General features: G+C 38.7%; 1 protein-coding gene across 1 annotated transcript; it reads left to right on the top strand.

Annotated features, from left to right (window-relative positions):
• The first annotated feature begins 374 nt into the window (after nt 1-374).
• lin28b (lin-28 homolog B (C. elegans)) lies at nt 375-32,617 on the top strand. Its single transcript, XM_072695196.1, has 4 exons — nt 375-384; nt 1,430-1,608; nt 23,333-23,520; nt 32,323-32,617. Exons 1-4 carry the CDS (start codon nt 375-377, stop codon nt 32,615-32,617), a joined length of 672 nt encoding a protein of 223 aa, XP_072551297.1.
• The last annotated feature ends 39,472 nt before the right edge of the window (nt 32,618-72,089 follow it).

Consider the following 72,089-nt stretch of genomic DNA (forward strand, 5'->3'; position numbering starts at 1 on the left):
GAATCTCGCGCGCACTCGTACGAGAGAGAGTGAGAGAGTGAGAGAGAGAGAGAGAGAGAGGCAGGCACGTAATTGACACGGTCACGTGTGCAAGCGCGGCAGTGCGCGAGCAAACGAGCAGCAAGAGAGAGAGAAAAGAGAGGGAAGGAGGTGGTAAGAGAGAGAGAGAGAGAGACTGAGTCTGAGTGAGAGAGAGACACCGAGAGAGAGAGATGAGAAAATGTGGCGCGCGGGGCAGCACGCTGTACCATGCGAGCTAAACTCGCCGGACGCGGGGATGTGGGCTCGAGCTCGACGGTGACGCGCATCACCCCAGTGCACGAGGAGGGAAACGATTTTCCAGGAACTTTGGAGCGGAGGGTCCGCGGGGAAACATGGCCGAAGGTTATCCTGCCTTTTTTTCTTTCTGTTTTTCTCCCCGTTTGTTTTTCTTTTTGAAATGCTCTCATTTCGCTCGCGCTTTCAGATCCGCTCATATAAAGGAGGATGTTTTAGATGGTGGTGGGTGGGAGTGTGAAGGGTATGTAGGTAGGTGTGTGTGTGTAAGGGGGAGGCGGGGGGCATGAACAGAAGCAGCAGCAGCAGCAGCAGCAGCAGCTTTTCGCTATTGTTGCACGCGCGAAGTGTGTGTGTGTATGTGTGTGTGTGTGTGTGTATACATATATATGTATGTTTGCACCGCCCCTGCTGCTTCACGTTGCCCATGTGCAGAGATAGCCCACCGCTCTCGCGATTTTGGGTTTCAGCCCGGGGTTTGTAGGGGTGGTGATGGTTTGAGGGTCTTTTTGCCCTAATAGCAATCGTGCACGCACCTGCCCGTCTGAGTTGTGCCCCCCTCGGTGGCGGGTGAATGACGGTAGATGCACCGCGAGAAGAAAGAGAGATAGAGAGAGAGAGATAGAGAGAGAGAGAGCAAGCGCGAGACAGAGGGGGCAAACCGAGAGTTGGTGGATTGTATAAGAGCGAAATTGAGCAATCGCAGTAGCAACAGCAGGAGCAGGAGCAGGAGCAGGAGCAGGAGCAGGCACTGGGGGCCGTGCAAGGTTTTGAAAGTGTGCTTCACTCCTGAACGCCCTTTACACACCCCCTCCCACAACCACCCCAAATAAGGCACTGCTCGTGCGTTGAAAAAGATGCAACAGTGATAAGTGGCTGCATATGAACACAACGTTACATCAAATCGTTGTGCTGATGTGACACATGTTCACGTGCCATTTGAATCGGATGCATGAACGCATCCTGCTCAGTGATGAGCTCGCTGTTGTAGGATTGGCATGAAGGAGAAAATTCCACAAACTTCCACATTCCCAGAACTGCATTGTATCCCCCCCCCCACCACCCCCCCGCGCCATCGTGTAAGGTTCTGTAGAAAACGCCTGTTGATCCAAGCACGGTTATAGCTTGACTCTCTGCTTCTATCACCGCGCAGGAGGGCCAGGCAAAGGTGGCGGCGGAGACCCCACCAAAACCCCCGGGCAAGAAGAGCGGACCCAGTCGGGCTCGGGCTACTGCAAGTGGTTCAACGTTCGCATGGGCTTTGGATTTATCTCGATGACCCACAGCGAGGGAAACCTGGTGGACCCTCCACTGGACGTGTTCGTTCACCAAGTAAGTTAAGGGCTAAACTAATAGCTAATAAAACACGCTGCTCATAAATACATTGTGTGTGTGTGTGTGTGTGTGTGCTGCTGATTTCATGGACGGTGGACTTGTGAGGACTTCATTGGCAGCTGCTACATAAGCTACAGAGGAGCTGCAGCCCATTTGCCACAGTGTTTGAGGTTGATTGCGCCCCCCCCCCAGAAGTTGGATGTTTTCAGGCCACACGTTCATACCAGAGGCTCATTTGGTAAACTCTGTAGCCGCCCAATTATGCATTTGTCTTCGCCCCCCTGACTTGGCCGTTGTTGGGTTTCATTGAGGAGCATGCTGCTCTTCTTAAAGCGACACGCCGCACTTCACTTGGGGAAGGACTCGTGTCTCAGTGCTCTCTGAACTCCACACCCACAAAGACCTGCTAGGTTATGAAATGTCGGATGTACCCTCACACAGCCGCCTTCTCTCCTTGCCTGCCGTGTTACTTTAGGGGCTTGTGTGTGTATGTATGTGTGGTGTCCTCATAGTCGGAGCCACAGGAGAACAACACCATCCTGCGCTCACGTGTTTACATGGTAGCTTTGATGAGGACGCTGTTGTGTTTGGGATTAGGTCGAGGTAGCTGCTGCTTAGCGCCTGTTTTAACGGGATTTTAGGCTCAAGGTCCTCGCAAGCAGCGCGCTTCGCCTCCATGAAAGCATGTTTGACTCGTGTTTTGAGGAGAATAGAGATGAGCAGGCCCGCTGGTGTGATGTGCTGTGTGTTTTTTTTTTCTCTCCCTGTCCGTGTTCCTCCTCCTACTCCTTTCAGATATTTCTCTGGTGCTTTGGGTCGTTTTTTTTTTAGCAGCTGGGTCGTTTTGGGGTCAGTTGTTTAGACCAGTGGTTTAATGCTGGGTTGCTGGATGTTAGACAGAGCCCTTCCCCAGCCCCTCCGGTCTGGTTCCCCATGCTTTGGCTTGCTCTGGTTGTTGACGCCTCGTTGCTTGGTTTCAACGTATGGCCGTACGGTGCCTCACGGTGCCTCACGGGACCACATCCGCAGGGCTGCTTTCACAATATGGCTCAGAAACGCTTTCCAATTGTACACACTTCTCCGGCAAAAACTGTGCGACCAAAACCAACACAACCCCCAACTTTCAAGCATCTCAGAGGCCTCATGTTGGCTATATGCTAGCCTGTATTGGAGGCTAGTTTGTTGATCAAATTCAGGCCTGATTAGAGGTGGGAAAATGACGGTGTACTGTCGCTATCGTGGTGAATTACAGCATGATCAGCTTTTCTAAGAACAAATGATGGCCTTCACAATACTTCTAGGATCATAAAATAGTCAGAATTATGCTGATTTTACAGAACTTGTAAGCAACAGCAGCCTGTATACAGTGACTGCTTAGCTGACTGCTTTGAGGACTGGCCATTGGCTTGACTTCAGCTTATTTGAAAAATTGTTCGATTTATTTCTTGCTAAATTGTTATTTTCCCGAAAAGGTTGAAAAAACATTATTTTTTTTTGTATCCCTCGTAAATTGTAGCACGGATAGTTTGCAGGCTAACTCCTTCAACTTGTCTGCAAATAATTCAACTAAAGCTCTAACAACGATATGCCGCATTATGTCGATCAATGCTTTTCTGTTTCATCAAAATCCAGACCTGATATTAGTGCTTTTATTGAGTGTTTCTGTGAGTAACGGTTAGCGTCTGTTAAGAAGTAATGGCTTACCAAGAGCAAGTTAAATACAAAGAAAGAATCTGGTGCAGTTAGAAGAATTAGCCTAGGGGAAGGTGACTCTCCTCAGGAGAGCCATTATTTTCAGTACCACCGAGAGGTGTAGGCCATGTTCTGTACTTGTCGTCAGTGGTCTTTAATGCTGTTCGGCAAATTTTTACAGAGCTATGCTACGTTTGTCAATGAAAGAGGTAAACGTTGGGGTGAACACAGGCCCGCAAATCAAATGACAACCCATTTTAATTTTTACTTCTTGTTAAAGGTGCAGAAATACTAGAATTTAAGTAAAGCCAACTCCTATATATATTTATTTATGCTGATGCTTTCATTAGAGAATGGTATGTTAACTATGTAGAACGGAATGTCCTTTCATTTAAAGCATTATTAAACATCTACGCCAATTCCAGATTATGTTCCAGTACTGATGTACTGATTCGTCTTCAAGGTTTAAGATTCCTTTTCCACAGGCCATATAGTGCTGGGTCTGGCTCAGTCTGTTAAGACAACCCTAAAAATAAATAAAATGAGTCACAGAGAACCAGTGTTTACTATTGAGCGTTAATCGGCTACAGCATGTGTTGTACAACCTGATTCATTGTTCACTTGTAAACCTTCCTGTTCTCGGCTCATGCACAGCTTCTTCAAATCCCCACATCCCCCTTTCCTATGCAGAGAGAAAGAAAGAGGGTATAGAGGCCTACCCTACGGAGCCACCATGTCTGTAGTCCTGAGAAAACCAAGTGCATTGTTGGAAATGAAGTCCCTCCGACAGATGTCAGGCAGTGCGAGTGGCTAAGTGGTGGCTCATGAATGAAAATAATAGCGTTTCTGTGTGTCGAAGCTTTTCGTTTATGTCTGCCGTGCATTAGAACTGTTTTTATGTAATTCTGTGCAATGAAAAAAAAGACCATGACTAAAATCATAAACATTCCCTACATCCTCACACTCAGTGTGCACAGTGTGACAGATTCACTGTTTTTGAGTGTTTGAGTCAGCCACAGATTGAGTTCTAAAAATAAGCACAGCATCATTATTTTTTGTGGAAATTGCTTTTTAAGCTGCTGTAAAATTGAAACTTGGGCTGATTTGTGCAGTGTTTGTACAGATTTGTTAATTCTAAATAAATTCTAAAATAATCAGTAATCAAGCTTCAACATAGCATTGATAGTATTTATCAAATAGGATAATTACATACATTATTTAAGTTATTTTGAATATTGTTCACCATTCATGTATCCGTATGCTATTGGATTAAAGAGGCTAAATTTCATTGTAATTATTTTGTATGTGAGATATAATTATGCTCTATACTTTAGGAACATGTATGAGAACTAAATGCCTGTATGGTGTTTCTTTATGAACATGTCTTTATTTCCAAGTAAACTGAAATAAAAAAGCTGCCCTTGAGCTGTTCAGATGTTGTTACAATTCTGTTATTAAAGGGCTTGTTGTTTTATTTAACTTGCACATGAATTGCATTTTAATAATATTTGTGGACTGATGCACATTTTAGGGTCTTTATTTACACTAACTATAAACAATTAGTTTAAACAAAAAGTCTGGAAGCCAATGGTAAATAAACAAATACATTGTAAGTGTACAGAGTTTTTTTTTATGTTCAAGAAATCCAAGTTTAAGAGTAGCAGTTTGTAGTTAATTAATATTTACTAGATACATTAACATTGTAATGTAAGCTACTTACATTTATAATAATGTAATACTTATATAATTCACTTATACTTTTATAATATAATATTTTGTTGACCCAAATTTTGGAAACTTGTAATTATTTGTTGCATTAGTTTGTTAATTATTATTTCTTTGCAGTGTTTTCAGTTACATTGTCCTTTTTATAAAATAAGTTTTTATTCATTTAAAATATTTGTATTTTTTGATTATTCATTTCAGTGAATTACTATTACATTGTTTATTAACATAAGTACTGTTTAATGATTTTTTTATAGAGGTTCTTGCAAAACAAATCACTGATTTTAGCTTGAGTTTGAGCAGATGGATAAATCAGAAATATGCTCTGAAAGATTCTTGTTTGTCCACTTCTAACAACATACTGGAATATTTTGATCCAGAATAGGGTGATTCAGCTACATTTACTGTGAATGTACAGATCTGTTAGAAGCTTAGTTTTAATACACGCTGCCCCACACAGCATTTTGTGGATAAAAACGAAAATGAAATAAAAAAGAAACAAAATACATTTGTTTTCCCTTAAACTTCACTCGTTCACTTTAATTGTTGTAAATATAACAATTGTGAAAAGGTTTACATGATACTTCTTGCAAAAGATTATTACACATACAGTAGCTGAGGATTTGTATGTTAATGTACAGTTTTGCTTGCTGTTATAAAACAGATGCTTTCATATTGATTACAGTAACAGTAACATTTGGATAGTTTGTGCAGTAAATATAGGCATAACGGATGCTTTTCAACAAAGTTCAAATAGCAAAAAAATTGTGTATTAAAATATAATTATTAGCAGTAATAGTTGTAGTAGTAGTGCTGAGTGCTTTTGCTATTTCAACCATCATTTACTGAGTGTTTTTTTTTTTCTTTTGCTAATTCAACCGTCACAAAATGTACCAAATATATTATAGTATTACAGCAGTAAGTGATACTTCAGCAATATAAAGTTATTGACAAGCTTATTCTTCTTGAGTGCTGTTACTTTACACTAAATGAATACTGTACAGTCTTGGAGTCGATTGTTCTGATTCCCCTGGTTGAGTCTTTAAAAATGACACCAAAAAGAACCATACACCTTGTATCTTATTTGTAATGAGTGTTGAACACCTAAATCGCTAATATACAGTAACCTGTCAGTGCCGTAGTTTCTGTCAATCAAATGTGTTTTGTGTGTGTGTGTGTATGTATGTATGTGTATGTATATATATATATATATATATATATATATATATATATATATATATATAGTATCATTATTATAAAGAAATAACTGTTTTATTTTATTGTTTCCCACTGCCTAAGTCCTCAGGTGACGTAGATTGTGTGTTAGAAAGGACGTAAGGCTCTGAGAGGGTAGCATTATTTGTAACTGCAGTTTAAGGTTTTTGAAATGTTACTATTAACTGTTACTGATGCTGCTACTGTGTGTGTGTGTGTGTGTGTGAGAGAGAGAGAGAGAGAGAGAGAGAGGGAAAGAGCGTAACAGTAGCTCTTTTATACAGAGATTGCTGTTATAGTATTTCTGCTGTGTGTGTGTGGCGCTGGTGCTGTTAAGCCTTTGTACAGTGGTTGTTAGCGAGATACGCGAGCATGCGAGGCAGATTAAATGTACAGTGTGTGTCAGAAGCTGATATTGTAGAGGAAGAGAGAGATAAGCAGAAATGAGGGGAAAAAGGCCAGAGGATCGTTTAATTCAGAACACTCTTCTCTGTATATACACACACACACACACACACATAATATACAGTCATATGCAGTCATTTCATTTGAATAAAGATGTCCGAACCTTTGTATAAGACTATATCATTACTGCATATTCATCATTGAATACATTAGTATTGAAGTTATATTCTTATTATTGTACTCATTTGAGTAATTCCTTTTTTAAGAGCGCTCAAACAATATAAACAGACTTAAACAAACAGTATCAGAACATTCTAAAATAATAAAAATAATGAAAAACAATCATCTTTGTAAAAAGGAAAGAATTCCACATAACTACTCAATTTAAACAACTGTTAATAGCTGTTCTCTGAAAATCTGTAAATGGCCCATACCATGAAGAGTTTTAAAATGTACCTTTCAGTCCATATTCCAAAACTATAAGCTTGTTTTTTTTTATGTGATATTTTTAAGTTCATGTGATGTCACAAACATCAAGACATTGACCTATTTGCCCTGCAGCCATTTAGCTCCGCCCATTCTTGCTGATATTATAAGCAGTGTTTCAGCGTTGACTACTTTTCGAATGAGGCACAATATAGGGTAGCCAATCAGAACAAGATCATTTACATATATCTGTTTTAAAAGCACAGTAACAGAAACAACCTGTTAAATGTAAAACAATAAACAGAGGTTGTAAATGGTCATGTTGAAATGTATTTTCTGAAATATGGTCTTTTAGAAATGGTTTGATTTGCATTGTTTGGTTTCACTTAAACACTTGAATTACTTCTCTATTGAATGTACTTCTCTATTACTAATATCATAAATAGAAACAAATCGAATTTGACAAATAATGCACTAGAGGTACAGCCATATGCTTTTCATATGACAAGTTATGATGATTTTTTTGGGTTATTTATTAAATCCTTTAGAAGCTTGATCTGCCCCAGTTGTCTATCAACCTTTTTGGGACACTTTATCAACAATATATTTAGAAAGAGAGTAATTGCTGTGTGACTTTGAGTAGATGAGTCTTCAACACTCTAGGTTTTTGAAGCATAGCTTTTTTTTCCAAAGCACAGTTTGAAGCTGGGTTAAACACCTGGAAGATTTAAGTGCTGATGGGTGCTGACATTACAACAAAGGGAGAAAATTGGTGGCCTTTGGCTTTCTTCCCAAGCTAGCACTGTCACTAATACTGACACTAATGTTTACACGTTTCTGTCTATTATACAAGTGTCATCACAGGGATCAGCTCTTCTTTTTGAATTCGTATATGATTCCATTAGGCCAAATCCTACAAGACAACAGCCGTTTCTGAGGCAGTGTACCTTGAACACAAACACTTTTAGCTGTTGTTGGAAAAATCTTTTATTTGATCTTATTTTGTCTTATGTTTTGGTCATTTCTGTGTTTTTGTCGTTTTTAAGAGAGCAGACAATGTTAACAGTCTAACTGGTGCAGTCGTGACCAAATGGTTGAATGTGTTGGATGTATTACAATACACTACTGAATTTTACATTTCAGTGATGGCATGTAATTATCCCAGGGACTGTTTGTCAGTATTGTTACAGTAGTGTTAAAATATACAGAACATAAAGTACATTAAGCAGCAGTGGCGGCAGATCGGGCCTATATGGCTGATCCGATATCAGAGGGAAATGAATCTTCAGTGTAACAAATCTTCCCTGAAACAGCATACTGTGTGATGTTATGTTGATAGCTCAGTGTTTCTTACTGTGGGGTGGTGGAGTGTTTTAGTAGTTTGAGCAGGATGGTCTACTTTCAGATGCTCAGTCTTATGAGCTTCAATTAAAAACCCCTTATTTCAAAGCGCAGTAAGTATTGAATTAGTATTGGTTGGTAATTAAGACTTTTTGTTTTTAACGTAGTTAAAAAAAATGCTGCGTCTTGTGCGTAGTTTGAAACCGCAGTTATGACCAGTCATTAAAAGTGTGGTGTAATTTGATATTGAAACTCTTCTCACTTGTAGCTAGTTATAGAATTATGGCATCACATTTAAATACATATATAATAATGCCACACTTCTAAGGTTTAGAAAGCAGTAATACACATCAGAATCATTTCACCACTGGAATAGTACAGGTACAGGTAAAGTGGCCCAAATCTGATTTTCTCACTCATTTTTAATGTGACCTGTATCTGATGTTCGTTGGAACAGTTCACACTTCTAAACTGAAGCACATGCGCTGAAGAGCAATGCGTTATGTAAACCTTCGGTTTCATCTTCTCCAGCATCACAGGAGTTATTGAGGTCCAATGGATGATAGCTGGGCTATCCTTTGACAATCCTTTGCTGTTTGGCCATTTCTTTAGGCATTTTAAACACGGAGCGGTTTAAACACCTGTGCCTTCTAATTTAGTTTGAACAGAAACATCACCCCAAAAATTCATTAGGTCTGCTACCTCGCCATCCCACCACTGAAAATCCTTCCTTTTAACTGTCATCCGTTTTCACTTCTCCACAGTGAATGTCAAGTTGGATTAATGGAAAACTCAGTTGCGTGGCCACAGTTTGGCTATATATATATATATATATATATATATATATATATATATATATATATATATATATATAGGTTTTCAATACCATATTTAAATGATGCCATAAATGGAAATGGAAATGTCCGATCCAGTGTGTTCTTTGTCGTTCGCACATTCACATTTTAAGTTAGTGATCCAGCATGTTGTTATATTAATAATTAATAACATTAGGTGTATCCGAGATTGGAGTAAAATGAATGACATTGTCCAAATGTAATCTGCCCCTGGTAGATCGGCCATGGAAAATGAGAACAGTGGGAATTTTCCTTTTGTACAGAGTAAACTGTAGAATGGTGTTTATGGTAAATTTCTTAACTTGACGTTGCACTTCCTGTGATATGACTATTGCACATGCACACATTGCGATGGCAATGCTGAAACGATACACTGTGCAGTCCTAGTTCACACTGCCACGCAGATAAGACATGTGTGACACATATGGCGAAAAAGATCGGACTTGGGCCACCTTGACCTGCTGTGTGAACGTAGCCTTAGAGATAAGAGAAATAGAGTATCAGAGAGAACAAGAATAAGACACTGATAGAAATAGTAATAGAGAGGCAAGCAGAAAGACAAGGAGGGGAGAGAGAGAAGAAAAGGAGATGGACAAAGAAAAAGAGATAGGAAGAGTGAATGAGTTTGTAAAAGAGAACAGAGAAAGACAGTGAGACAATGTACTAAATAATAATAACTTATATATATATGAGGGAGACAGCGAGAGAGGAATAAATGAAGGAAGAGAGATGGAGATGGAGGGATGGAGTTGTTATAGATCCTTTCTCACAGAGAGCTCCCTTATTGATCACTTCCTGTGTGTGTGCGCGCGCTGCTGCATGCTGCATCAACAGTATCCTGTGGCGATAGTCTTCCTCTTCATATCGTAATACACATACGCACGCGCACACACACACAACATTTCCTCATATTCTCATGTGTCCTCCTGTTTCTCACACAGTTTTGTCTATACCATAGCCGTGAAGTGTGTATATGTGTGTGTGTGTGTGTGTGTGTGTGTGTGTGTGTGTGTGTGTGTGTGTTAGAGAGCGTATGCATCAAAAACAGAAAGGAGTTGCCCTGGTGTTACGGCTGTGCTAATATTTTTTCCTTTACTTAATATTATGTGACTAATGGCAAAAAATTTTTTTGTTCCCTTCATTCCCTCATTTTAATATATGAGTAGTCCGGAAATATGCATTTTAGAATAGAAAAGGCTTCACATTATAGTCTTTGCAGACAAAGCCATCACCGACTAATTATCTGCACACACACACACACACACACACACACTGCACAATGTGTAGACTATATATAACAGAATATGACACAGAATGCAAAATGTGATACAAATGAGACAGAGGAACTCCAGCAGAGAGTGAAATGGACGAGCTTGTCCAGAAGAATGGTAGTATTACGTTTTCCACCCCAAATGAATGCAAAAGCAGCACTGGATATTAAGAGTGTTTATGTCTGTACAAAATATTTAGTATTATTAATACGTCAATCAGCCATAACACTAAAACCACCTGCCTAATATTGAGTAGGTTTCCTTTGTGCCGCCAAAAAAGCTCTGATCCATCAAGGCATGGACTCCAGAAGACCTCTGAAGGCGTCTTTTGGGACCTCCAACAGATCACATCGATGAGCTCTGCATGCCCATGGCCCTGTTGCTGGTTCACTAGCTGTCCTTCCTTATAGCACTGTCTTTGTGTATACTGACCACAGTAGACCAGGAACACCCCACAAGACCTGCTCAATGTTTTGGAGATGCTGTGATCCAGTCGTCTAGTCATCACAATTTGACTTTTGTGCATTTTTCCTGCTTCAACACATACTATTGCTAGTTGGCATATGAGAAAACGTCTCTAGAGAAGCAAAGACTATATTTCCGCAATTCACCGTTGAGGGAAATATCCCTAGACACCAAAAATGCCAAATTAAAGCTAAGACTGACCACTGTGTTCTTTAACACACATTCAGCCATGGCATGCTCCTCCGTGTGTTTGGTAGCCATATTGCTAGACTGACTGGGCTGAAATGGCGAATGTTTAAAATCTTGCATTAAGACTTTTATTTTGAAAGCTTTCTACGCTGCCCTTGAGTTCTTATCGTTCTTTGTGATAGGAATGTGGTAAGGTGGAAAAGCAGCTAATTTGCATATAAAAACTAATTTAACTAATTTACCTTTTGTTTTGCACGTATGTCACCAAAGCTCTGTCCACGCACCCTCACACTAAAGCATTGGCAGAATTGGTTATTGCTTTGGTAACAGCTCCAAATCAGACGGACCCTAGTGTGTCGGGGGTGGGGGGGGGGGTGCTAAACATAAGGGAAAGCCAGTAAGTAACTCTGTGTGTGTGTGATGGGGGTTGGGGGTTCTCACTCTCCTCAGGCATTCTTTAAAAGAGGAATTTCTTTAAAGACAAAAAGGGGAGGGGGGTTTCTCCTCCCCCCGCAGCAACCGGGTCAACACCGCAACGTGCGTGTGTGTGTGTGTGCATGCATATATGTGTATGTGTGCACTAGGGTATGAACAATGTACATGTAATGCATTTATATTCCCACACAATACAATTATGGTGCAGATTCAGAACCTTTCCAAAGTCCAAACCACATCAGTGTCTATGAGCAGAAGTGGAGGGGTTTTATTATGGTCTGATTTTGATAAAAAGTTATGGCAATGTGCAGAGTGTTGACCTGGAGAAAGAAAATATGTCCTTTACATTTTTGCTGCTTTTTTAATCATTTATTTAGCATTGAAAAAAAAAAACTAGAAAAAATGGAAGTGCAGACCAGCACCTGTCCAAGGAATCAAATATAAGTAAAAGGAATTGTAATCCTGGTAGGTTTCATAATGAAATATATCATCACTGTTGCTCAAAAACCTTCCATTTCTTGAACTGGAAGCTTTACCATGGAACTTCCAGTGAAAATCAATGAAAAAAAATATTCCAAGTCATTTTGGAGCATTTCTGTTGGTTCATTCATCATGGAAATGTAACACAAAGTAAAGACCAACTGCCCGAATCAAAAATTGTCAAAAAGTGAAATTTAGCAAAATGGAAATATAAGATATTATACATAATGGGGGCAGTATGCTTATGTCATTACGTTGAAATACTGACACTAATAACTTTCTATACTTTGGTGATGCAGTCATGTGATTAATGTCCCACACTTTCACCAAAATATTTGACTTTCGTTGGATTACATGAACAGACTGATTCAGCTGTCTGCGATATTTGCTTATTTACACCATGTCATTTTGGTGCAGGTAGCAGTGGGCAATATGAGGATAGCGTTAGCACTACCAACTGCACAATTAGTATTTAAGAGCTGTTCAAGATCAGGCCCTGCTAGCGCATATTGTGCTGCATCTTGTGTATTGTGACGATGCCTGTCACTATATATTTTTGACTGTAGGAATAAAATGAACTACCCCCATTTAACATCAAGGCTCACAGGGTTTCCCTGCAATTGTACTTTACAAGCATGCCCAAATACTAGTGCAGCCACGCACTGTGACCACAGTGATACACTCTGAGCTAACGCTCACATAACCAGTGTGAGACACCATCCATTCATAACTTGTGACCCCTGTTTCAGCAGTTAGCTAGCTAGCTATAGCTTGGTGATGGTGCTTAACGCTTAAATATCAGACAAGATATGTGTGATGTAGGCATATGCTGATAGACTGTGTTTGTAAACATTACCTGTAGAATGTGGCATAGTTGCACCAAAGCATACCACATTTTTTGAAGCTTGTACATTAAAATATTATAACAAGAAGGAGAATGGTACTGTGATATCAATTGTGTGCCTTATAGATAACTATATGCTGTTGGTTTTATGTATTTTATGTATTTTTAAATTGACAAGACCAACCATCTGTACCACTTACTCACAGATTCTGCTTGTAGTTCACATCTCGTTATTCTATAGAGCTAAACTCAAGGGGGTTCTGTTCCGAAGGCGAACAGTTGAAAATGTGCTTGGACGTCCAGACTCATGGGGAACTAGGTGTGTTTGGGTGTATTTTGGCTAGTGTAGTATTAGTCTGACATCATTATATGATCTGACATGCCCACACAGTTCTGAGCGGCAGTTCTGGCCTTTGTTTTTTATGTATATTTCTGGAGTATAATATTGGTAATCCTTATATGCAGATTATCTGTATAAAACACTATTTTAAACCCTGTTGACAGTGAATTGTACTGGTGAATTAGGTGAATTAACTGGTGAATTAAATGGCTTTTCTTTCCTGGGTACCAAGTGCTTTCCTCCAAGTGCATTGGTTGCCTGGTGACGTTGCTTTGGCAGCAGTTCGGAAAAAGATGGCGCATGTGTAGGCAGTGGCATGTGTCATACACGCCATGTGAGTTTACTTCTCTTTGCTCCTCTGACTCTTTTCTTTCTTCGAAGTACTCATCAGAAAGCCCTGATGTGATTGGCTGAGAAGCAGCATCAGTGATATTTACTAGTCTGTGAGTTTCCTGGGCCCCTAAAGCTGTACCGTAAAGGCTGGAAAAGTTCTGCCAGTTAAAATAAGCACTCTGGCAAAATGACGTAGACCTCAACAGTTTATCAGTTATAGGTCCGGGTTCGGACCCTGATGCTGTCCTATCCGGACCTGGACGTATAACTGAGACTTGTGGTCTACTGCGGCCTGTCTATGAGTGATCATTGTCTTGAGCTGGAAAACAGATTTAGAGAAATGAACGTTAAACCAGACAAAGCTCAGAGAAACAACAAAATACACTTTTATAAAATGGGCTTCAAGGGTTCTGTGTGAACTGCAGGGATTAGGCTAGTGGTGTGTGTGTGTGTGTTTGAGCAGGTTATTCATTGTGTCTTTATGTGTGGCTTTTTCTGGTATAGTAAGTGTGTGTGTGTGAGAGTGAGAGAGAGAGGGAGAGAGAGAAGGGGATAGTATTTGTTTTCTATCTATGTATACTACATTTTTTCATAAGTTAAAGCGTGTGTGTGTGTGTGTGTGTGTGTGTGTGTGTGTGTGTGTATGTAAGGGTTAAATTGGGCCCCTAGCGAGATTAACCTCTTGTCCATTTCACCGTTTGGCATGCAGGCCCCACCCCTCAGTACTGCAGATAGCACTAATATCTCTCTCTCAACCCTCTCTCTTTCTGTATGTCTCTCATTTGGCCACCTCTCTCTCTCTCTCTCTCTGTCTTTCTCTCTCTTTCTCTCTCTGACTCTCTAGTCAGTCTCACTCATTCTCGCCCTCGCCATTCTCTCTCTCTCTCTCTGTCTCTCTGTATCTCTTGTGCATCTCAGTTAGTTGCAGTCCAGTCTTGCTATTGGCATTTATGTATACAAATATATTAAAGATGAATAAAAAAAAATGAATACAACTCTAGAATGTAAGGCATTTACAGAATTATTCATCAATGCAGAAGGTCAAACAAAGAAATAGGTTTGTGTGTGTTGCTGATGTGTGGGTGTAAGAAGACGAAGAGTTGTGGAGCAGTGGAATGATGGTGCTCCATCCAGTACTTTGGGGATAAGTTGGGGTGGTGATCATTTAGCATCCTGCCCTAACTAACAATCTTGTAGCTGATTGCGATCACAGCAATCTAGCAGACTCTAGTAAAAAGCCTCTAGTAAAGAAATTTAGTAGAAAGCAATCTCTGGACAGTAGAGACAGTTACTCCAACAAAAGCAGGATAAATTCTTTTATATATATATAGACACACACCCCACCAGACATACAGTGACCATGGCTAGGCTTTCTATCTCTCATTATCACACATCACACTCTGTCTCTTTTCCTTAAATTGTCGCTCTCTCATTTATCTATCTGTCTCTCTTATCATTCTCTCTTTGGTGTATATATACACTTTTTTTAAATTAATAGATAAGAAAGCTACATTTGAGGTGAAGCTCATTTTCAAGATAATGATTATTTTCATTTTGGATTAAGCTGCTCTATTAATAGATTTTTCTGTTCGGTTGCTGGTATTAAGCTTATATACACATTATGATAAGCATCAATTTTCATTGCTGTTGTATACCTATAGTATACTGCTGCAACCCTGGCTTTAGTCCATCAAGTTCGCTTCATACCACACAGTTCGCTTAATAATCTGCTACATTTATGTTTGGTTTCGGTGTCCACAGCATGATAAAACCAGCAGAAAGGACAAATCCTCTTCCTGTAAAACAGGACTCTAGACACTATAGTAACCTTCCTAATGACTTCTCCTCAGATTCAGATTCTAATAGAACCTCTCCTCTGCTGCTCACACACTAATGAGGGATGGCCTGAAAGTTTAGAATCAGCACTTTCTGCACATCCCTTCTTCACTTCTCTCAGTCAAACTACGAATTTAGGAAAACTGATGTGCTGTTGCTGTTGCTGGTGGTGACGGCTGTGATGAGCTCCATATAGAGTGAAGTCAGGGATTATAAACAGCTCTGAGGAAACAACAACTGCTTCTATAATGGTTGTGACTGAGAGTTGTGGTCACCCCCCCACCCCCGACACTCACACTGACCTCGGACCTCAGTCCAGAGTTCACATCCGCCTCACACTGACCGCGCGAGTGGGGAGTGATGTAGAGCGTGCTGGCAGATCAAATAGTGTGTGTGAGTGTGTGTGTGTGTGTGTGTGATAATAAAGGAAGGAGAAAGCTGTTAATTCAGTACCGGGGATATAGGAGTGAGCGAGAGAGAGACAGAGACAGAGAGAGAGAGACAGAGAAATGGGGGTGGGGCTGGGGTCAGAGGTCAGAGACAAAGATGAAATCTTGTGAAGGAGGGTCATAGCAAAACTCTCTCACCCTCTGTCGCTCTCTTTCTTTCTCTCTTTTGCTTTACTCTCTCTCTATTGCCCTCGACCTCTCTACCTTTTTCTCTTTTGCTTTGCTTTCTCTTGCTCTTATTCTCCCTTGCCTCTCTCTTTTGTCTTACACTCTCTCTCTCTCTCTTGCTCTTTAGCTTTGCCCTCTCTCTCTATTTCTTTCTCTCTTTAGCTTTGCTCTCTCTCTTTCTTTTTCCTCTTCTTTCTTCCTTTGCTCTTTCTCTTCCCTTCTGCTTCTTTCTTCCTTTGCCCCGCTTTCACTTTTTACCTCTCGCTTTACTTTGTACCCTCAACTACTTTCTTTCGTTCTTTCTTTTTTGTCTTCTCTCTCTCTCTCTCTCTCTCTCTCTCTCTCTCTCTCTCTCTCTCTCTCTCTCTCTCTTCTCTCTCTCTCTCTCTAGCTTTCCACTTAGCTCTTCCTGTGCTTAAAGTGTTTTAACGGAGCCACACATGCGTCCCCCCTGCTAACCACTGCACACTGCTGACCCCCACCTCCGATAACGAGAGCAAAAAAAGAGAGAGAGAGAGAGAGAGAGAGAGAAAGTGGAAAGGGGAGAGAGACATATGGGAGTGCTGGTGATTAGGGCTGCACCTAAGGATTATTGATTAATCCAACGATTTCTTTTCAGGTTGGACGATTAATCCAACAACTAATTTATAGATTATTCTGTGTGTGTGTGTGTGTGTGTGTGCGCTTGATTACAATAATTTATATTGTTTTGTATTGCAGCAACCCTTTACCTGAAATCAGTCTTTTTTTCAATATTTTTACTTAAATGTTAAACTTCAATATTTTTACTTAAATGCTAAACATCATACTTAAAATGGTTATAACTGTAATTATTATATGTTTGGAGTAAGTTAGAGTTAAGCAAATCACTGGTAAATGTGTTTTTGCATCAGTATAGTGCAAGAAAAATAAGCTCTTACGGTGCTGCTATGATGATAATGATGAGGAATAGTGATTGATTAGGGCAAGTGAGAGGAGGAGACAGGGAGAGGTAAAAGGTGAGGTCCGGTTCTGATGACTGTTAAACAGGAACTCGGTAACAATGCATTTTTCCCTCCTTTTTAAAAACATAAATAAACAATTCAGTATTTCCAAAATGGAAAATGGTCCATGTACAGAACCTTTATTTTGGATCTGTTTGATTTTGCTACAGAGTGTAACGACAGCTGCAGTGTTAAAAAAAATTGTAGTTGTGAAATTCAAATACAATAGCATTGATATGTGTTGATCCACTGATCGGCCATAACATTAAAACCAATGACAACTGAAGTGAAAAACATAGATTATCTGATTATAACGGCACCTCTTAAGGGGTGGGATATACATATTAACGAAGGAACAGTCAGTTCTTAAACCACTGCTTACACACTACTAAACAAACAGTCCATTGCCATTTAGCTTGTCTGTTTCCAGTGTTCTCCTGGAGCAAGGCCAGTGTTTCCAGTTTCCACTATCTAGTTTCTGACTGTTCTCTTCAAACTTTGTTCCTCTGACTGTGTTTCTCCCACTGTCTTCTTACTGTGGTCTTCTGTTTTAACTGTTCTTCTTGTGTTCCTCTAACTGTGTTCTATGTTCTTCTTACTGTGCTCTTCTGTTTTGGCTGTTCTTCCAACTGTGTTCCTTTAACTGTTCTCCCCTGTGTTCCTCTAACTGTGTTCTTCTATCTGTTCTTCTCTGTTCATCTCTAAAAACACAGAGATACTGAGCTCTCTTCTTACACAAATGGTAATCAGTTCTGTTCTCAGAATGATTCAGATGTGAAGCTGTACGACGGTCAGCGGTTTATCATTATAACCAGTAGCCGTTCCCTATCCCTAATACTGCCCAACAGACATTAAATATCCTCTTGTCTATGACCATACAGAGATTGCTGGAGTGATACGATTTCAGAACGAGACTGAATGGAGACCTGTTGCTGTTACCATAGTAACGTCACCCAACAGCATCTCTCTCTGGCTTTCAGCCTTAGTCTCAGACTTATAATGACCTCAATTTGGCTTTCATTTTAGCTGTAATAATCAAACGTATATTTAAACATATAATCAATAGTTGATTTAGTTTGTTTCCATGTGAATAGCATGCACCCAAATCACTGTGATCACTACTGTAGATAGGAGTGGCATATCAGTGATATATGTATGAATGGGCTATTTAAATTAATGGCTGTGGATGATATATGGTATAGATAATAGGGATTGGTCTGAATTGGTATGGATGTGGATGGGTATGGATAGGTACAGATAATATGAATTGGTATGGATATTGATGTATAAATATGTATAGGCATGGATGTTTATGGAAATGGACGGAGATAGATGGCTATAGGTATGGATGGGTTCCATGGGTATTGATGAGTAAGGATAGAGATGGGGATGGGTATTGGGTATTCAGCAGAAATACCTGGATGGGATGTCAAAAGGAAAAAAAGACAGAACTGCTCAGATTATATCCTAATTAAATACATTACTATGTATTCTCATTTAAATACATTTCTAAATAAATACACACCTATATAAATATGTTCCTAAACAAATACATTTCAACCTAAATACATTTGCTATAGAAAAAGGTTCTAAAAATACATTCCTATACAAATACATTTCTAAAAAATACATTCCTATATAAACACATTTCTAAAAAAGACATTAAAAAAAAAACATTTCTAAAAAATAAAATAAATCAATAAATACATTGCTGTACACCATTGCTCTTTCTTTTGTTCATTAAATTTATTTTCTTATTTTCTTTGTCTTTTAAACTCAGTCGCTGGTCATGAATAGGTTAAACTGCCGTCTTTATTCTGAGCTGTTTTTCATGTTGCACCTCTTCTTCTCTTTTTCTCTCTGTCTGCCACAATAGAGTTTTTATTTACCCTTTTTACAGACTGTTTTATTGAACCAAGTTTGCTGTGCTTCTGGACAGTCTCTGTGTGTGTGTGTATGTGTGTGTGTGTGTGTGTGTGTGTGCAGGTATCTACTGTCAGAGACCGTTATGTAACGTATTATAAAGCAGCTCATATGCTTCGGCTCTGTCTCTGGTGCTCACACACTTTTACGGCCTCAATAAAGAGCTCAGCTATGCTGCTGCTAGCCCTCAACACTGTAAATCATGTGTGTGTGTGAGGGAGAAAGAGAGAGAGTGAAGGAGAGTAAGAGGGGGAAGTAACATGCTCTCAATGTGACAAACAGGAAGTGACCTCACCCAGTAGTGCTAAAAGAGTACCAGAAGTGGGGCTTAACGCACGTTACTTAAAAGAATTGAGTTTTTACTAAACAGTTATATTGTCTGTGTGTGTGTGTGTTTATAATTTTTTGACACAGGCAAACTTTATGTTGTGTCCGCTCCAAAATGACTTTGAATTAAGTCCTTTTACACTGACTTCCACTGAAGACTAAAAGGCGTTTTTCTTCTCCTGCAAAGTTGAACATTTTGGAGATACGTTGCTTGGATGATCTGAATGCCTTCTGTGGACCAGATGCTCACTGCACACAGTAAAAAAAAATTGTGATTGGTTAGAGGTTGGCTTGAGCCCATTCAGAATCCTATTATAAATCAGTAATTTGTATTTATTGCGATTGCTAATTAAGTGGACGATTTTATTTTGTATATTACACCTACAGCAATTTATTAGACTTACAGGACTATACAATGTGAACATGAAAGCAGTGTACGATAAAGCCAATGGACATCAACAGTGGTGATGTATTATGATTGACATAATAGCATTGAATAATTGATTAGCTGATCAAATGAAATGAATTAAAGTGGTGCGTCTCAAGCCGAATGTGCAGCAAGTAATCTAAGCAAACAAAGCAAAAGATCATATCAAAAGATCAGTCATGACAATAAAAAACTAAAATATGCCTACTGACACTACTACTTCCCTATATCACAACTAGTGCAAGGGGGGGCTAGCTCATCTGTGTTCTTCATCAGCGGTTACAGAAACCAAAGACAAGAGACTCAACTGTGTGGTAATCTCTAGGATTTGTAAAGTGCTAAGTACGAGCACTTGGAGCACAAGCATCCAGGAGCGCTTTGTCAAGACGAAAGCAAAGCAGAACCATAAGAGCTGCTTCTTCATCGCCCCGCAGAATGATGCAACAAAAAATGGGGAATTCTATATCACTGCTGTCCAATGAAAAATATGTATCTACGTTTTTGTCTGTTTTTGTTTTTCTCCATCATTTGAACCCTGTAGCTTCCACATACCTTGTGTAAATAATTCTGTATGAATGAACCAATAGAAATGCTCCAAATTGACTTGGACTCGAATATTGAATGTTTAATTTTTTTTTCCTCTTGTAAATTTGCTGTTTTGGAAATACATGTTTTTCTATAGACAACAATGAGATGTTTTAAGAGAATATGATTAAAGAAAATGCTAAAATATTAAGAGAAATATTTGTTTATTTTAATTATTATGGGTACATTATTTTAATCAAGCAAGCACAAAAGCACAAACAAAACCCCTTATAATATAATCATCTATAAATTAGTCATTAGATCAGTCCGTAGATGCAGCCCTGTTCACAACTCTGGTGATGTTAAAGAATGTTTAAGATGTTAAAGAAACTCAGCTGTAAGGAGTATTTACTGACACTATTTCTACACAGTATCTGGAAGATGATACATTAAAAAGGAGCCCCAGTAACTAAATTAAAGCAAGACAAAATAAAGGTAAAGAAAGGAAAATGTCAAAGGCTAAAAGTTTATAGTCTTGGCTAAAAACTAACTAGGATTCATGGCTAGAGGACACGGCTAGGGCTACGACTATCTTATTCATTGTAGTACGTTTAGTACAATAGCATGCGCTTTTACACGCCTAATATATGTTACTAATGAGGTGATTGGAGCCCTGGATTAATTGAAATTGCGATTGCATGTTCGCCAGTCCCTGGAGGGACTACCTTGTAGTGATGATGAGGCTGTATAAAAGAGGAGCAGACTGGAAGTGAAATGTAATTTCTGATGAACATGCCACACTCTGATCTCTACTTCCCACCTAAGAGAAAGCGAGTGAAAGCCCTCAACGCTGGTTTTGAATTCTAGCAGTTCAGTGGAATTCTTTCCGCTTTCGGAATTCATTTTTATAGAAAATAATTTCCAGTGTTGTGTGTGCTCGTCTTCGGTGCCCTGGCAATGCTCCTAAGGCAATAAGAGAATAAGTGATGGGCATGGAATTGATTTTTGCTCTTATATTGCAGTGGTAAACGCATTATGTCACTAATGACTTACCTTGATGCTCCTTTTCTCTGGTTCCACTTCATAAAAGAAAGTCTTGGTGCTTTTTTGTACTAAATCTGGATTTTCAGGTATACACTATTAGAGATCTGGGGGTGATGCAGAACAATTAATGTCTCAGAGTCTGGTCTGTGGATGTGAAGTCTGATTGTGATGTCACTGTGATGTCACCCTCTGAACTCGGGTTTCTTTACAGTGTTTTTCAGAAAATGTGATCCTTTCTTTTGAGATACCACCACTGAAATCTTTATCGTCTCTCGGCAGTTTAATATTTGTTCGGTTTTGAGGGTTTGTTTTTTGATGTAAAGATAGTAACTATGTGACCTTAATAGAGGTAAACAAAAAAAGGTCAGATGCTGGTATTTTGCTTCAGAATGAAACGTGCGAATTTTCCATTTACAGTGGGCTTTATTGGCTGGTTAGTTGCACAGTGGTGGCCGCAGAACCCACATACAAACATACATAGTTTTTAACACTAATAAAAACACTGTAATTATCCCAGAGTCTTGAAGCATAGTCTTGTTGTGTTTGCCGATCGGGTCACAGTTGGACTTATCTGCGTAAGAAGCTGAAGAGACGGCTCTTGTCCTCAGTTAACCTGTATAAACAGAATGCGTCTTCTGTGATTGGATTTCGGCAGACAAGCAGAAATATATCAAACAAAATAAGACAAACTCTTTCCCCCTTGCTCTAACCATCTCCTCTCTCTCCCTCTTGCTCTCTCTGTCTTCTTCTCTCTCTCTCTCTCTCTCTCTCTCTCTCTCTCTCTCTCTCTGTCTTCTCTCTCTCTCTCTCTCCTCCCCTCCCCTCTTGTTCTCTCGACCTCCTCTCGCTCTCTCTCTCTCTCTCTCTCTCTCTCCTCCCCTCTTGTTCTCTCGGGCTCCTCTCTTGCTCTTTCCCTCTTGCTCTCTCGGTGTCCTGCTCTCTCTCTCCTCCCCTCTTGCTCTCTCGGTCTCCTTCTCTCTCGCTCTCTCCCTCTTTCTCTCTCTGTGTCCTTCTTGCTCTCTTCTCCCCTCTTGCTCTCTCTGTCTCACTCTCTCTCTCTCTCTCTCTCTCTCTCTCTCTCTCTCTCTTCCTCCTGCTCTATCCATTACCTTCCTTATCTTTCTCTCTCACTCTCGCCCTCTTGCTCTCGGTCTCTCTGTGTCTCTCTCCCTCTTTCTCACACACTTTGACTCACTTTGACTCACACTCGTGTTCATGCTTGTTCACCGGTAGTTGAGAGCAGTATTACGGAGTTTGGGATTATGAGAACCCCATTGCTCTAAACTGTTCACATTCTCTCAGAGCTGGACCACCATGATGAGAAAGCGCTGTGTACAGGAGGTACAACAGAACTAAGTGTGTGTTGCTGGGATTTGTTTTACACAGGACAGTAAAATTTGGAGCTCATCTGGTCATGCTGGAGACGCATTTTACTGACAAGTGTAAAAAGAATCCGGATACAAAACACATGCTAGTGCCAGGTGTAAACAGGCCTAATAAGTGCAGACAGTGAGATTCATCGACAGCTCACAAAACGGAGCTCATTTATCTTGCATCAGTCTAAAAAAAAAAAACACAGACAGGAAGGAAGGAATAGTCTGTTTAATTCTAAGGAATAAAGGCAGCTTGGAAAATAAATGTGTGAAATGAATCCTGACTATTTTAGGAACATGAAGCTGAGCAAACGTCAAAAGTGCACCTCAGGGCAAAAAAAAGTCTAAAAAAAATCATTATTTAATGTGCTGCTTTCTTATGCTTCTGATGCATCTCTCTGTCTGATATTTACTAGTCTATTGTCTCTCTGTATGTTTTGATGATTAAAATGATGAAATATCTATTAATCCACTTATACTAGACAAACTAGTGACATAAATGATGTTTTCTTCAGATGCTACACTAACGCTCTATTTGTGAAGTATCATTACGTACAATACATTACATACGCTGTAGCTTGTGTGTTAAAATCACTGCTGTTACGATGCTAATTGATGATTTTTGTCCTGTGTCTGTCTGCGTGTGTTCAGAGTAAGTTGGTGATGGAGGGGTTCCGGAGCCTGCGTGAAGGGGAGCAGGTGGAGTTTACCTTTAAGAGGTCCAGTAAAGGGCTGGAGTCGCTCAGGGTAACCGGGCCTGGCGGGGGGCCGTGCTCCGGCAGCGACCGACGCCCCAAAGGGAAGGCCCCGCCCCTTAAACGCAAACCAAAGGGAGACCGGTAAGTGTGCTGAGCACCATGGGTTGTGTAGTTCTATGGGAAGCGAATGCTGTCCTGGCCCACGTTCCCGTCTGAGGCTGCGCTCAGAGTGTTTCTGTGTGCTTGAGTAGATGTGCGTTTAATCGGAGGGCTTCTGTGGAGCTCCCTGGGGACTGAGAGCTGAAAAGAATTCATTTTGAGGCTGCTTTCATACTCTGCATCGCTCTAAACTGGAAATGCCGTCTAGTCACAGATGATTTTCCCGGCGAGTGTTTTTCATTTGACACCCACAGAATTAGTCACAACCTCACCAGTTTTTTTTATGCCTGCGTACTACATATATACTACAATATACATGTAGATACTACAGGTACCACATCCTAATATAGCTCATTTTTGGCCAATAATAATGGAAAATTGATTTTAAAAGGAATACATATTACTGTAGACAACGACTCAAATGGTGTTTGTTTGTTGACATAAAGTAGGGTTTCTCACAGCTTACAGTTTTTCACATCATACAGTATTTTCTTAATTTTTTTACACAATACAAATATAACATTCATTTAATAACTAATAATTAAAATAAATCTTATTATAAAAGTTATTTTTTACATATTGTATATTATCTGCTGTGTTTGCATGCATTCTTTGTGTAATTACTGCTAGTATATTTTAATTATAAAAATTACATGAAACACACTAAAGAAAAGGCAATTATTATAATATTAATATTGCAGTGATTACAGTATTTCTGTGCTCAGTATTTAAGCACTCTGTGTTGTCCTCAGTTCCATTTTACTTATTAACGTATAATGTACTTATAATTCTTTTTTATTAAATGTAGTATTTTTGCCTCTACACTGATTTGTGACTGGTCCCACCTTATTGTAATTCATGAATAGAATTTGAACATAATTTAGTAACTTAATTTAGTAATTTATTATTGATGTTATTTACTTACTAAAAAGTTTAATTGGTGACTGCATCTGTACTGCTTTGTGACTGGTCATTTCCTGAACGCTGTAGCTTTCACTGTACTAGTGGATAGAATTTGAATCAAATTTAATAACAAAATATTATTTCATTGATTCATGCTTATTATAATATTAATTATGTTAGACGAAACATCCTCCGAACAGAAGAACATACTGTAGTCTAAGTAGAATGGACTCAAAACAAAAGCGTTCTCCTATATCTACCACAGCTCTGTTTACTGTAGTGTGGATAGTATATAAATCATACAGTAATGTACAGTAATGCTGCTGTGAGTTTCCAGTGTGATGCGGTTTTGTCAGCGATGTTTGTGAAAGTTTTTATTTATTTTATTCAATTTTTTTATTTTGCTAACAGACTGAAGACACTGTTTCCGTCGGCGTCTTGATAGTTCATTACCGTGCTTTTGCATGTTGCTAGTTTGAGCACCTCCGCTCAGAAGAGCTCATTGATTTAGTCGATCGTCTGGTGTCAGTTGCCATGGAGATATTGCAGAATGATTATCAATTGAATAAGGCTTCCAGGCTTTTGCATTAAAGCTTTTTTTTCTGCTCGAGTGTGTGTTGAGCGATGGATGTGTGTGTGTAGGTTTAGACAGGTCCAATAGGGTTGTGCAGTGGAGGAACACTGACCTTTAACTTAATAATTTACTGTGGCAAAAAACCAACAGAACTTATGAAGAAATGACTCATGACATTTTCACACATTATCTGTAGAACATTTGTAACATACGGTTGGATTATCTCATGTTTGATCAATTCCTAAAAGTAAAATGATTTATTGATGTACATAATAATAATAATAATAATAATATTTATTATTATTATTATTATTATTATTATTATCTTCTCTTATTTACATGTGTGTCAGTGTAAGAGCAAAGAACGACTGGACTGGTAAACATATGACATTTAGACATAGATGATGTAAAATTGTCTTGATACATGTGGGGAAAAAAAACTACAAAAACTGAGCTACAAAAACCTCTTTCCTTTGCTGTGATTCTAATGTATAATTTTAGATATAAAACTTTTTTTCATATATATTTTTGTAATATTTAAAAGTTAAGATCCTGGTTCATTATACACTTGGTAAAGCTAATTTAATTATGCCACACATTTCCACTCAATTAAGATTCTGAGCGCACAGCGTTTACCTCCACATAAAATAGAATTGAGTATTTAGATAAATTTATTTTATTTATATATATCGTGTATTACATACATTCATTATATCCTTTGCCTTTCAACCTAAACACAATAAATGTAGCCAGAAAATAACCAAAGCCTTAACCGTCTTTTTTGCTACAGAGAGAAAGATTAAATTCATGAAGTATAAAATGATATTTAGCTTTTAGTTTTTTCTTTTTTTTCACTCACAAATGTAATTAAGAAAGGTTCCTCACTCTCACACAATTCATTTAAAAAGGTTCCTCAATCATTATAAAAGGTTCCTCACTCTCACACATTCATTTAACAAGGTTCCTCACTCATACATTCATTTAAAAAGGTTCCTCAATCATTATAAAATGTTCCTCACTCTCACACATTCATTTAACAAGGTTCCTCACTCTCATACATTCATTTAACAAGGTTCCTCACTCTCATACATTCATTTAAAAAGGTTCCTCACTCTCATACATTCATTTAACAAGGTTCCTCACTCTCATACATTCATTTAAAAAGGTTCCTCACTCTCATACATTCATTTAAAAAGGTTCCTCAATCATTATAAAAGGTTCCTCACTCTTATACATTCATTTGAAAAGGTTCCTCACTCTCATACATTCATTTAAAAAGGTTCCTCACTCTCATACATTCATTTAACAAGGTTCCTCACTCTCATACATTCATTTAAAAAGGTTCCTCAATCATTATAAAAGGTTCCTCACTCTTATACATTCATTTGAAAAGGTTCCTCAATCATTATAAAAGGTTCCTCACTCTCATACATTCATTTGAAAAGAATAAAAAATAGTAAATCATAATTCACGTGATATGTTAAAAAGACATGATGATCAGCTGGAGTTTGGCTTAAGCTCAACTGTAACTTGGCTGTGTTGAACGCCATCTTTATAACTGAGCTCATGAAGTTCTGAGAGCTGCTGGAGAACTCCCAAAGACACCCCAGAAATAAACACATCGTGGGTGTTAAAGCTCCCTCTTTCACTTTCTCTCTTTATTAGTCACACCAACACACAAACACACACATCTTGTGTACGAAAATGCAGCACTTTTTTCTATCACCTGACATACAGTCTTGTGCTAGAGTTGAGCGTTGTGTTCTGAGTGTAAATAAGCTAATAAAGCCTCTACATTAAACACACCTAAGTAATATTTTTTTTCTCATTTTTAGACATATCTTAATATATTGGTAAAACAATAAAACATAACATTTAATGTTATTAAACCATCAAATTCAGTGTTTTTTGCAATATGTTAAAATAAGCAAATACAGAGTAATTGTGCTATCATGTGCAACTGTATCTTTGTAAAGAATGTGAAATGACACTTATAAAAAATATAAAGCAAAAATAGCTTTATTATTATTTATATCAGTCCTGTTATAGTTTGATACTAGGATCAATTACAGTGCTGCTCAAAGGTTTGGAATCATTTGTTTATAATTATAATTATTATTGTTATTTATTCCAAAGTAACCATGTAAATGTAAATATTAGGTTATAATAACATAAACAATAACTTGTAGCCATACAGTATTTCGATACAGCGTTTTTTTTTAGATTTTATACTTTTTTTTAATACATTCCAACTCATATTTTATATAATTATTGCGCAGTAGTGTACAAATTTAATGTTAGATTTTTTTTATGAATTTTTATTCATTTAAATGTGTGTCAGCAATGAAACACGCTATTGCCTTTCAGTTAATTGTGTTGGAACGAAACCTTGTATTCCCGCTTTTGGCACTTTAATATGATTGTTGCCTTATTTATGTTGTGTAAAATATTCCTGATGAATAAGTAAATAGAAATGGCTCAGAAGGACTTCCAATAAAAGTTAAACATGTTTTTTTTCTTTCTCCTGTAAAGTGATCATTGTAGAGATAAAAGGTTTTGTTCTGACAACACTGTACAGTATTTTATTCATTGTGGAGATGATACACCTTGAAGTCAAGTACATTCAGTGCAGCACTTTTCAGTGTAATCAGGTTGGTCACAGGCTGCTGCATAGATCTCCTGAATAGACCAAATTAACATCTACATTTAATAACCGCTGATGCACATCTAGCAGATACTTATCCATTGTCCATTTTACATTTTTCTTCATTGATTTTTGATTTTCTCCCTAAATGTAGGTTTGGTGGATTTGTCCTTTGCTAAGTGTAGTACATTAATATAGTTACTTTCTTCCTTTTGAGGAAATGAATTTACTTTCTTCTCAATTTCATTTGTCATTAACATTCAGCTTTTTTTAGGTTTACATTTATTCTGTTGAACCTGCTTCTACACTACTTTGCAATTGGTTAAACCTCTGACTTTAGTGTTTTATTTTACACCAAAAATATCCTAAAAGAGACAAATGGAACACATTTCAGTTTCTGAGCTGAGAGATGCTGGATGAACTAAAAGGCCACACTGTTAGTAAGAGTTACTGCAGGAACAAGACATGCACTCTGTACACAGCTTGCTGGACTGTAGTTCTGGGCAGCATTAATATGGTTTAATATCACAATATTTCCCAAATGTATCACAAAGTAATTTAACAGGTTTTACAACTGCATAATTCAATTGTGAAGAAGTGGTTTACTGTGAAACACTGTTCAAGAGGTACTTACAGAGTCAGAATTGTCTACAGACCAGAAATCTGCTTGTTTAATTTATTTAATTACATTTGCTTCCTTATTGCTGCTAACAAATAAAGAGCAATGTAATATCTTATAAACCTAACATTTGGTTGCTCAGTTTTCAATTCTAAAATCGGTCCGAAAGCACATTTCTGGAAGAAGAAATGTACTGTTTAGTACTTATTTTATTTATTGTATATATTAAATATGTAGTTTGAACCCAGTCTGAGGCACCCAGCATTATTATGTTGAAAAACAAAGAATCAATATTATTATGACACCAGTTTTGATATTCTGAAATAGACGCATTCATGTGAAGGCAGCAGTCCTGGATCTTTGGATAAGGCAGTTTATGACTTTAACAGCAGCTTTAGAGGGTTTATCCTGCACTGCCACCTACAGGGTTCAAACCCACACTACATAGATATGGTCTGCTTGGGAAAGGTGGATTCTGTACTGCCATTAGCACCGAAGCAGTGTTTCATGCATCACTGAATTAGCAATCAATCTGGGTTACCCATGTCATATGCTGATGAATTTTAAATGTAGAGCTTCAAAATAATATATATATTTTTTGTGTTTATTATTTCTTTTCTTTTTGAAGATTGAGTGATGATATTCATCAATGCTATTTCCAAAAATGACCAAAGAAAAGCAACATCATAATAAAAAATAAGAAACTGAAATAAACAAACAGGCAAAAATAAACAAAAAGTGTACTGTTTAGAGCATTTAGCAAAGTAACTAATCAAGATAGATTTTAATGGTTCTATAATTTTGTTGTATTTTCTAAATCATTCCAGATGAGAAACTGATCATTTTTACAATTATGTAAAAATACAGAATGTTAATACATAAATCTAACTCTACAATTGATAACTAGTGAATAATAATTATTTTTATGAAATGGTACAGGTAAGGTCATACATTATATTTAAAAACGTTATAAAGTATCTGGAAATATATATTTACCATTAAAGTGCCAGGTTGAAAAGAGTTATCTTGTGCTATGTATTAAACTAATTCACAGTAGAGTCACCTCCCTCTCCCCTCAGAAAATAGAATTTCTCTAAACAAAGAGAATATATGCATTTTAAATGTATTTTAAACTTTTTAAAAATGTATTGCTATTTTTTATGAATTGTTTTACATTTTTATAAATGTTACTTCCTTTAACTTATTAACTTAGATCTTTGCTGAAGAATTTAGTAAGAATTAGTAGCCTAAATGTCTAAAACAAATTTGGAGTGAAGAAAAACTAAAGATTTCTTTGGGGAAAAAAGACTGGTAGATTTGTGATTTTTAAACACTTTGTCTTGTTTTTCATGAGCTACAGAAACTTTTTTTGTTGGAAAAAATAACCTGTTGTAATAATACAAATACAATTATTACAATTAACATAAGTTAATGTATATAAAAAAGCGAATTATTATGAAACAATATAATTGAATAATTATTTAGAACATGTATAGCGTACAAATTGAGTCTTGTTAACTTGTTAATTCATAGAATATCTGAATGGATTGTCTAAGTAGGATTTTTCACAAATTTGCATTAAAGAAAAAATACAAAAACAACAAATAAAGAATGCACCCACACAGAAATGATTTTGTACTGTAACCTTTACCACCCGGTCTGTTATGTGTACACAGTAAGAGAGCTCCTCTATACAGGCCTGTATGTATGCAATGTTCCCATGAGATGTTTGGACCAACACACACACAGCCTGGGCTGTATGGTGAAATCTGATTGTCTATATTTAGAACTGGCTAATGTGGTCTCCAGCCCACTCGTTACTGTGCACCGTGGCAACCACAGACTCCCTAGTAACGCTCATGACAGACTTCACACCGTACTGATTGGAAGCTCAGAATAAGAGAAATTATAGAGCCTGTGCTCCACCGCTTACAAATAACCCCTATTAAAAGAGGCCAGATCTTACAGCTTTCTTGTATTTAAATGTTTGCCTTTGAGATCCACTTCTAATGCATGTGTGGTTTTATTTACCCAAAAAACTGTCAGAATTTATGTCTACATGACTATTGTCAAAAAATGTGTTAGTGTATTGCTTGTAACTGTGCCTAAATGTTAACTATACATGTTTAGGTATAGTGCCTAAGAGCAGTTCCCAGCCGCCATAAAAATTAATTGTTTTTTATAACATTACAGTCAGTGTTAATATTATATTAGTGTTAACATATTCACTGCATTGATTGAGGAGTAAGTTGTATGTTTTGAAAATGTAACTTTTTATCTTTTATGAAAAAGAAGACAAAATGTGGAGAAAATTGTTTTTCTGGGATCTGGACACTTAAATACAATATTAAGGGTCAGGAAATCCTGTGGACATTTAGTCTGGGGTGCATCATACGTGTGAGCTATGATCTAAACTTTGGAAGCTTTGGAACATATAAAACCTAAATTGGCACATGAAAGCCCTCAGATAATAACTGCTAAAGACCAGTAAACGGAAATCTTGGACGAATAACCGATTGTAAACATTGTGACATCAAAGCTCAACAATGTTGATGAAGCAAGCATCTGAGTTGTGCTCAATCTTATATCATTTTGTTATATAGCCTAGCAGAAATGTAACACACATATTCCCGTCTTTTGCCCGTGTGCAATATGCAGGGTTCGGGATCCACTGTGATTTACTGCCCCCTGCTGAATGAACAGCATATTTACAGAACAGGAGGAGCAGGTAGAAGAGTTTCAAAAGAAATTACTTGCCTGTAGTAGCATCTTTAGTAACAAGTAAGATACCAATGCAAACGTGCAAAAGTGTAGTTCTGTTTTTCAATTCTGCCTTTTTTACACATGTAAACACTTTTCTCCTCATAATTGAACATGAAGGTCTGAAGCCATTTTGGATTTAGAAATATGTACAGTAATCAGCTGGTGACAGTTATGTCTTCATCACTGTACACACCGTTTGTACATCACTATTTACTTAAATGACAGCACAAAGCAACATTAATCTAAAGAGGATTGAAATAGGTGTGCTAGTTTTAGAAGAAGAATGCTTCTTGTCTCAGCATTGCCTTGTCTTGAATGACACTTTTTTTTTTAATTGGCGACCAGATAGAAGTGTGAGGTGGTAATATTTACATGGACCTGACCGAGATGGCAAGATATTTCATGGATATTGGTGAAAATGAAAAAAATGAAGATATATTCTGATCAGTATCGGCATGATTACCCGATAGTTGCCAGGATTCTCAGACTCACAATGTCACAGTATTAATGATAAACCATAGATAGCCTTGCCAGTGGTTCCTATCAAACAGAAACAAAGGCAGAACTGGTAAGTTTGAACACAAAACACTTTTGAATATCTTATCCAAACCTGACCTTTAGTGTGAAAATAACGTGTTACTTCATAAGAAAACCAATAAAAATAAGTTCTGCTACGTCTGCTATTTTACAGTACGTACGTTTGAGAAGTGTGATTGGGAACCAATTATCATATCAGCCAGTACAGCACTGTTTAACTAAATCCACATTTAAATTAAATATAGTAAATAATATAAAGTATTAGCTCAGAACTTGTGGACTTAATTTTTATTTTAGTAACAATATCGAGTTATGAAATGAAGTTAGTATAACATATATAAAATATATATTATTATCTTTAGGCAGCCAGGTTTTTATTGTTATTTTATTTTAGGTTATTTCATTTATAGATTTAGGAACAAACATTTCTATTGGCTCACTAACTGGCAGCGTTGAAATTTGATGTTGCGTAGCTTGGAACTATTGTACTCAACAGTATTAAGCCCTTGCAGCGAGGCTTATGACACACAAAGGTGTATTATTCAGTAACTACAGGGACTTCTGTACAAACTGGTAAGGCTTGGTAATTCCTTGGTAATAGAATTGTGTAATACTGGCCTGACCACTGGCCGTTTAGGACGTTAAAGTAATTGGGGTGGTACCACATCAGTAGTAAATGTTTTGTTTTTTTTACAGGCAAAAAACATATTGTTTCTCTCTCTCTCTCTCTCTCTCTCTCTCTAGGTGTTATAACTGTGGAGGCCTGGACCACCATGCTAAAGAGTGTGGCCTGCCACCTCAGCCAAAGAAATGCCACTACTGTCAGAGTGTGATGCACATGGTGGCCCAGTGTCCCCACAAGGGGGCGCTGTCACCCTCCACTTCTCAGGACCCCCACCTCTCCTCCACTGCCTCCACACAGTCGCAGGAGGAGGGCAGCCGCTCGGGCTCGTCCCCCCGAGAGGGCCTCTCGTCTTCACCGGAGGAAGTCCATCAGCGCGGAGCTCACGGCCAGCGTTGGAGGAAAACCCGAGACTGACTGCAAGCTCACCTCCGAACTTCGCCGAAACTTCCACCTCAGTCTGAGAGAGCCTGGATCCAGCATCGTCTACCTCACGCGCTCAAGTAACAGGGGAGGTGCTCTCCTAAAGCGCAGCTATGGCAACGATCGGCGCATCTGTGTGCGTGCGTGTGTGCGTGTGTGTGAGTGAAAGCCTGGCACCTTCACTTGCCCTCTATGCAACTATAGCACAAGTTATTGGGGGGTAATTGAGGTGGGGGTGCTTGTGTGCACTTGTGTGTGTCTCAAATGGTCAAGACTAACGTCAGAGGGACAAGATAAATGTCAACTCTAATGGCCAGTCTTATTTTTTTTAATGTGGCTAGCGACAAATTGCTCCACCTGTCTCTAAACTGCATGCCATATGAAAGGATGGAACTCCACCAGACAGATTTTCAAGCGGCAGGTGCTAAATCAGAGTAGTAACTATGATAACTATAACACAAGCCAAAAATACGGAAACCATGGTGACAGCAACGCTAACCGCAGGCAAAATCATAAATGGCAATCATAGTTTTTCATACAGCAGGTGGAAAATCATGGGTCGTAACCATAGACACTGCTAGAATGAAAATAAATATTGATAGCAGAGAGACTCCGCTTTAACTGGGACAAATTGTACCAGTCATCTGTCCCACAGAAGTTCTTCGGTCTCTATAGATGAATATATCACACTGTATAGTGCAGGAAACTGCAGGTTTAAAAACTGCTATTTTACTTGTTGCCACCAGCACAGTCCTTTTGTCATGACCACAAAAGCACCCACAGCACTCACAAATTTGTCCAGTGTGTCCTGCTAACTTATTCACCACATTAGTGTTGCTAAGCTTTACCAAGGTACAAATCACAACATACTGTTCTTTTTCCTTTTTACCTATTGACATTACTTCACCTTTGGAAACAGTCCGTTTTGTTTTATATTGAAAAGCTCAGCAGGTCAGTAAAGCAGCCAGACGCCCTTGTGATTGACCATCACTAGCCTTGTGCTACTGTTGATGCTTTGTGATTTCTTAAACTCTTTTGGCTATGAATCATTGCGTCACAACAACCACATTGAGACCTAGTGGGCGTGTGTGTGTGTGTGTGTGTGTGTGTGTGTGTGTGTGTGTGTGTGTGTGTGTGTGTATGGTAGGTGCAGGCACGCAAGCATGTACATGCATGTTAATCTTGTGTGCAGAAGGTCAGGGAGGAGTTTGCTAAGTCTAGCCTTGCTATTGAAGACCGTTGGCTACCTGAACTTACTTGGAGCTTGATACTAGCCTTATGTTCAGAAGTAGACTTCTGCAGGTCTCAAGACTTAAACATTTACTTATATTTAAAGGCATTATATCTATAGTATAGATTTTCAGTTGTTTCTTACTTAGTAACTGATAGTACCACAGTTATAAAGGATAATATAAGGCATTAATATATGTGTTTTCTAAGATTTTATGGAAAAGTATCAAGTTTTAAGTATATGAATGCTGAGTATGTAGGTAGTTGAAGTTGACTCATTGTACAGCGCTAAAAGTTATTTTCTTTTTTTGTGTTGAATAGTCCCGGCTTCAAGTCAGAGTTACAGTATACCTCTCAATCACTCATAAAGTCGTGTTCTCATAGAGAATTAGGCAACCACTATCATTGAAACATTGTGTTGTGACATACAGGGGGAAAAGGAATATCCTTAAAGCCACATATTACCATGAGACACAACATTTAGCAACTTGCCAAACTTGTTTGTATTCGCAGAAATAAATATGGGTAGGTACAAAACAACTACTGAGAAGAGTAATCTGCCCATTAAAGAAAAGAAGACTCATCACACCAGACCAGACAACCATCTTCCATTGCTCCAAGGTCCAGTTTAGACACTTTTGTGCCCATTGTAGGCACCTTGGATGGTGGACAGGGGTTAACATGGGCACTGACTGCATTAAATAGAGTAATTTGCCCATAAAAGACATGGAAAGGGCACATTGTGGATTTCAATGTAAAAAAAAGTTCTCATGCAAAATCTGGGGTCAATTTTATAACATCTTGATAAATAGCATCTTCAGTATTGAGTTTAGCTACTTGCCGAATAACTGAACCGATGTCCTTCAGTACACGGAGTAAGACAACTTAAAAAAAAATTACCTTAATCTATAAAGTAAATGCAACATAAAAAATAACTTGTTGATTGAAAGTGGTTGATTTAAATGAAATCAACCACTGAACCAATGAAATGCTGTTGCTAATACTGTGTTTATACCCGGTTCATATTTCAGCCCAGGCTGTCATCCTGTAAACATCTAACCTCGATATTGAAGATTAAATTTAGAAGCTGATGATGTGAACTTTGGAACTCTGAAAAAACATTGGAAGGAATACTTTGAAATTTGGCTTGGCTTCAAGTATGAAGGATACATTTCTGCTTACATTTCCATTATGTTTATCTAGGCCTAGAATTAAGATTTTGTTGGAATGGCTGGTTAGGGCTAACATTTTCTTTGCATGTTGTGGCCCAGGCATAGCCAGAATTTGTAAGAGCACCATGAACAAAGATACACTGATGAAAACATTAGACCAAGGTCCAGTTTAGACACTTGTGTTCCCATTGTAGGCACTTTTGGTGGACAGGCGTTAGCATGGACACTGACTGCTCTGCAGCTGTGCATCAGGGGACGCTGCACCATCACTAAGCATTTCTGAGACTGCTGTTGGGATCATCCAGATGGGATAACCTATGTTGCCCTTAGACACCAAAGCGCTTTGGGCACCCAACACACTGTTGCCATTTTTTGTTTTGCCTCTCCTGGCACCAGTAGCAGTAGTTACTCACCACAGCTGACCAGGAGCACCCCACAAGTCTTACTGTTTTGGAGATGCTCTGAACCAGTCGTTTGACCAAAGCTATTTGACCCATGTCAAAGTTGCTCAGGTCTTTACACCTGACCATTCGTCTGCATCCGACATATTGATTGTGAGGACCAGCTGTTCAGTTACTGTTTAACAGAGTCTTAAATCACAGATGCAACATTGCAATCAATATTATGGTGGTCTTAATATTTTGGCTCATCAGTGAATTAACCTATAAGATCAGGCCTGGAAAAAAAGTGGGAAAAAAACATTTTAGTATGATTTTATTACAAATTACATTTTCTGAGTGGTAGAACAGTGTGACGGGTATTAGCTACCTTGCTAGCCACAAGTATTAGTTTTTAGTAGTAGCTTTTAGCTATATGAGTACTTAGTTATTAGGTCAAGTGTTTGAAGTCTGTATTTTCTTTAATGCCACTTTAATAATACAGTAGTGTCAGCAGGGAGGCTGAAAAATACTTTAAAGGTACAGTTGGACTTTGTTTTCAGAACAAAACAGCAAGATATACAGGTACTCAATTATCTGTATCTGAATTCAGAAATCACTGGATCATTTGTAATCATTTGTAATATTTGTAATACAGATACTAAATGCATTAATTTTACAGTCTGATATTTTTGCATTAGCGGATGTGTTAATTACACTTGGCTTTAAAGCAAAATGAATGGCTAACCGTGACTGTGGTGCCAAGGACTGCCTCGAACGCTAACTGCTATAGCGAATGTTGGCTTCATTCAGAAACCGTACAAATATACATTTCTCTGACAAACTTTACATGTTGGCACGTCAGGAAGAAAAGACCTTATAAACAAGACCAGTCCTCATCAGCATGTGTCATCTGCTCATTAGCTGAGTACTGTGTTGTTTAAAAGTCCTAGAAAGTCCTCTTTGGCAGCTGCCCAGAAACCTTACCTAGGCTCAGTCTCGCAATCTGACATCTTGGTGATCAACTAGTAGAGAAGGTTGTTCTGGCTCGATCACTCAAGAATCATCTTTGAGATAAGACCTATGCCGTGAAACTCACCCCTGATTAACTGGAAACCGTATTTCGCCTTATTATAATTTTAAGTCAGTTCAGGCTGGTACAAACTGTACACCCATGGACGCCTCGGGCCAGTTTGTTCAGAATACAAGCCAGTCAAATAGTGTATTTCTGCTTCCTGCATCACATCCACAGTGCGCTCAAATAGTAAAACGTAGCTGATTGTACCTTTAAAGACTGCAGTAGGGATTTGACATCTTAGTCATGAAGAATCTGATAGAATACAGAAAACCAATGTGGCTCATATTATTGCTTACTGTATGTTTAAGGATAACAGACTGAGACCGCAGCCAGATTCATGAGCTTTCTTAAAGGAAAGAAACGCATCGGCTTGTCAATAGAGGAGAATTTGCTGTGGGTGTGTGTGTATATGTGTGTGTGAATGTATGTGTGTGCTTATTTTTTCACACAGACTTTTACAAAGAGAGAGAGAAAGACAGGGTGAGCGAGCTGCTTTTCAGAAGTGACTTGAACTGGCACAAAGCGTCCGCTAAACTGTCTAGAAATGCGACGACTCTTCTCTGACCATATTGAATGTGAAAAAGGACAAAAAAAGAACTTAAACTCAAAGCAACCGCACACGACTGTTTCATCACCGGTTGCTTGACAAACTTTTTGGTTTATTTTTTAAATCTTGTGTGTTGACAAATCAAACAGCCGTGTATATACATATACATATATAATGTTTCTGTCATGCAAAACCCATGCATTCCAATTTTTGCCATTTTTTAAAAAATGTTTTGACAGTTTGAATCTGGCAGTTGTTCTTTATATTGTGGCAACATGTAATGGTGAATAGATCAATAGAAATGCTCCAAAATGACTTGTAATTAAAACCTTGGAACTTTAGAGGAGACGGTAAATAATAAAGAAAAGAAATAGTTTATTCTAATAGAATTGCCATTTTGAAGCATTTCTTTTGGTCCGTTCGTCATCAAGTGAATTTAACACAATGTACACAACAAATTTGTTAGATTATTATGTCACATATTAGAAAATGTCACAAAAGGGAGATGCATTTTTTTGTATGACAGCAAAAATGGTGTGTGTGTAATATATATATATATATATATATATATATATATATATATATATATATATATATATTACACTAAAGGGTTTTACCAACTTTATTTTGGTATAGATGTATATACCAAAGACAGACAGCGGCTGTACTGAAGGCATTAGAGGTGTGTAACTGTACTCTATGTTAATCTGCCCCGCTGAAACTGAAAGGTGGGATTTGTCTTAAAGGTTCAACACTGACGTGGAATGCAGCTTTTTTTGGACCGCACGCATGTGTGCATGTGTGTGCGTTGTACTTGATCAAATGCACAAAAATCACTAAAGAACACAATCTGAGAGAAACTAAACTGACAGATATACTGGAACAGCACAAACCAATACCTGGCATACCAATTTGTACAGCGTATTTTTTTACATTTCTACCCACAGATCCTCTCAGGATGAACTTCTCTCAGGGAATGAAGCAAATAAACGAATCAATGTTATTGTTTTGGGAAGAATTCACCATTTCCTCAGCAGACCTGTTGTTGACCGACTGTTGATTTTACACACATACTCATGTACTGATATATGTAGGAACTACCTCTTTGAGTTATACATTCGTGTTGTTCTTTTGTTTGTTTGTTTTTTTAGCCTTTGTTGTATTTTGTTTTCTGAAAGGAATTGTAGAGGTTTTTGTTTTTCTGTGTTTTTCTGGATTTTTTTTAACAGTAAGAATCTTGACTTTTTGTTTACAGCAAAAGCCTACCTCATTTTCTCTGTTCATCTCTGAGATCAGTGTGGAATATTATATTGGGCAAGGGTGGGGCAATGGAAAAACTGACCAGGAACCTTTCTGTATGGGTGGGGGGAATTAACAGCTAGAAATAGGGCTGCACAATATTAATTACACAAAATTATATCACAATAAGTATCATGATCACAGCATATCACATATCACACAGTGGTAGGTTAAAGAGTTATAAAAGTGGAGCTTGTGGAAGCCTTTCTTGCTTTCACCTCCCCATCTTGGAGGCACCATGTGATAGTTGCAGACATAGGTAGTTGGTGGCTTTTTGCCACGACTAAATTAGAGAGTAACAGTAGGTGGAAAACAAAAAAACATACATAGCGACCTGCATCATCGTTAACTGCATTATTCATTAAAAGCATCATCTGAAATGGGCGGGATGTTACTTGCTACACGCACAGCTAGTGTAGTCTTTAAAAAAGGGTTCTTCAGGGGTCCTTAAGCAAAAACATTGAGCCTCATTCACCAATTTCTTCCTAAAAAACGTCCCAAAAAAACGCACAGCAGCCTAAAGATACGTCAGCTTTTAAAGTGTAGAATTGTTCCTAGCTCTGCTCTTGTAATGATGGATCCTGTTGTCCTTTTAAACTAAACACATTCTAAATAAGAAAACGGATGAACGTCGGAAACTTCTTCAAATCTGCAGAAGTTGGTTTAAGGAAGACATTTCTTCTTAAGAACAGTTGGTGAATGAGGGCAATTGACTCTATATAGAATCATCACAACTTTTTGCACAGTTCTTGAAGTACAATAAAACCCTCTTGTTGCTTCTTAATAGGAAGGGTTCCACCAAAAATAGTTCCTCTATTGTTACAACCAACATTGGTACTGAAAAATAATTTTTAGATTTCTGATGATAGTTGAAACCTTCTGTAAGGTTCTATATGGAACCATCTACATATGACGTTCCACCAATCCACCTGGTAACAAAATTTAAGCTTCCAAATTTTTTATTTTTTTTTAGTTGCCTTTGTTCTATTTAGAATCATTGTCTTTACTAAAGGACTCTTGAAGTACCTTATTTAAGAGTGTAGAACCATGATAACTGTGTTTAAAGTGTTTAAATATTTTTGCCTGTTTTTCTTATACAAGAAAAATGTCTCATAGATGGTTCTTCTGAAAAAAGGTTATATTTGGCAATATAAATGGTTCCACTGCTGTTACAAAAAACTTTTTACTGTACTATATAGAACCCTTTTTGCTGTAAGTGTAGTCCAATAGTTGATGTGTTAGTGGCAGTGTCATGGTCACAGTCACCGGTCGACATATTGTGCAGCTCTATCCTGTGCTGTTCTTAAGCTTGAGATTGTTCTTATAGTACTATATTGCAGTAAGTTGAGAACACTGAAGAGTGTGTCTATGTTCAGTGCGTGTGTTGTTGGGAGACCAAAATTGTGTTCAGTGATTTACTCCGTCAGGAAGGTCCACATTCCCTTACTACAGTATTTCTCGAATGAACTCTTCTCTCGTATTGTGAACTTCCCTCTGTTTTCTCTGAAGGTTTGAAAGTATTTGACTGTGCAGGTTGATACACTAAAAAAGTCATGGGTGGAGGGGGCGGTCATGTGGTGTGTATTTTATGTGGAGCAAAGTGATTTTTCCCAGTTGTTTTTAGTGGGAGAGATGCATTTTGCTCACTGGGTTCTTGGTGGTTTAAGCCCTCTGGGCCAGGCTGACCAATCAGATCAAAGGTCATCAGTGACAGTTTAACTTGGTTTTTGCTATTAAATCTCTGGCCTCTTTTTAAATGGGCTGCCTGTATGTATCAAAATGGTAGCTAGCTAGCACATTTGATTGACAGTTACAGTGGTGTTGTTGCTTAGCAACAAGGAAACACAGCCTCAAGTGCATTTAGCCTTCCAGGAAAAAACGCAACATGACCCCCCCCCCCATCTTTACCCTATAGAAACTGCCAAAAGTCAGGCTGATGAAAGCCCAGGGTTTTTTTGTTATTGTAGTTGGTGGAGCATCTGTGTTTCATTGGTTGTTCTCGTTGCCATGGTTATGGGACGCTGTCATCCGCTAAGGCGGCCTTCAAAAGAAAGAAAAAAAGCTCAGAGAACCCTGGGAAATGGCCCTCTAACCGGTTTCCCTTTTTTGTTGTAAACTACACCTTCTTTTTTGTTACATTAATACTTAATAAAGTAAGAGTAGTTTTATACTAATAGTCAGTAATTTCCAGTGTTTTTTGTTTGTTTGTTTTCTTGTGTTTGTTGTCAAATATTCAGAGGGATGTTAATAGGTTACATTCTGACATATCGACATTTCTGCTATTTTCTGACTACTGATGTTTTATTTTCGACCCCCGTTGAAATGAGAGGTGTTGGCTTTGTTTGAGTCTGGACGGTAAACAATTCTTATGATAATAAGATCCTGCAAGCTTTGAAACTCCTCAGATTTTTCATACCTTCAGTGCTTTCTATGTTAAGGAAATGTAAAATTTGCTGAATGGCAGCGTTCATAAGGCTACATGACACCTACATATGTCCTTTACCTCAGTTACAAAATGAAAAAGTTTTACGAGAAAGAACATGCCTAAAGCTCCTCCTCCCTTTCACTCAATCCTAGCTCCACTTGTCAGAGTGGGGTCAGGCCTTCGAGCTCAAACCTTCTAGTTCTCAGAGTCTCACAGTCTCCTTATTCTGGCCAGCATCAGTTTTTGCTTTATGAAATAACATCAAAACTGACAAGAGCGGTCTTTGAAACAGCTATTGGAATAAGTCATGTTGTCAGCTGTCATGTAAGACTTGTTGTATGGATGCTGCCTAGTTTTTTCAGCAAAATGCAGAAGGTTAGAAAAAATTTGGTTTTGTTTTTCTTACTAATGCTGTAATAGAAAGTTTATTGTCAGTGCTATCTTCTCATATTTGTCAACATTACAACACTGGAAGTATGAAATTGGACAAAAACCACATGAAACCACATATTGTAGTATTTGATAATGTTTAGTGTTATATATATATATATTTTTTTTATTCTCTCCTCATAAACCTATTTTTGTTAACAAAAACAGAAAATGACAACAAACCAATCATTTACACATTGAGATAATTTGGTTGCTTTTTTTTCTTTCCCCATGCATACCTCAATGACCATCGGCTGCTGTGTTATGCTTTGTCTCTGAGCTGAATTTTGGTTGTAAAAATTTATTGTATTGTATGCCTTATGTATTACAGATTTGACGTGGATTAAGTCAATGAGATGACATGTGGCGGGCTAATAGGGGAGCGCTTTAATGTTAGCCCGGCTGAATAAACCGGTAATGAAATGATTGTTAAGAGAAAACCTGTTAATGATGGATCGGTCTACATGGAATGTATTTTAGTATTGCATCATGTTAACCCTCATTAACTCAGTCCTAGCTGAAGTATATGCCTTCTCTCAGTGCTTACATTGGAATGTGTTTGCAGTAGATTTTACTGTTTGCCTTTACCTTCGGTTAGGTTCATTTAAAGCACTGATTGCCTCTTTTTTAATATTACTTTAAGTGCATATCACTCATAGTAACCTCATTATATGCGTTCTGCCCTTTTTGGTCTGTGAATCTTGCATTTTTGAGTATGTTTAATGGTTTTATTGATTGAAATTAAACCTGTTATATCAACATTCTCGTATGTGTTGTGTGTTGATCTGAAGATGACTAAGATTAAGGGGATTGAATAAATGTCCAGAACTATGTAGGCACTGAAGTCAGGGAGTTTGTCCTCCTTTGCTGCAGTAACAGACTCTACTCTGGGAAGGCTTTAGACTAGATGTTGAAACATTGTTCTGAGGAGGACTGGGTTGCATTTAGGCACACTAGAGCATGAGTAAGATCAGGTACTGATGTTGGATGAGTAGTTATTTTCATACTCATCGCATTAAGCTCAACTTCAACACTCCAGAGAACATAGTTCCACTCCTCCACACCCCAATGTTGGGGGACATCTTTCTATTTCATGTAGTGTTAAGTTCTGGTTTTAAAAGTTTAGCGTTAGTGTTGGCTATAATAATTACATTTCCCAACTGAAGCAAATGAAACAATCTTTCAAGTTTTTTAAATGCTTTTAGATTTTTTGTCTGACAGTATAAAGAACATTGTTTGAAATTGAGTGTTTAAATAAAAAGCAAAAACATTAGTAACCTGCTTATCTTACATGCAGAATTGCCACTATTTTTTCACTTTACAGGGATTTTATAAACTATCCAAAACCACCAGTGAACCTTTAGTGGGTTCAAGAACTAATTACAACAGAAACAAACAAACCCACTAAGAATGCTGTGGAGATCCCAGGTTTAAGCATTTACCCTGTCATCAGGAGATTGCAGTTGGATCCACCAGTGAACCTTCTCATGTCTTCTGAGTGTACTATGTAGTGTTGATAATGGTAAAAAAGTGGTGAATTTTATGGTAAATCATCATTATACACCAGCATGTTTCCCTCTACCTTGAATGTGTTTTAAGAAATGTTGTAGACCCAATTTCCTCTCAGTATCTCCTGCATTAGACAGTGTGTTCATAACCATATAGTGTAATAACCTGATAAAATGCATCTTTTAGATCTCTGGTTTCATTCATCCATCAAAACTGTGAAGCCATTTAACACATCTTGCTCAGTATGTTTCTCTTAAACACACCAAATCACTCTGAATAGCTTGGTTTGCATCTTAACCATTTAACCCATTAAGCCCAGATCCGGTTCTAAATATTGTTTAAAATAACTAACCCATTCAATTAACTTGTATTTTGTCACTTTGTTATAGAGATGATGTCAGTACTGCTTATATGTAGAATATCATCATGGGCTCTAATGGGTTAATTATGCAAAAGAAAAAAAAATTTGAATGTGTGGAATCCCCCTTTAATGATTTACATGTAATTACATAGGTCCTCCACCAGGGGTTGTCAGTGTCTGTTTTCTAATTCCTCTATTTAGTAAGTGAGCATGGTACTCCTGGTTTAGGTTTTTGCAGCCTTCAGAGACACTGGAAGAGAAGACAGTAGATGGGAAGGAGTGGGTTTAATATTTCATTTCAGTTAATGAGATCAATATCATGAATAATTAGAGAGTGATTAATCACACTGTAAAAACACTGAATGTACTGACAGTACAACATAACATAATAATGACTAATATGTTTATGAAAGTCGAGTGCGTAGTTTATGGTCAGTCACACACACATACACCACCACACTCTGTAATGAAGTCAAAGGTCAAAGTAATGAAACCATTAGAGAACTGTCATGTAATTGCAGTTGAAAAAGACATTGGTCACTCAATTTAATGTAAAGTAGATTCTGTTGGTTTTGTGTAATTCTCCAGCAGCTGATTAGAGACTGACTAACACTGCTTGCCTAACTGTGTATAAGTGTGGTGAACCTCAATACAACACATGTTATATATACACACCATAAAAGGCATACAAGCCTTATCTGAGACACTATACACCACAAAACCCATGTTGTCATTTATGATGTATTCATTATATATAAATCTCCTGTATAGTTCACTTTTCCCATTCTGGAGATACATGGTTTTCTTCAGACGGAAGATTAAGGGCTAATTATAACAGAACAAACAATCAAACCCACTTAAGAACGCTGTGAAGATCCCAATTGTTTAAGCATTGGCCCTATGGTCAGGAGATTGCAGTTGAATCCCTGGTTATACCCTTGGGTCCCAGTAAGCATGATTCTGTGGGTGGGTAGGATGACCCCTCCCCCCAACCCCATCACCCCATCAGTGACATGGCATTAGCAGCAGTTTGAAAAGATGCAGTGGCTGGCCTCATGTGACTGGCACCCTTCCAGTTCTGATGGCATCATGTGATGGGGCAGTCCTAGCTAGTAGGTGAGAACTGGCTGTAAGAATGCAGGTGAGCTCTTCCTCACTGCTTAAACCTCCCTGCTTAGTGACATCTATTAAAGATCTATTAAGGCAAACGTTAGCAGCTTCATGAAGGAAAACACTGTTGAACACACCTGATATGTTGAGTATCAGCTGAGTGGGTGAAGTGCAGCTGGGGGGATTCAGCTTATGAGCTTAAACATGAGAATTATTCCCACAGTGATGTTAATACACTACCTCAGTGCAAGTCTGTCACTTAGTGCAAGACTGTCACTTACTTACTTTTGGCAATGATAAGTAATAATAATACATTTTATTCATGTGGAAATGACACACACACGTCAATTAATTTTTCATCTTTTTTTTTGTTATGGTTGTGCTGAAAAAAAAGAAAAGAAAGAAGCATTACTGGTTTATTGATTAGCTATTATGATGGACACAACCAAACCATCACAACATCTATCAGTCAGCATCCCACTCTCAATTTTACTAAACCATATACGTGGCTACGGGACACACACACACACACACACACGCCAAATAGAGAAGTAGGGGCTGATGGGACGGCAGAAAAACGACCCTGGGTAAAACAAACAACTGCAGCAGAAGAAACTGAAACAGAGAGAGTGAGAGAGAGGGAAAGAGAGAGAGAGAGAGAGAGAGAGAGTGACGGATGGGTAGCTGCACTGGCCGGCAGCAAACGCACAGAGATGATTAATACGGCCAGAAATAATTGCATTTCATTAAGATTGATGAGACACCATTTAACCTCATCTCTTTCTTCTCTCTCTCCCTCTCTCTCTCACTCTGTCTCTCTCTCCGTCTCTCTGCCTACAGCATTCATCCTTCGCCACTCTGAGAGCATCTCTATAGCAACGTCAGGACATGATGGAGGGTCTGTTATCTCAGCAGCCAATCAAAATGAGCACTACAGATGGGCGCAGACAATCAGGCTTCAGCCCTTATGTCTCCTAGCCAATCAGACGTCAGAATGTGGAAATGAAAGGTGCTCATAATTCTCAGTGCAGTCTGTTATGATAAATTTTTATTACTGAGAAAGGTGTGTCATTAACGTTAATGGGGTGTTTTTTCTGTTATCACCAAGTTATTATTAAAGTTATGATCATGTGTGTACATATATATATATATATATATATATATATATATATATATATATATATATACTGTATTATATGTATATTTTATTTATTTTGATTTAAATGGATATATATATATATATATATATACTGTATTATATGTATATTTTATTTATTTTGATTTAAATGGATATATATATATATATATATATATATATATATATATATATATATATATATATGAATCTGAAATCAAATCAATCAAATGAATATTAATAGATGTGGTTAATATTTGCTTAAGAATCAAATCAATGCAAAATCACCCACTTACACAAAAGAGTACATGGATAGATGGGTGACACTGATGAAGAATCCTTTGTGCCCATTCGTTAATGTGCCGTTTAGGTTTGTCAGTCACACGACCCAAGCCCCGCCCACCCGTAGTGGCTGAATGTGTTGAATACACTTTTTCTCTCTGTGGTCAAGATTCAGTTTGAGATTTCATATTTTGTATTATATAGATGTTGTAGATAGCTAAAAAATATCTTGTTCTACATGATTGTTTTGTCTCAGATAATAAAATACAAAAAAATGACATTGTTGATGTTTGACCTTGCACTGTACTGCCAAAAGGGAAAAATTCTCCCTGAAAATTCTGAGCATTCCATTGGCGACTGTGGCAAGGAAGATCCCCCCTTAAGTTCCCTCAAGGGGGGACCCATCCTCCTCTGGTCAGAACTATTGATAAATGGTTAAATAAAATAAAGTCACCTTAACAGCACATTGGTCTGTTGATGTGCACTGCTTTGATCATATGATCAATATTAATAGCGGCAATTAGAAGATTAATATTTAGTCCTTGTAAACCTCAATATAGTCGGTTATAGAGGAAAGGCAACTGTATAAGGCAGGTAGTAGAAAACCCCAGCGGTCAGCTTTCCATCATTGCGAGGTCAGACAGGTGTGCAATCATTAACTTGTAAAAGGGCAAAGAGATGCAATTAGTTCTGTTTGGATTTATGGAGGACAGAGAATGTGGAAATTATCAGAGTGTGGCTAGCGGCTCTGGGAGATCTGACTATAACAGACTAACAAAAAGGAAGGGCCAGAAGGTAACACAGACATGGGAGCACCCTGAAACACTGGCATCTATCCACTCCACTTGACTTATTGCGTGCAAGCGACAGGACAATAGCATCAACGTCTCGGTTATCTGAATACACTTATAGCCAAAAGTTGAACAAAACTTTCTACTTTCTACTTTCTATACACTCTCCCATACAAGTCAACTGTATATAGAGCATGTGATGTGGTTGACTGGTGCACCTTCACTGAACTCTGTAGCTCTTTTAGAGTGATTGTTGGAATCGCAGTGGCTTTACTTTGTGGCTTTGTGGCTTTTGCTGAGTTTTGAGGGTTGATCTTGTCCAGGCAGGCCATTCATTGTACAGTGCAGCTTCCATTTCTTCACAGTTGATCCAGCAGTGCTCACTGGGATCACTTGGATAATATTTTGTAGCCTTTTCTTCTCCTGAGTATGTCTTTAACTTTATCTCGAATGTCTTTAGACACTCTGGTTTTTATTTCCACAGCTTTACTTTGGAGTCACAGCCTGACCAATTGGTATTTGGAATAAGGGGGCTTTTATTAACAAAAGCTCAGGGACTGAATCCTTAGCAAAAACTGCATTTTTCAGTTTGTCACTTTTGTGACAGAATATCTTCTTACATTGTTACTTTAAATTGTTACATTATTTCATTCTAATTTAATAAAATATGACAGCATAAAATATCAAAGTGTTGTTTGTAATCCAGATGAATCGAATACCTTTTGAAGGGGTTGGATTTTGTGTGTGTGTATATGTGTGTGTGTGTTTACACAGAACCAGAGATGCACAGGCCAAAGTGATCTCAGTAAATCTGTTCACCTTCGTTACTTGGGTTCAGATCACACACACACACTCTCTCTCTCTCATAGCTTTATAGCAGATTAGAGAGGAAAGTGCAGTGAAGAAAAAGTAACATGGCCAAGGTTATTAAAAAAAGGATGTAGCGAAGCGGCATGGCGTGTGCATGGCCCCGGGGCACTGTGGGAGATAAATGGTTGACCCAGGCTGTGTCAGGCCGGGATTGATGCTACTATCAGCGCCGCGCTCAACCCAATGATTTCCCTCTCGCTGATAAAGTGTGTTATCTAGTTACTGGCGTGAGGGCCCGGGGCCCCCGCGGGCGAAAGCAAGGTCAATCTCCGAGGACAATCTTTGTTGGGCTAAATGAGGAGCGCAGGAGCCAGGAGAAGGCGAGCCAGAATCAAAAGGCAGCTGGGAGGTCGAAGGGATAAGATAAGCTAAATTACTTCTCTTTAGCAGGATGGGCCTGAGGGTCCGAGGAGCTGAGAACAGCAACACGCAGAAAGAGCCTGTATGTGTGTATATGTGTGTGTGTGTGTGTGTGTGTGTGTGTGTGTGTGTGTGTATTGTGTAGAGTGTGTGGAGTGTGCTAAGCAAGAGAGCATACACCTGAGAATCACACACTGTCTGTCTGTCATTCTATATTTCAGTAATACACACACACACACACACACACACACTACCCTCTACGCTTACGAATCAGAAACTCTGAGATGTTCATTTAGCTGCTCTGTTGATCTTACTCTCAGTCTCTTTATAACAGTATCACAGATTATGCATGTATGATGAGGTAGACTTCTGATGAACATACTGGTGTGTGGTAAGGTAGTTGTCAGTAATGTTGGGGCGTGGTAAAGTAGGGGTCAGTAATGTTGGGGTGTGGTGAGGTAGGGGTCAGTAATGGTGAAGTAAAGTAGGGGTCAGTAAAGCTGGGTTGTGGTGAGGTTGGGGTGTGGTGAGGTAGGGGTCAGTAATGATGAAGTGAAGTAGGGGTCAGTAAAGCTGGGTTGTGGTGTGGTGAGGTAGGCTTCTGCAATATTAAGATGTGATGAAACAGAGGTAAGTAATTTTTGGTGTGGTGAGGTTGGGCTCAGTACTGTTGTGGTGAGGTGGGGGTTAGTAATGTTGGAGTATGGTAAGATATGGGTCAGTAATGTGTGGTGAGGTAAGGGAGTGGTGAGGTATGGGTCAGTAATGTGTGCTGAGGTAGGAGAGTGGTGAGATATGGGTCAGTAATGTGTGGTGGGGTAAGAGAGTGGTGTGGTATGGGTCAGTAATGTGTGGTGAGGTAAGGGAGTGGTGAGGTATGGGTCAGTAATGTGTGCTGAGGTAGGAGAGTGGTGAGATATGGGTCAGTAATGTGTGGTGAGGTAAGGGAGTGGTGAGGTATGGGTCAGTAATGTGTGCTGAGGTAGGAGAGTGGTGTGGTATGGGTCAGTAATGTGTGTTGAGGTAAGGGAGTTGTGAGGTATGGGTCAGTAATGTGTGGTGAGGTAAGGGAGTGGTGAGGTATGGGTCAGTAATGTGTGCTGAGGTAGGAGAGTGGTGAGATATGGGTCAGTAATGTGTGGTGAGGTAAGAGAGTGGTGAGGTATGGGTCAGTAATGTGTGGGGGGGTAAGAGAGTGGTGTGGTATGGGTCAGTAATGTGTGTTGAGGTAAGGGAGTTGTGAGGTATGGGTCAGTAATGTGTGGTGAGGTAGAGAGTGGTGAGGTATGGGTCAGTAATGTGTGGGGGGGGTAAGAGAGTGGTGAGGTATGGGTCAGTAATGTGTGCTGAGGTAGGAGAGTGGTGTGGTATGGGTCAGTAATGTGTGTTGAGGTAAGGGAGTTGTGAGGAATGGGTCAGTAATGTGTGGTGGGGTAAGAGAGTGGTGTGGTATGGGTCAGTAATGTGTGTTGAGGTAAGGGAGTTGTGAGGTATGGGTCAGTAATGTGTGTTGAGGTAAGGGAGTTGTGAGGTATGGGTCAGTAATGTGTGTTGAGGTAAGGGAGTTGTGAGGTATGGGTCAGTAATGTGTGTTGAGGTAAGGGAGTTGTGAGGTATGGGTCAGTAATGTGTGGTGGGGTAAGGGAGTGGTGAGGTATGGGTCAGTAATGTGTGCTGAGGTAGGGCTCTCTCTCTCTCTCTCTCTCTCTCTCTCTCTCTCTCTCTCTCTCCTGAATGAAGGTTTATTGGCACCCAGTTAGTATCATCACAGTTAGTCACTAGATGCAGTTCGCATTTTCCTACCACTAGATGGCAGTATTGACTAGCCTACTTATAAACATGCAGTCACCCACACGCAACTGTAACCCAATCTCTCTCTCTCTCTCTCTCTCTCTCTCTCTCTCTCTCTCTCTCTCTCTCTCTCTCTCTTCTCTAAATGTATCTTAACAGCCTTACATTAAGTAAGATGAACCTCTAGTTAGTGTAAGCTGAGGAATTTTGCTGCAAATGTAACCTGAGCTGCGTCGATATGTAGTTAACATATAATCTGGATCAATCAAGGCTAATAGAGCTGAATGTAGCTCCACAGTCTGTTTAGGCAGTAAGCCACTTGAAAGTAGGAAATGCAGATTTTAAACTTTTATCTAACTTAACCTATTTGACCGGACTGTCCCGTCTTTACTAAACCCTTCAGAAGACGTACATATATATGGGTGTTAGATATGGGTGTTGGAGCAGATAAACATTATGATGTGCAGGACAAGAGAAACTCTTAGAGACGGCCTATGTGGACTCTGATATATCTGATGTTATGTAACTTATATAAGTGTATTCCTTCAAATCCAATTAAATACATGTTGAATGTGGCCTGAGCCGGCTGTAGACACCTCTGGTGTGACGTCATTTCTAACAATAACATTTGATTAATTCGTGATCAAAAGAAGAAACACACTGTTCTTTATCTTTCCTATATTAATATATGGATATTTCTATATACACATTTTGTCCAAATGTTTGTGGACATCCCTTGTAATAAATGCATTCAGCTGCTTTAAGCTGCACCCATTGCTGCAGAGAACTAGAGTACTGCCAATAGAATATGAGTCTCTGGAGCAGATAAACACAATCTTATTGTCTAGAGGGGTATAAAAACCCCCAGCATTGAGCTGTGGAGCAGTGGAATCGTGTTCTCTGGAATGATGGTGGTGCTCCATTCAATCTGTTTGCGATGAGCTGGAGAATTGGGGATGAAGTGGGGTGGTGATTATCCAACATCCTGACCTCACTTGTGCTCTTTTGTCAATGAATGCAATCAAATCCCCACAGCAATGCTTCAAAATCTAGTAGAAAGGCTTCCCTGGACAGTTGGAGAGTTACTCCAATAAAAGCCAAATAAACTACCCTAGATTTCAGAAGAAACATTGAATGAGCAGGTGTCCCATTACTTTTGTATTTGTGTATCATCGGAAGCTGAACATTTTCTTTTAGAATAAAGAACACGTTCAAACTTTACATAAATATTTGGGCTAAATATTTCTTGGGCTATATATTTATGTGTTTTTATACCTCATGTGTATAATATATTTAGTTCAAAGACCTTCATCTTCTGTAAACCTGTAAAACTCTCTGACATAACAAAACACACAAAAATGTTACAGATTAAATCAGAAAGTTTGTCAACACAGAGATTTGCAGTACTTCTGGCATCCAGCCAGTATCGAAGCAGCACAGTTTATGTAGCGGCGAATATAATGGGAACAGGCTAAACCCAAACTATTGTATTCAGTTCCCTGCCAGACCCAGTAGGAGGTGCAAGTAATGTCAGGAGTGGAGCAGTGACCCCACCTGAGGAGTAAAACATGCAGTACAAGCCACTGTGTCTGTTTGCTAACAGATCCCACAGAACACTGGCAAAAGTCTAACTGCATTAGATTAAGACTCTCATCAGTATCTTACTGTAAATATCGCTTGAATAATTTTCAAGGTTGATACAAAATTAATGTTGTTATGGTACAATTTGTTGCTTAATATTTTGCCAATATTAAGGAGTATTAACTTAACTAAAACCTTATTAATAGCCATTTATCTGGATGAAATCATGCCCTACTGTAAGCGTGCTTGTCACACTATAGAACATTGCCAGATGAATTGATGTTTTTGGCCTATTTCTGTGCCAGACTGCCTTAAATCCAACCACACAGTAATCATTACATTTTAAGTTAGTAATTAAAACATCTACAAAGTGGCATACAACATAATTATCCAATAATTTGTTTAATTTATTAATTATTTATTTACATCAAACATAAATTCCACGTTACATCATTTTAATGTCATTCTGTAGAGGCCATTTCTTTTTAGGTGTGTGTGATTTGGACTTTTACCCCAGGTTTCTGTCATTTCCAATTCACTTGCTAGGACTGCCTCTTCCAATTCTTCCCCTCTTGGAGGAGTGCACTAACTGCCAGTTTTGCCATATCAGGTATCAGATGCCTGCACTGGAAAGCATCGTATTGAGTGATGGGGAAAGAGGGAGGGTAATCCTCTGGACTTTCGACCATGGATGGGGGGTTAGAACCGGTGATCTTCTAATGATAGGGCAAGCACCTAGATAGCTGCGCCACTCGCGAGCCTATTGGTCCCACTGGTCCCTAACAGTGCTGGACCTTTAACAAAAACAACAACAACAACAACAACAAAAAATCACACTGTTATTGTCAATATCTGTAGTTATTATATATTAAACAAAATTATATTTTGCATTGCAGAAATAAACCAACATCATTTCCTACTGCTTAAACAATGCCTACATGGCACATACAATAACTTACCGCATACTGCTTTGTATAGTATATAATATATTGTATACAACATATATAAACACTAATTAGCTAATATAACTAATATAATATAATGAAAATACAGACTTTATGTATAGATGCAGAGATTTCAAAAGTTAGTTCCACACTATTTGAGTAGGATTGCGTACACACACTGGCACACAAATATTCACTGTATCAAGAGGTAATCAAATTAAAGCTAGATTAAAACTTGCTCTAATTACAGCTGGCCTCATTAAGGGAGCTGAGGATGAGCCCAAAGTCATTTAGGCAACGGAGCGAATCTTTGTTCTGTTCAGAAAGGAGTTATTTAAAGATTCAGCTGAACCAAACTGACATACATTATTTAATTACAAAATGAATCATTGATGAGTTTATGGGCCTGACAACTAACACAGCGCAGTTTGTCCAAGTATTACATGAGAAACACACACACACACACACACACACACACATACACACAGCTTAAGAAAACTTCTATACATAAACATTATAAGGATAAGATTGAGTGTGTTCTTTTGAATTTTGGGCCAGTGGGTGGTCTGCACTCCCACAGGCACGGCGGAGTTTGATTGAGGTCGAATGATTTTCCACTTCACACTGTTTATTTTTCCGTCTCGGCCTGATGACATCACATGCTAACAAAGGCTCAGACGCAGATGAATGTTGTTGGTTTAATCACCAGCGCCTCGTGCAGAATCACTGGTTTGACCGTTGTACAGGACTTGCAGAGTACTGTAAAGTTCTGAACTGCTCTTGCATTTCAGATCTTCAGATGTTATTGTTAATAAACTGCATTATTCTGATGGATTAACTATTTATGAATTATCAGGGCATACCTTCCCTCCTGACCTGTACATGACAACCAGACAAACATTCCTGGAATATTTTCAGAAATAGTTACCTAGTCAAATAAGCTATGAACTGTTCTACATCAGCATCTACAGTACATACACACTGGTTCCTCACACCCACACACAAATACACAGAATATTCATATTCAGCTTTATGTTATATTCAGAGTATAGATTTACGTACATTTTTGTGTACTAGGTATGTTTGGTTAGCGTATTTCATGTCTTCTTATGTTGTTGATTTATTGTCTTTTTACTAATTACGGATTGTGTAAGGCTGCTTTTTTGACAACAACAGTTGTCAAAAAGTGCTATACAAATACATTTGATTTGATTTGATTATTTGGGTACTTTATTTGGTTAAAATATTTGGTTTGTGTTTGGTTAATATGTTTAGTTAGCATATTTGGTTAGCATGCTTAGTTCCTTTATTTATTTAGTGTATGTGTTACTATGGGAGGTTAGCATATTTAGTTGATTCACTTGGTTACTGCATTTGATTAGCATGTTTGATTATTTTTTTTGATTGGTTTATGGGGTTGGTGTGTTTGGTTAGAATATGGTTAATATGTTTGGTTAACATGTTTGGTTAGTGTGTTTGGTTAGCATGTTTCATTAACACATTAAATAGGTTAACTTGGTTAATGTGTTTGGTTAATGTATTTGATTAGCATGTTTGGTTGCCATGTTTGGTTAGTTTGCTGATTAAATTTATTTAGTAAGTGTGTTTGTTTGGTTAGTGTGTTTGGTTAACATGTTAGGTTAGCATATTTATTTGATTACTTGTTTCTTTTGCTTAATGTGTTCGGTTTCCATGTTTGGTTAGTTGATTCATTTCTTTAGTTAGTGTGTTTGGTGAGTTTATTTGGTTTAATTGGTTGGCGTGTTTGGTTAGCATATTTGTTTAGTTTATTTGATTAGCGTGTTTGCCTAGAATATGGTTAATATGTTTGGTTTGTGTGTTTGATTAGTGTGCTTGATTGACATGTTTGATTAGCATAATTGGTTTGTTTATTTAGTTGGTGTGTTTGGCTAGAATATGGTAAATATGTTTGGTTAGTGTGTTTGGTTAGCATGTTAGGTAAGTGTTTGGTCAGTATATTTTGTATGTTGCTGGTTTGAGATGATTTCACACTGATAGTATGACATCACTAAATAGTGTGCAATACTGGGACATAAATGACTCTTTTTATGGTTTATTAAAGTAGTAGGCTTATAAACAAACAAACATCCACATCCCCACAACACACACCTGGGCACACATACACACACGCACACACACACACACACACACACACACAATCATTTCTGTCAGAACTTCTGAAAAGTCGTGCTTTCTAATAAAGTCTCATTCCAGCACCCATCCATCTCCTGTTAGAAGGGTCAGACAATGTAACTCTGTGTGCTTGTGTGTGTGTTTGGATGTATGTGTATGTGTGTGTGTACGTGTGTGATGGAGTCTGGACATTGATAAATTCCCTCCGCCAAACAATCGATAAATGTCCGTTATGGGCCGGCAATTGCCTGCAGCTAGCATCATAATTATACTGTCACACTGTGCTGCCACACACACACAAACACACGCACACACACACACATACACCACATACATACACACACACAGGCCCACACACTCACTCACTCACTTAAGCGCTGACATGTGATTGGCAGGTGGACAGCTGTAACCGAGGGCAACAAGCATAGACCCGCCCCCTTCAGCCACCCACACATGGCCTTATGGGATATGCTGTCACATGACAATCGGAAAAACAGACAGGAAAACACAGAAAGACATGCACACATCAGAAAAGTGCCAATCAGTGCAATTACTATGACAACTAATTTGAAAAAGGTTACACAAACCCTTAAAACTAGTGCTGCTACAGCACACACAGTTTCTTATTTTGCAGTAAAGGCTCAGAAAGTGGGGCTAATCTGCAACATCTCATCACTGTCATGCACAAATCCAGAATCTCCTAGATGTAAACTGTACAGGAGAAAGTTCTGTGTTCTGTGTTGCACTTCTGTTCTGTCTGCACTGTGTTGTGTTGCACCATGGTGCTGGAGGAGCGTTGTTTCAATTCACTGTGTGCTCTGTATATAGCTGAAATGACAATAAAGCCTCTTGACTTGACTTGAGAAGGAAAAGACCTTCTTAACTTTCAATGGAAGTCAGTGTGAAAAGATTTTATTCATCATAGGTCATTTTGGAGCATTTCTATTGGACTATTCATCATGCAATTTGATACAATGTTGAGAACAACTGCCAGTTTTAGAGTCAGATGGCACAAAATGGAAAAACAGCAAAAATGGAGATAAGGTTTTTGCCTGACAGTGACAATACATCTCTGATAATAGTTACAAACATTTGTGCTTGTTCTGCAAAGTTTGTTTGAGACAAGGGGGGATTTGTAAAGGTGCACATATTTGTCACTGTACACTGAACAGTGAAATTTGTCCTCCACATTTAACCCATCTGTGGTAGTGAACACACACACACAAGTGCACTAGGGGCAGTGAGTACACACACACACACACACACACACACACACACACACACACACACACACACACACACACACACACACACAGCCAACTCCAGTGCCCAGGGAGCAGAGAGGGTAAAGGGCCTTGCTCAAGGGCCCAACAGTGGCAGCTTGCCAAGCCCGGGAATCGAACCCACAACCCTGTTATCAATAGCCCGGCGCTCTAACCACTGAGCCACCACCACCCTTGACCCTCCATAGAAAAGCCCTTAACAAGAGCCTATGGTCGCCATGTCCAGTGCCAAGCATGGGCTAGAGGGGTATGAAGTCCAGTATGGGCTGTGGAGCAGCGGAACTCTGTTCTCTGGAGTGACAGAGCTCCATCCAATACCTTGGGGACAAGTTGGAGTGACAGAACTAATCATCCAACATCAGCACCTGACCTCACTGATGATCTCATGAGGATCCTCACAGCAATGTTCCAGCATCCAGTGTAAAGCCTTCCCAGAAGAGTAGAGGCTGTTACTGCAGCAAAGGGGGTCAATGTCCATATTAATACCCTCCCTTCATTGGATAAGCCATATATGGTGGCCATATAGTGTATGTAATACACATGGACCATATTATATTGCACACATATGTTTCATGTTTCATGACCCAGTGTACTTACATTGTATACAAACGTGTGTGTGAATATAATAACCGTGGTGTGGGCCATAGAGCATGAGCTAATTATTAAATAGGAATTGTAGGGCTTTGCTACACTGTGTGTTTTCTTTGCTGATTGAGAGGTTTCTTATCTATAATCACTACACACACACATACACACACACTGATCTGATTATTTGAATGACAACTTGATTCACTTCCATCCACTTCTGCTAGATTTCCTCCTACATCATTTGTGATGTGTGTGTGATTGTTAGTTTTTGGACATTTTCAGGACACGTGTGAGTACAGACTGCTTAGTGGGGACCAAATCCCCCCACAATTGCAAAAAACATGAACATTAATGGTTGTAGGGAGATTTGGCTGCTTTGTACGAGGAGCAGTACCTTTGAAAGCAGTTATCAAGGTTAGGGACGGTCTACACATAATCATACACATGGAAACACCACACAAACACACATTTGTTCTCAGCTAAAAGCAAAAAGCCTGGAAGCTCAGATATTACTGCACTAAAAACACAGACACAATGTTCTGCTATTCATTTCCTTTTCATTCAAAGGCACAGCGAAGTCCCTTCTGAAATACTGTCTAGTTATTCTAATACACTGCTAGAGGTCAGTTCTTGCATGCTGAGTGTGTAAACGACTGACCCATTTTCCATTGTGTCCACAGCTTTGTGTAATAGTTGCAGGCCTGGTTGATTGTGGGTTTTGGGGTTGGCATGTATGCATTAGTGTTGAGTGTGATTGTCACACATAGATCATAGAATATAATCATAAATTTGTTTATAAACAGAAAGTTTACTGTGTAGCAAATTTTGCTTTCACAAGTGCAAGCATTTAAGCCCTTTTTATTCAGAAACTTGAAGAATACCATGATGTGTATTTGGAAAGACTTTTTTAGACTAGGATTAATTTTATATGGGGTGGCAGAAAAACAGGAATGTTTGGAATGTTGATAATATATTCACATGGGAAAAGACAGCAATTTTAATATTGAACTCTGTACACTCCCCTAGTCTAACACAGCATTATGTAACAGAAATATCTTAAACTACATTACATCATTACATAGACATCTGAAACTGCATTACATCATTACATAGATACCTGTAACTACATCACATCATTAAATAGATATCTGAAACGGCATTACATATTTACATAGATACTTGTAACTACATCACATCATTAGATAGACATCTAAAACTGCAGTGCATCATTACATAGATACCTAAAACTGCAGTAGATCATTACATAGACACCTGAAATTACATTACATAATTACATAGATACCTGAAGCTCCATTACATCATTACATATATACCTAAAACTACATTACATCATTACATAGATACCTGAAACTACATTAAATCATTATCAAATAAAATTCATTGCTATGCTTAATCGCAGTTCACACAACCATATGACTTTGCACAATAGACACACACACACGCATACACACAAACACACACTCAATACTTTTTGATGCAAGCACAAAGGTGAAAGGTCAAAGCACCCCCTCAACACCTGCAGCTATATCACTGATGCACACATGCGCACAAACACATACATGCAAACACTGACTACAGCTGACCTTCAATGTTTCACTAATCTCTTTGTTTATATTGCCTTGTCTGTAAGAGAGTGTCTTGTCTTGTAAAATCAACCCACAATTAGCCTCATAATAAACAGAGTTACAAATGACTATTTACTGATTTAAAAGAAAGCAAGGTTATAATTATTAATTAAATGAAAATCGACATTGATTTTGAACCATGCCTCAACAGAATTATTTTTAAAAATAAACTCATGAAACAGGCCTGGACAAAAATTATGGTACCCCTAAAAATAATGTGACCAAAGAGACATGTTAAATCAAGGTGTGTCCACTAATTAGCATCACAGGTGTCTACAATCTTGTAATCAGTTAGTGGCTATATATAGGGCTACAGGTAGTCACTGTGCTGTTTGGTGACATGGTGTGTACCACACTCAACATGGACTAGAGGAAGCGAAGGAAAGAGTTGTCTCAGGAAATTAGAAAGAAAATTATAGACAAGCATGCTAAAGGTAAAGGTTATAAGACTATCTCCAAGCAGCTTGATGTTTCTGTGACTACAGTTGCACATATTATTCAGAAATTTAAGATCCATCCCTGGACGTGGCTGCAGGAGGAAAATTGATGACAAATCAAAGAGATGGATAATACAAATAGTAACAAAAGAGCCCAGAAAAACTTCTAAAGAGATTAAAGGTGAACTTCAAACTCAAGGAACATCAGTATCCGATCGCACCATCCGTCGTTGTTTGAGCCAAAGTGGACTTCATGGGAGATGACCAAGGAGGACACCAGTGTTGAAAACAAATAATAAAAAAGCCAGACTGGAATTGGCCAAACTACATGTTGACAAGCCCCAAAGCTTCTGGGAGCATGTCCTATGGACAGATGAGACTTTTTTTCAAAATGTAACTTTTTGCCAAGGCACATCAGCTCTATGTTCACAGTTGGAAAAATGAAGCATATCAACATGGAGGAGGCTCTGTTATGTTCTGGGGCTGCTTTGCTGCATCTGTGCAGGGTACAAAGAAATCTCAAGACTATCAAGGAATTCTAGAGAGAAATGTGCTGCCCAGTGTCAGAAAGCTTGGTCTCAGTCACAGGTCATGGGTCTTGCAACAGGACAATGACCCGAAACACAGCTAAAAACACTCAACAATGGTTAAGAGGAAAACACTGGACTATTCTGAAGTGGCCTTATATGAGTCCTGACCTAAATCCTATTGAGCATCTTTGGAAGTAGCTGAAACATGCCATCTGGAAAATGCTCCCTTCAAACCTGAGACAACTGGAGCAGTTTGCTCATGAGGAGTGGGCCAAAATGTTTTTTTTTTATAATTTTGTTGAAGCATGGTTGAAAAGAAATGTCTGACTTTCATTGGTTAATTTTCATAGAATGTTTATTTATTATTACTTTTGTCAGATTCAAGTTATTTCTGTGACCTTTGTGGGTTTTTCTTTCATTCACCGAGGGGTACCAACAATTTTGTCCATGTGTGTATAATGTTTGAGTGGGTTTAGGCAAAACTAATTAAGTTGATCCTGCATTTGAAAGATATTTTAGAGTATACTGTCCATGGGAGGCAAGGAAATATTGCTGTGAGGATTTGATTGCATCTAGCAACAAGAACATTAGTAAAGGCAGGATATTGGATTCATCCCTATTCTTCCCAAAAGTATTGGATGGAGCACCATTATTCCAGAGAACACTGTTTCACTGCTCCACAGCTCAATGCTGGGGGCCTTATACCCCTCTAGCCCACGCCTGGCATTAGGCACGGTGCCAATAGGTCCATGTTTATCTAGTCCTATTCTATTGATGGTACTTCTCTACAGGGGCTACACAGTGTGTGTGTGTGCATTTGCCCATCTGTGTCAGCATTGCATGCAACTTAAAGTAGATGAGAACATTTATTTAAAGGGGTGTCCAAAAACATTAAGGATTTAAGATTTAAGATGATCATTTAGACATTTACACATTAATTCCTTATACTTTCCTCAATTATGTTGGAATGTTTGCCAGGTCAGGTGCCAGTCAGGTGAACCTGACATCCCATCTGTCCTGAGGCCTTAACATAATCTAACAAATTCTGGGTTCTTCGTGGAACCGTCAGATTATGTATAGGTTCTTTTAAATGTTGTAAAACGTCATGCTCACAAATCTTTTTTCAAGAAGGTTTCTCTAAAGAACCATCACTGAAAGATTCTTTTAATGCTTTGGCACCTTTTGGCACCTATTGCTTAGGCCACTGCCTTAAAGGGAAATATGAAAGTGAAAAACAAGTGTGTGTGCATGCATAAACACACACACACACACACACACACACACACACACACACACACACACACCTACACACCTGCCAGAGGACAGAGCTAATATGTGGGGATAATTGCTGATTATTGATTATTGATTAGATTTCTCTTTATTTCAGTTTAGGGCCCTCCGGCACAGCATGCACACACACACACACACATGCAAGCATGCACACACACTTTTGAAGCAGCTGCTTAGACACCCTGTGGTGTCTCAATGTCTGTATCTGTGTGTGTATGTGCGTGTGTGTTTGTGTGTGTGGGTAGGAGCCAGGCATTAGCGTGTGCAGCTGCCGCCACTCAGGGCCTATTGTCATGGAGACCACCTCCCAGCATGCACCACACAACTGCCCCATTGTATTCTGGGAGTAAAAAATTTCACGCTCAGGCCAGTTATAGTCCAGCTGCCTCAAAGCAGACACGTGTGTGTGTGTGTTTTGTCTCTGTCTACGTCTCCATATGTCTGTGTGTCCTGTTATATGCAAATGTGTCGCTTAATCTGGTTAGATCTATGTAGACTCACATTATTTGCTAATATAAAAAATAGAAATGCTGAAAAATGAGCTGTGAAAAATTAAACGTGGAGCTTAATGCTGTAGACAAGGAACTTTGGTTTCACACGACCGGTTTCAGTCTGCAGTTTTTATTTTATTTTTTATTTTTTGCATGCGTTTGCATGTGTGTGTGTGTGTTATATAAAACATGACACAGCATAAAACGACTGTTTTCATCAAATTCAGATCACAACCAAATCTCCCCACTTTTACTTACAGACACTGATGTGTACAGAAAGGTCAGCTGTGTTTTGATTCTGATCTCCTTCACTGAATCTCAAGTTCAGACGGCTCTTAAGTGGGTCTGATCTTATCAGATTTTTTTTAACACAAACCCCTTTGAACTGCATGAACACAAAAAGGTTCATGCAGTTCAAATGTATGTTGTCATTAAAGTAGTAGAGGGATGCACCACCAAATACTAAGAATTTTAAATAACAAATTTCAAAGACTGGAAAACTGTGTAAAATTTGTAAAAAGACACCAAGAAGTAATTTTACTATTGCTCTCAGATTATTGTGCCCCACTTTACATTACAATACTTCAAAGGCTATTTGTGTGGGCAGTGTTTATTTGCTTATACAATAACACTAATAATAACATTAATTGATTAGAATAAATACAGATCATTTTAGTATGGTAAGAGGCATATTTATGCAGATTAGTCTGTTGTTTTAACCATCTTACACCTCTCCATAAGGAGCTTCTATATTATTGGTAGTTCTGAATAATAGATGGCACAGAGAATCTACCAGCTACCAACCAATCATGAGCAATAGCAGGAAGTTAAGAGACTTTGGCCATGGCAAAGTCGACTTGCATGGAACTGTCAAGAACTTTCATCACCACTAAACTCATCATTTAAGTGGGTATATTTATATATGTTGATCTTGTGTGTATAAATGTGACTCCGTGTTGATTTCAGAAATCGCAAACATGAAAACAAGTACCAAAGGTAACAAATTCTTGCTTGTTTTAAGCTGTCATTCCAAAATATTATAATATCTTAAAATATAATAACTTTACATTTTGTTTCTATGCTTGTTATGTGAGCTACACCTATAAAATAATTCACATAGAACTTGAAGAACAGTGTATTCTTTTTTTTTTTAATCCCCGGCGGAAACGATTAATCCTACAGGTTAAAAAGAGTGTTGTGAATGTTGACGTTTGGCCAGTTGGTGTGCCTGGTGTGCTGTGCATGTGTGTGTTTGTGCATGAGTGTGTATTTGTGCATGTGTGTGTGTTTTTACCGTGTTTTATTGTCAGTAAGTTGCTGGTGCTGTGACTGGTGTTGAATTAGAAGCAAAGGCCCGAAGGCATATATTCATGCATGGACAAACATTAGTGCACTGTCTCATCACAATATCATACACTCATAATAATTCCACTTATTCATAATTGAATCATCTCTTTAAGCTCCAACCCTGCTGTGATTTGGTGCTTAACCAAATGATCTGCGTCATCTGTCATTGACTGCCAAAAAGACCCCATCCCCTCTCCTGCTGAGTGAGTGTGTGTGTGTGTGTGACAGAGAGTTATTCTGTTTGAAAAAAAAAGATTAAAAAAATAGTGATGGAAGGAATAGCCTTACCTGTTTTTAAAGGGAAAGGGTAGTGTATCCCAATATTAACCCATATAAAATACACCCATGGGGGAGGATAAGAAGGAATTCCACCTTTTTTCCCAACATTTTTCAAACTGTAATGTTAAGACCAGTGATGGTGATAGGAATCAGGGCTCGACATGACTACAACACAAATATAGACATTTTATTTACTATCCAAACCCACCACTGTCCTCAGAGGCTTATATGTGACGCTTATGATGATAAAATAGTAATAACTCTGAAAAACCAAATAGCCTTTTGGGACTATTGTTTTGGAGGCATTTAACTCTACATACATCTGGTTCTATTCACCTCCACTGAGAACAATTCTGATTGGGTAAGTTTCTCTAGAATTTCTCTAGCAAATCACACCAAACCCACTCTGATATACTTTGATCACGTTTTAGCCATTTAGTTATGCGGATTTAGTGGGATTTCTCTGTGCCTTGTTGTGGAAGAGCCTGAGCAGGTAGGACTGTTCTAAAGAAGACAATGGGTGTTTTTTCAGGATCTATGACATCTTTAAATGCCAGATATTATTACTTGTAAGTGAGCTACAGTGTCCTTCAGGGAAGCTAAGCTTTCTTTCTCTGTCAAATACAAATTTGAAACATAAAACCAGGGGATATGGCTGCTGAATTGCTAGCTCTTTTAGCCATTGTGGTTGTCCTGTTACGCGGGAGTACCCATGAGACTGTCTGCATTTAATTGGAGAAACAGATTTGTATGAAATGTGACCTCAAATGTGTATGTGTGTGGCTGGAGGTGAAAAAACAGTCACAAAACGAAGGATAAAGAACGAGGAAGGCTGAGGAATCTCTGCATCTCTGAAAATGCATGGAATTCTGGGATCCTGAAACTAATGATGTAAAAGATGCCACAGCCATCCGTAGCCAGGAGCCTGTGGCAGCATGAAAGGCACTCAGTATAACCTACTCAGAGCAGTGCTTGCCAGTGCCTCTGTCTTATAGCTGACATAACCGAACTGGCAGTTAGTGAGTTGGCAATTTTGCAGAGTAAACACAGGGCATTACTACCCACCTCTGGCCGACACTACAGACAAATGACCAGTGCATTACTGTTCAATTGGAAATATCAGACATGCTGGCAAATCCCCCACCCCGCACTTTCCATGAGTGGTGTAGGGTCATTACCTCATTAGTGCTCGAGAATAAAAGGAAACTTCACAGCCGTTAAACAACTGAATTATTCACGCACACACACACACACACACACACACACACACACACACACACTTGTTTATGTGTGTAGTAGTAACAAACAAGCCAATAAAGGAGTTCTGAACTGTGTGCGTGTGTGTGTGTGTGTGTGTGTGTGTGTGTGTGTGTGTGTGTGAATGTGAGAGAAAACTGTGAATTATTCAATAAAAGAAGAAAAGCAACAAAAATTACTACAGGAACCAAAACAAAAAGCCTTTACAACTTAACTGCTCTCTCAGCATTCACACCCGTGTGTGTGTGTGCGTACGTGTGTGTGTGTGTGTGTGAATGTGCAAGTGTCAGCTCTATAAGAGAATTCAAAATGAGAGAAAAAATGGATGAGTACTTGTTCTAATGTGTGTGTGTGTGTGTGTGTGTGTGTGTGTGTGTGTGTGTCTTTCCCCATTAAACACACTTGCTGTCTACATCAAATTTTAGAATGGGACCTGATAGGACTGGTGTGTTTAAAATGATGACACTGAGAATAACTTTAACCTCTCTCGGCTACACACCCACCCACCCACACACACACACACACCCACACACACACACACACTCAGACACACTCGGCCCTGAGCGATCGCCTGGAGGCAGTATGTGTGTTGGCTAGCCAGGGGCGATGACTGTGATACTCTAACTGCACACTGTCAGAGAACATTAGAGCACAAAACCAGCAATAAGGGTCCGATTACACACAGATACACACACTCACACACACTCACAGACTGAGCAAGGCTCTCTGAGAACGGCAGAGAGATGTAAAGAGGTGTAGTGATATTGCTGGGGTGTGTGTATGTGTGTCCGTTTTCTCGTTAATGATTAAATGAGCTGTAAAACGCCTTTTCGCCTCATGCTTAACTTTCTGCTCAGCGTGAGCATTAAAGGAGTACTCCACTATTACTCCCACCTAAGCTCTGTCTGCTGCTCCTGGAGCACTCTCTCAGTTACCAAGGTCAGGAATCTGGTTACCATGGTCAGCAAATACATAGAACTTAGGTTTAGAACTGCCCATTGCCTTCTGATATTTGTGAGTCTTGTGTTTACCTGATTTTGGACCTGTTTTTTATGATGAGGCAGACTGACAAAGAGAGAGAGAGTTACCCTCACTTTTCCTAATGTGTCCTGGTCTCTGTGGTGATCAGGCAGCAATGCTAAATTGCTAAACAATAAAAGGTGCATTAGAAAAGTATCCTGGTAATATTTTAAGCAGTTTTACATTAAGAAGCTTTAAAGGTATTTTGATGCCAGCATACATGCACTATATGCCCAAATGTTTGTGGACACCCCTTATAATGCATGCTTTCAGCTACTTTAAGCTGCACCCACTGCTGACACATGTGTACAAATGTGCACACTCTGCTTGTCTAGGCCCTGTAGAGAAGCTGTTGGCACTGTGGCTAAGCATGAGCCAGAAGGGTATAAAGCCCCTCAGCATTGAGCTGTGGGGCGGTGGAACTGTGTTCTCTGCAATGATGAAGCTCCATTAAGTACCTCTGGGATGAGTTGGAGAGTTAAGGATAAGGTGGGGTGGTGATCATGTAACATCCTGACCTCACAAACGTTCAGCTTGTCGCGAAACAAAAGCAGGAGATGCAATGAATGAGCAGTTGTCTTAATACTTTTGTCCATATGGTGTATCTGTATATGGCGTGTACAAAAACATTTACAAAACATAGAAATTAGGGCTAAATCCACCTGGAATATCATTACAGAGAAATAGGCCAATGATTTATGTAGAGCTACAAAGTCAATAATGCTCAGTAAATACAGTCACCAAATTTCAGCTCTAAATATTGGCCAAATGTAAGCACTGGTCTGATATCCTTGTACATCCCTAAAATATAGCCTGATAACTGTCTGCACAGGCCAGGTTAGACCCAAATCAGGTTTTGACTCTGAATCTGATAAAAGTCTGTCTGAGCCTGAACCGAACTGACTAATATGGGAGGCTCAAACGTGGATTTTAGCTCTGAGAAAAGCGGAGTATTGGAGATTCACACAGACACACTACCCAGCTACTTTAAGATGCCCAAGCTCACCGTGCCTAATGTCAAGCATGGAATAAAGGAATGGTATAAAGCCCCTTTGCACTGAGTTGTGGGGCAGTGGAACTGTGTTCACCTGAAGTGATGAAGCTCCATCCAATACTTTTTGGATGAGTTGGAGTTACAAAACTAAATATTCAGCATCAGTACCAGACCTCACTGATGCTCTCATGTGGCAGAATGCAATCAAATATGCCACACAGCAATGGTCCAGCATCTTTTGTAAAGGATTCTCCTATGAGTAGAGACCATTACTGCAGCAAATAAGCAGTAATAGGACTAATAATAGTAGTAGGAGTAGTAGTAATGCAGACAGCCCACCTCTCCCGCGACTCCCGCATATTGATAGAGGCTCCCTAATGCCTGCTCATCATACACAGTTCCCCGGATGAGCAATCTAGCGAGATGTGTGACACAGTAGACCTATCAGTTAGTTCAGTTTAGCTCTGCAGCTCCATGACAGAGAGTTTACAAACAGGGAATGTAAAAAAAGGAGAGCCACTAATGCATGTACAGGTGTGAACATCTGTTATACACGTATTTTGCAGGTGAGAGGAGCTTTAAATGAATCGTACAGCTCTCTCTCTCTCTCTCTTTCTCACTCTCGCTCTCTCTCTCTCTGTCTCTCTCTTTCTCTCACACACACACACATACACATCTGTGGCTCATTTTTTGTGTATGGAGTCAGAGAGGCTGAGTGTTTCAGCAGAAGATCATAAAGGCTTGAGAGGCTTCTGCCACAATATTTGCTGCATCAAGGCAATAAAGCCGGCCTTTAACTGGCAACAGAACTGACACACACACACACACACACACACACACATGCACTGATATTTGGCTTTAATCAAAGGCCCATTCTGGGAATGCACTCTGAACACACTCGGCCCCATTTAGATTCACTCTTTATTAGAATGTTTGCTTTTCATCTGTTCTATTTTCTCTTCTTTCCCTCTGCTAAAGCTCTCCACTCAGATCTTCTGTCTGTCCAGCAGTCCTCGAACCGAGTGGATGCATGTGCACGGTTCTAGCATGGTGCATGGTGCATTTCGCCATATTACTGTTTTTTTTTTACTATGTTTACTATGAGTCTGTTTCTTTTAGCACTTCTCCAGCCTTTGCTATGAAGGAAAAAGGGTTAAGATGTAAAGGGTTAAAGGGTTAAGATGTAAAAAAAAAACATCATCCAGAGATGGTTTGGTGTGAAACGTTCCATTCTAAAGAGTCAGCATTGTTCAGAGTGGTGGTGAATGGAACGGGACATCTGAGGAGTTTAATGCCTTTAAAGGCTCGGGCAGTTGGCATGGTTATGAATATGCTGCCTGATGCCTGAGACACTGTTTTACTTTTTTTTGTGGTCATAGTTTTGAGAATCTATATCATCATGGCAGAGAGATACTGTACAGCAATGTAGTCCCCAAAGAAACCCCATTTCTTTTCAGATACTCCACTTTTTCATCATTATCATTCCACATCAATCTCAAAAGACACGTGTAGTAAATAGAATGACTATGCTTGTGTTGCAGTGATTCTGATCACCCCCACTGTCCTTAACTCCTTAAAAAGCATAAGAGCCGTCAACAAGCCGAAAGTGCTATTACAACCTGCTAAAGGCCAAAAGAAAGCTCCATCAGTTTATACAGAAGTTCCTGTAGTTATTGAGCAAGTGCAGGGCTGTTCAATCCTGGTCCTGGAGATCTACCACCTAGCAGAGTTTAGCTCCACCCTGAATCTAACACACCTGATCCAGATAATGAAGGCCTTTAAGAGCTAACTGAACATTAGAGTCAGCTGTGTTCGATCTGAACTCTTCAGGGTGGTAGATCTCCAGGACCAGGATTAAGCAGCCCTGTCTTAGTATGTAATAAGCCTTGGAGTGTTAAGTGGTTAAAATGCACTTGTGCAGTTGGTGCGGTACCACTGGTCTATGTTTTTAGCGCACCCTAGTTAAAAGATCTTTGACCTAACAACATTTTGCCTGTTTTAAAAGGCAAAGGCAGGCTATTATATTACAATGTTTCTACATATCTGGATCAATACAGCCTTTTTTCTGGAATGGACCGAACTAAATTATCCTATGTGCATCAAACTTTGATCTCTCAGCTGTCTAATAGCTCTAAAGGGATAAAGACAGGGGTTACAGATCACAATTCACTGGTCAATATTAAGATGGCTGGGACATTAGAAGCAGAGACGAAAGCCTATGTCAGATTAACCACCAACATAATCAACCAATCATGTCCTGATTTGCAATTGGTGGGACCAGTTTGGTCTGAAAATAACATCACTCTAGGTCTTCTGGAAGGCCTACATCCATCACTGTTGTGAATATGTAGACTGTTAGGGGATGTACATCACACTATGTTGTACAAGTAGTCCATTGGAATTGTGATCTTCAGTACTGCTCTGAAGAAGTTCTGAGAGCTTGTGAGAGGTGTCCTGGGTCAGGGGCTCTGAATGAAATGGATCCCTATCCCATGTAAACTCACACAAATAGTCTGGTAGTCAGAGCAAAAATTGGCAGAATTTTTCCAAATTGCATACTATACATCAATACTGCAAGGTTTACTATATATTAATGTTAATAGTGAGAGTTTGGCGAGTTTGACACATTTTGTACTAACAGGAAGTGATGAAACTTTGCTATGCCAACATATGTCACTGCAAGTTGCATCATTATCCAATATTCTTTTCTAAAGATTAATCCAGATATGAGAAGCTCTTTTCTTTCAGTTCCGCATTGCATTTTGGAATAATAGTGTCCATCATAACCACACTCAAAAACCATCCGGTTCTGAGTAGTAGCAACAACAGAGGCACTGTTCTCACTATTTTAAGTCAGTGGAACATCTTAGTGATTTTGACAGCATGATTTTAAGGTAAAAAAGCTACGTAGTTTTGCTTTAAACAATGACTAAATGAAATATGAAGTAAAACAAAATGAATGCTGGTTCTGGTTCGTGATCAAAACGTGTTGTTTCTATCATTCATGCTGTGCTTTCACTGTGAAGCTGCATAGTCGTATCTTGTCTGTCCTAACAGTCCTCAAAACACACGAGCACACACACTCACGCTCACATATACAGACACCCTGTGTCTGGTTCGGGCTACAGACAGCAGAGCACATTAACACACACATTATCAGGGCTGTTATGATGTTTACTGTCAGGTCCAGTTATTTATGCTGCTGTCATTGTGGTGCCCTGGGGCAACGCAGGCTTAGAGGGGGGATATGAGTGGGGTCAGCAATGAGTGTGGGTACATTTCTAGATCTGTCTATTGTTCTGTCTATATGCCTGTATTTGGGAGTACAGGGAGAAAGATGGTGTGTGTGTGCTCTTATGTGTGTGTGTGAGAGCCGCATGGGGTCAGCAATGTCCTGTGAGAGAACAGCAGGAACAGGAAATGGACACACATGGCTTAGATTTATTGTGTCGGCTACTTCCCATTCAGATTTCATTATACTCTCACGCATGCACACGCACACACACACTCATTCAGGCACTGTTTCTGTTTCAGAAATGTTGAAATCATTTCTCATGCTCAAATGTTCTATTTAAAATATTCAAATCAGTTATCCATTATTTATTTTATTTAAATTATTATTAAAAGATTCAAATCACTGTATAAATGTTCAAATAACCTTTCAGACTATTCAGATCACTGTTTAAAATGTTCAAATTACCTTCAAACAATTCAAACCACAGTTCTAATCACTTTTTTTTTTTAAATGATTTGAATCACTGGTAAAATGTTACTTTTCAAATGTTTCGCATTACATTTCAATAAATTCCAATCACTTTCCAAAATGTTCAAATTACTTATCAAAAGATTCACATAACTTTTCAAAAATCTTAAAATGATTCGTCAAATAAATTCTAGTCAAGTTTCTATTTTATGTTTAAATTACATTTTTCAAACAATTCACACAATAAAAATGTTCAAATCCCTATTTAAATAACTGTTTAAATGTTAAAATCATCTTTTGAATTATTTAAAACACTTTTTTAAAAGACTGTAATCATTTTTTAAAACAGAATGTTCAGAAATAATTTTCAAAAGATTCAAATTACTTTCTGATTTCAAATTACTTTTCAAAAGATAAGTATAACTTTTAAAAATGTTCAAATCACGTGAGATTATTGAAGGGGTATTAGCAGAATGCACATTATGAGGTTGGAACAAACTATTGGTACAATAAGTAACACATAATCCTTTATAAATAGCTAAGTAGCATATCAAAAATGGGTAATTAATTATTTATTAATAGTATATTTAATATTTATTTTGAGCTAAAATGCATAGTTACCATAGAAATGTCATAGGAGAGGAAAATGATTAACGTTTTCTGTTGGCCCATCTTGAAATGTTTACATGGATATTATTTAAATATTTTTTAGTATATTAAATGTATTTAAAAAATCTGATCGAACCATTCTTTATTTTTTTATAAGAACTGGTGTCACTGTTAAAGTCTGTGTACATGTAAAGTTCATTAGTTCAGTAAAATAACATTGTAGTCAAGTGTTTTTCTCTTATGTCAGTGTGTGTTATTTGACTGTGTGTATGGGTATGTAGGCCTACATTTGTGTGTGTGTGTGTACGTGTGTGTGTAATTGGGTAGCAGGCCTGTGGCCGTATTTAGCGATAATGACCTTCGATGTGAGTGGAGTTTCATTAAGTCATTAAAGGCCCATTTCCAACTCCTCATCAGCGCTAACCGCTAACCGCTAACCTGTGGGGTGTGACAGAGAGCGAGGGAACATTTCTGAAGGACAGCGGAGGAGGGGAGCCTTCTCTTCCTCCCTCCTCGGTGCCGTCTCCCGGTCATCCCTCGTTACGCAGAGGAGTTTGAACAACCTCCCTTACTGTTCTCCACTGCTGGGGAGCCAGAAACGTTAGCGAAAGTTAGCGTAGCATTGGCGCAGCGCCTCATTGCCGAGCTAATATTCCCACCGAAACCCTGAGAGGCTAACGCTGGGAGGGACGGCAAAACGCTACTTAATGTTGCTGCACATCCATTATGGTTATTTTCAGACAAGCGAAGTGTAAAATGATTACTCCTTTTTAAAATAATCACTCAAAATCATCTCATTTGTTGTAGTTGTTGCTATCTGCTTGCTTTTCCAGCAACAGTTAGTGTTAACTTGGGTACTTCCTGAAGTAGGCCTGCTTTTCAGCAGCTCTGTGTTCTGCTCCCTCTCTACAGTGATTACGACTGATCTGTAAATTTGGCCAGCTTTATTGGAACCATTGTACACTATCAAATCAAAGCATTCTGTATACTCAACCTAAAGGAAAAGTGGTGTAGCATCTGGGTACGCAGGATATGCACTTGCATACTGGTCTGTCTTTCTGTGGGGCCCTTGTATCATGATTCAGTTTATTTGATTTAGAATGACAATTTAATCAACATTTCTGTATGTGTGCCCAATTAGCCAATTTGGCTCATTTTCAGATGTACTCCCTGGGCCAACTGACCAAATCCAAACCTTGTTACTACTCGCCATTACCTTTCAGCTCATTGGCAGCACACCAGCTAATTTCCTGTAAACATATTTAGAAATTAAATCTACAGAAAAACTAAATAAAAGTATTCAAAAGGTGTTATCTGAGTTACCATCAGCTGAACTCACACACAGACCTTAGTCAAAGACTCCTATTTTGCATGATTTTGATATGCGATTTAGGTATAATTGCCATAATGTTTTAATATAATAAGGAGATGAATAAGGAATGAGAGGGCCCCTCTAAACCTAATGTGACCCAAATTTAATAAATACTCTCTCCTCAGACCTTGTACTTTGACTCAAAACCGTGTCCCAAAAATCACCAGCTATGGGTTCTTCTAAGCAGCTTCTGGAGAGCACTGTTCTATTGTGCAGCGACACCTGCACATATAGGACCTTCATGAAAGAGTGAGGATTTTTTCTACATTCTCATCACAAAATTCAACAAAAAAAGAGCCTGGTGTATTTTAGAGGAAGATATTGAAGCTATTTTAAGAGGATATTGCAGAAAATGAAAAACTGTACAACATGGAATTCAGGAAAACTAACCATATACTATGGCTTTAAACACAGCAGTGTCTACAGAAATTAGTTTTAGGTATGTAGTGCAATGAGGTATTCCACTAATTAGGTTCTCTTCTTGTGAGGAAGGTGAGCTCATTATTTAAATAAAACAGTGTTGTGTAGAGTTGGTATAAATAACCTGTAGACACCACAGCCATCACTGAACTGAGCAGAGCAGCCTTGCTTAAGGGTAAGTGCTAGTCTAGTTTAAGGTACCATAACCTGAAGTGTCTGTGTGAATTAGCTGCTTTACTGTTGGTGGTGAATGTGTTTCTTTTGCACCATAGTGCGCATATGAGAGTCCCACTGTTAGTCCCTATAATGTGTGTGTGCACTGCCATGAATACAAAAGGTCAGTGGGTGTGTCCAGCGGTCTTAATATACACACTTACACAAACACTCACTTGATGTTTGAGTTACAGTCATGGCAAACTCTGTTTCTAAAAAACACCATTTTAAAGAAGCCTGTAGTCTGTCAAAATCGGTAAAACTGTCCTTTAATTAGGGGTCATTAAGAGTCCAAGCACTGGGATGCAATTGCCACTCAATATAACATTACACAGAAGGCAAGTTCAAGATGTTAAAGCATGTAAACTTAACCAAACTTAACCAAACCCTAACCCTAACCCTTAGCTTTACTATAACCTAAACTTAATGGAACCCTAAACCTAACCCTTAGCTTTACTTTAACTTAAACCTAAACTTAACCAAACCTTTACCTTACCCCTTACCTTTACTATAACCTAAACTTAACCAAACCCTAACCCTAA

The sequence above is a fragment of the Salminus brasiliensis genome, chromosome 1 (genome assembly GCF_030463535.1).
Source record: "Salminus brasiliensis chromosome 1, fSalBra1.hap2, whole genome shotgun sequence".
In the NCBI taxonomy this organism is placed as follows: Eukaryota; Metazoa; Chordata; class Actinopteri; order Characiformes; family Bryconidae; genus Salminus; species Salminus brasiliensis.

Excerpts from the sequence above, each read along its gene's own strand:
- lin28b (XM_072695196.1), top strand. Across the intron at positions 1,609-23,332 it reads TGGACGTGTTCGTTCACCAA|AGTAAGTTGGTGATGGAGGG; the intron begins GTAAGTTAAGGG and ends GCGTGTGTTCAG. Across the intron at positions 23,521-32,322 it reads CGCAAACCAAAGGGAGACCG|GTGTTATAACTGTGGAGGCC; the intron begins GTAAGTGTGCTG and ends CTCTCTCTCTAG.